The following is a 68,076-nucleotide window of genomic DNA, read 5'->3' on the forward strand; positions in this document are numbered from 1 at the left end:
AAGGTGCCATGCCGATGCTCGCATGGAAACTATTGTTGTAAGTGAATTCGATCAATGGCAGCATCTCATCCCAACTGCCCTTGTGATCCAACACACAGGCCCGTAGCAAATCTTCCAGCGACTGGATTGTCCTCTCTGTCTGCCCATCGGTTTGCGGATGATAGGCAGAGCTCAATCTCAACTTAGTTCTGAGGGCCTGCTGCAAGGCTCCCCAAAAGTGAGAGGTAAACCTCGGATCTCTGTCTGACACGATGCTGGTCGGTACACCATGTAGACGCACAACCTCAGCCACATAAATCTCCGCCAATTTCTCCACCTTGTACTTCAGGTTGATCGGGATAAAATGAGCAGTCTTTGTCAAACGATCAACAACAACCCAAATTGCATCGAACTTCCTCCGAGTTAAAGGTAAAGCCGTCACGAAGTCCATAGAAATACTGTCCCACTTCCACTCTGGGACATCTAGTGGTTGCAGCTTCCTTGCGGGCTTCTGATGCTCTACCTTCGCTTTCTGACATGTCAAGGAAGTAGAAACATACTCAGCAACCTGCTTCTTCATCCCAGACCACCAGAAGTGAAGTTTCAAGTCCTGATACATCTTGTTAATTCCGGGATGGATACTCAGTCTACTCTTGTGTCCTTCATCCAGGATCAATCTTCTCATCTCTACATCGTCAGGCACACATATCCGTCCCTTGCATCGCAGAATATTGTCGTTCCCAATAGAGAACTCTGGTGCCTTTCCCTGAGTCACACGGTCTCGCCACTCAGCTATCCCTTCATCAGTCTCTTTTCTAGACTTGATCTCTTCCAAAAGTCCACTTGACACCGTCACCATTCCGAAACTCAGTCTTCCTGGTGCGAGCTTAACGTCCAAGCTCAGATCTCGGAAAGCCTCCAACAGTTCTAACTCCTTGACAATCATTGAGGACACATGTATAGCCTTCCGGCTGAGAGCGTCGGCTACGACATTGCTTTTCCCCGGATGGTACTGTAGAGTGAACTCATAGTCCTGAAGGAATTCCATCCACCTCCGCTGCCTCATGTTCAGATCCTTCTGATCAAATAAGTACTTTAAACTCTTATGATCGCTGTAGATCGTGAACGTACTGCCATAGAGATAGTGTCTCCAAATCTTGAGAGCATAAACTATGGCAGCCAACTCCAAGTCATGTGTGGGGTAGTTCTTCTCATGAGTCTTCAATTGCCTTGAAGCATAGGCAATTGCTTTCTTATCTTGCATCATTACACACCCCAAACCATTGTGTGACGCATCACAGTACACGTCATAAGGTTCTCCTTCCTTAGGTAAAGCTAGTATGGGTGCGGTGGTCAGCCGCTTCTTCAACTCCTGGAAACTAGCCTCACACTTCTCCGTCCACGCAAACGGTTGATTTTTCTTCGTCAACTGGGTCAACGGCGAAGTCAACTTTGCATAATCTTTGACGAATCGTCTATAGTAGCCAGCAAGCCCAACAAAGCTTCTGATGTCGCTTGCCGTCTTAGGTTGCTCCCATGACAGAATCGTCTCAATCTTGCTAGGGTCCACTGCCACACCCTGACTTGATATGACATGCCCCAAAAATTTCACCTCCTCCATCCAGAACTCACACTTTGAGCCGTTAGCATATAGCTGGTTCTCTCGCAACACGCCTAACACCTGGCGTAGATGCTCCTCATGTTCCTCTCTACTCTTCGAGTATATTAGGATGTCATCGATGAATACCACCACGAACTTGTCCAGGAATGGCCTGAACACACGGTTCATGTAGTCCATGAATACAACGGGTGCATTGGTAACTCCGAATGGCATCACAAGGTACTCATAATGCCCGCATCGAGTTTTGAATGCGGTCTTCTGGATGTCAACCTCCTTGACACGGATCTGGTGATATCCTGACTTCATATCTATCTTCGAGAAAACAACAGCACCCCGAAGTTGATCCATCAAATCATCTATCCGAGGGATCGGATAACGATTCTTCACGATCACTTTGTTGAGTTGTCGGTAGTCCACACATAGTCTGGACCTTCCATCCTTTTGCTTCACCAACAGCACTGGTGCACACAAACGCACACAGGCGTACACCTTGGGGCGCAAAAGGGATTCCAAAGCCCACTCTTCCTTCGATTGACATTCCATCAATCGATCTCAGAGTTCAAACATCTTAATATAATCAAACACTTAGTCTCAAGTATCACGGCAATGATACTAACTACAAACAATCTCACAGCCAAGCAAACATCTTAGCAAACAAGTCTACCCAATCTCACCGTGAAGCTTTGAAAACATCTTTATCAAAAACAAAAACACCAACGAGTTCAGAAACTCGTAAACCCAAAACCCTTAGTGCTCTGGTTTCTCAACCGGAGCTCTGATACCACAATGTAACGCCCCGATTTCTCGAGTGTTACACAGTAACTAATTAACCAATTTTCGTAAAGAGTTTTCGTCGATTCACTTATTAATCTTCAATTAATGACAAACCTTTCATTTTACGAAAACTCTTGAAACATAACCTTTCCAAAAACACGCGGAAGTAACCAACATCGTAAAACTTTTTAAATAACCAACTGTAAAGAGTACGAATCAAAGGCCTGAATGAAAATAAAGATTACATCAAAACTTGTTCATTCGAATTTAAGCAATAAAATTGTTCGATACCAACACTTCGGAAACTCTCAACCCCAACAGAAAACAAAAGACTCTCAACCAAAACCCTATTCCTTAGCCTCTTCCTCTTCCTCTGAAGTGTAGTCGTCCTCCGGTATTGGCACGTCACGTAGCATCAACTCCCAAGAATGAGTCATCGCCATTATCTTCACGACCATCTACCCCCCCCAAATAAACACATAGCAAACAAGCAGGGTCAGGTCCAACAAAAAGAATGATAATGACAAAATCAACAACAACATAATATAAGTACATTATATGTCTTTTATGGGAAAGAGTCAGTTACTAACGGAATCTCACTTCACACAACCCACCAAAACTTCCATGGCCATCTTCGTGCTTCCGCAGAGGCACGGTTATCACGGTGACCGCAGTCAACCAAATCACGTGGAGCCGCAATGATCCACAAAAGTTCACGGTGACCGCAGTCAACCAAATCACGTGAAGCCACACCGGCCCACAAGGTTCACGGGAGACCGCAGTCAACCCAAATAACTCCCTCGCGTGCAAGGTACCATCGTTCTCATGGACCATAGTCTACTTGACCTATGTCCAAATTATTCACATTTACTTGCAAGCGAGTTATAAATTCATTCTCTTGGTGTTTAAGGCTCTAATGTCAATCCTAGAGTCTTATGAGTTAATATCGTATCAGATTACAACGTCAAGAAATAACAGTCACACTAGGAGGAATTACAGCTGGGTGAGCGACCTCCTAAACAAGTCACAACTAAACTTCATGCAAAGCATAGAAATAATCAGGGCCTCCCAAATTCACAAATTATTTACAAATTCCAGAGGCTCAGTTTACAGATATCATCATATAAAAATCTCACAAAGGTCCCTAATCACATGTTACTAACATTTCCAACAATTTCTCAAATTTAGTGTTTTTGGACAACAGGTGCAGCGTGTACTAAAACTGGTCTACAGACCGCAATACTTAGCCACAAAATTCACATGATACATGAATGGAAAGATAATTCGAAACTCTACACTTTTATAGTTTATCACTTTTCCATTTGAGATCCAGAATTAGGTGATATTAGGCCTTAAATCTTGCTGTCCGGTACAGGAAGAACAGCAGGTGCAACAGTCACTAAGATCGACCTCCAGACCTCATTACTAGACCAAAAATTATGTTCTTTATATGCATAGAAAGCCAATTCGAAAATCTACAATTTTCCAGTTTATCCATTTTTCATTTGAGACCCCGAATTAGGTGTAATTAAGCTCCAAAACTCGCTGTCCAGTACAGGAAACTGGCAGAGATACTTTTGCCTTCAAATTAATTTTTCAACCATTCAAGTCCCAGAGTTTTAAACCATATTCCAGCAACAAGAACCACATATCATATATCATATATCATGCTTAAATTTCCAGAACCAAGATAACCATCAATTCTAGCACAAAAGGCAGATCTAAGCATATAAATCTTCAATCATTTTAATCAAGCAAAGTCATAGAAGAAACGGTAGTTGTAGTGATGATTAATGGAGAATCATGGCATCAACATTTCATCTCAAATCAGAAGCAAAACATCAAGATCTCAAGGCAAAAAAAACAGCAAGCATCATGAACACAAAACTCTTGCAAAAGCAATCATGTTCGTGGCTTTTCTCATAGTAAAACATGGCAAATACCCTTAGGCAATCTACCCAATCCTAGGACCAGCCCTTACCTTTGTCCTTAGGCTTGAAGAAAAGATGAAATTGAAGAGCAAGGTTCTGGTTTCTCTCCTCTTCTCCCACGCGTGACCTTCCTCTCTCCCTCTCGCTCGCGAACTCCCTCTCCCTCTTGTGCGAACACGTCGACGGTGGTGGGGCTTGGGACGGTGACGGCTAGGGTGCAAGGGGAAAGTTTCTCTCACTCTTTCTCCTCTGTTTTACGTGTTTCAGAAGTGCACCAGGTTTCTTTCTTCAGAATAGTGTGAAAAGAAATCCTTTCCCCCCCCCCCAAAACCCTACATAGCCCGCGTCCCCTCTCTCCCTCTCTTGGGCTAGGGTTTGTTTTCCATCAAGCCCGACCCAAGTCAAAACCCTTGACCCCATCACTTAAGAACTTACTCAGGTCTGAAACTAATCAAAAACCTCAGCCCTTTTTAGTAATATCTCGATCAAACTCGGAATTGAAAGGAAACAAATCAATTAAATCGGCTGGTACTGTACAGCCAGGACCATCGTCACTAAACCGATGATATCTCGAGCTACAGAGGTCGGAATGACCTGATTCCACTTCGAGAATTTTCTAGACTTAAAGGGCTACAACTCTCATGAAGGAAGTTTTCCCAAATGAAGTCGTTAAGACCCTCTAAAAATTCACCCAAGTTGACAGTTCTAATCTGCCAGCTATCAAACATTAACTAAAACTTCAATTTTATTCGAACTTCCATAAAATTGTTCCAAGTTGAACTTAGGGCCTTACAGTCTCTGCACCCAGCAGATTCACGAATGACTTCTCAGTAATTATGATCCTCTTACCAGCAATGTGGGAGACCACCTGAGTGTCATCGCAGTCAGCGTGTTTCCAGAATTCCTTGACCAATTTGTCGTACACCGGTCCTCGAAGCCTGTTGAAGTAATTTTCCCAGCCTTGAACACGGACTTCAGGACGAAGATCATACCCATTTGCAGCAAGATTGTCGAGGTCGAATCTCCATTCTGCCAGTACTTGAAGTTCTTCAGGAGCGTACACACAATGAACAGCACAGCCCCGTTCTGCAATCGGAATTATCTGCCCTTGACCTTGACCTTGATCAGGAGCTTCAGGACCCAATTGGCCTGTAGCTTGACCCACTACCATGTGAGGGAACCTGGTTGCTTCGGCAGCTTCGTTTCTGGTTTGTCTCACCATTGTTGGAGCGGTTGAAGGTTTTGGGGTAGAAGATGAAGTTGAAAGATGAATAGAGAGCGAGAGAGAGATCGTGGGTAAGCGGTTTTTGAAAATACAGAAGAGAGAGAGTAAAAACCGAAAGTGTAGGAGATCGTGTGTGTATAGTGGGTTTTGAAAAATAACCGTTGTTGATTCAAAAAGCAAATTAAAATCAACGGTTAAAAATTAAAGACATCATAGTAACAGTAAATACACATATCACACGCAGGAGAGAAGCACATCTACACACATTATGACAGACTGTCACACGGGCACAAGGAACTATGCATCAGAGATATTGACACACGTTTACCGTCTCAGCTTCAGAGTCAGCACCAATGGGTACATACACTCTGATGGAGTTACCTTCTGGACTAGACATCTTCTGATCAAGAAGTATCATAGTCAGAGGTTCTGATTCATCTTCACTCTGGACAAAAGTCCATATTCAGATTTTTCAGAATGAAATTAAATCTATCCTCTGCTAAGGGCTTTGTAAAGATATCAGCCCATTGATGGTCAGTATCAACAAACTTCAGAAGAAGTACGCCCTTCTGTACATAATCTCTAATAAAATGATACTTGACCTCAATGTGCTTGGCCCTTGAATGTAAGATAGGATTCTTACTCAATGAAATTGCAGCAGTGTTATCACAATAGATTGAGATATTGCTCTCAAGGATCTGATAGTCCTCCAGCTGATGTTTCATCCAGAGCATCTGGGTGCTGCATATTGCTGCTGAGATATATTCTGCCTCTGCAGTTGATAGTGCAATGGTTGATTGCCTCTTGCTTGCCCATGAGACTAAGTTGCTTCCCAGAAATTGACAATTTCCAGAAGTGCTTTTTCTCTCTATTCTATCTCCAGCATAATCAGCATCATAATAACCTGAAAGCTTATACTCTGATGTTTTCTTATACATTAAGCCAAGGTTAGTGGTACCTTTCAGATACCTTAGGATCCTCTTAACAACAGTTAAGTGGGTTTCCCTTGGATCTGATTGGAAACGAGCACATAAGTGAACACTAAACAAAATATCTGGCCTGGATGCAGTTAAGTATAGAAGTGAACCTATCATACCACGATAGAGCTTCTGACATACTTTACCACTTTCATCTTCTTTCTCCAGAATGCATGTAGGATGCATTGGAGTCTTGGCCACTGTAGATTCCAGCATTTTGAACTTCTTCAGAAGTTCTTTAGTGTACTTGCTCTGATGGATATATGTTCCTTCTGGTGTTTGATCAACTTGTATTCCCATAAATTACTTGAGTTCTCCCATCATACTCATCTCAAATTCAGCCTGCATCATCTCAGAAAATTCTTTGCATAGAGATTGATTAGCAGAACCAAATATAATATCATCAACATAGATTTGCACAATTAAGATATCATCTTTATAAGTTTTGCAAAAGAGGGTTGTATCTACTTTACCCCTTACAAACTCATTCTCCAGAAGGAATGAGCTGAGTCTCTCATACCATGCTCTGGGAGCTTGCTTCAGACCATAGAGTGATTTCTTCAATTTGAACACATGGTCTGGTTTCTTCTCATCTTCAAAACCTAGGGGTTGATGAACGTAGACTTCCTCTGAAATATAACCGTTTAGGAAGGCACTCTTCACATCCATCTGATGAAGAACTATGTTGAGATTCACTGAGAAAGAGATCAACAGTCTGATTGCTTCTAGTCTTGCTACTGGAGCAAATGTTTCTGTGTAGTCTATTCCTTCCTGCTGGCTGTAGCCTTGAGAAACTAGCCTTGCCTTGTTTCTGACTACATCTCCTTTCTCATTCAACTTGTTTCTGAACACCCATTTTGTTCCAATTACATGGACACTCTCAGGCTTCTTCACTAAGCTCCAAACATCGTTCTTGGAGAATTGATTCAATTCTTCTTCCATGGCCAGAATCCAGTCCTTGTCCTGAAGAGCTTCATCAATTGACTTGGGTTCAATTAAGGACACCAATCCTTTCAGACTAAGCAAGGTCTCTTCAGAGGGCCTGAAGGCTGATCTGGTTCTGACTGGTTCGTCTTTGTTGCCCAGAATCAATTCCTTAGGATGAGCTGCAGTGATTCTGCTCTTCTTCAGAGTTTGTGAATCAGAGGGACCAGCTTCTTCTTCTGGTTCATCTTCCTCTGGCTCAACTTCCTCTGGAGCTTTGTCTTTGTCAGAAACATTTATACTTAAATCTGCAAATTTCTCAACTAGCTTTGACTGGTCAGAGTCAAGCTTATCGTCAAATCTAACATGAATGGACTCTTCTATAGTCTTAGCATCAGTATTATAAAATCTAAAACCTTTAGATCTCTCAGAATAACCAAGTAATAGACATTTAGAAGACTTAGCATCAAATTTATGCAATCTATCCTTAGTATTAAGAACATAACAAACACAACCAAAAGGATGAAAATAAGAAATGTTGGGTTTTATGTTCTTCCACAATTCATAGGGAGTCTTATTCAGAATTGGTCTCACAGAGATTCTGTTCTGAATGTAACATGTTGTATTTACTGCCTCTGCCCAAAAGTGCTTAGCCATGCCAGTTTCTTGGAGCATGGTTCTAGCCATCTCCTGAAGAGTTCTGTTCTTCCTCTCAACAACACCATTTTGTTGAGGAGTTCTGGGACAAGAGAAATCATGTGCAATTCCATAGGAGTCAAACAGACTCTCAAACTTGTCATTCTCAAACTCTCCACCATGGTCACTTCTGACACGCACAATCCTATAAGCCTTCTCGTTTTGCACTTGGGCAATGAAGGTAGAGAACACAGCATGAGACTCATCCTTGCGGGTTAGAAACTTTACCCATGTCCAGCGGCTATAGTCGTCAACAATGACCATCCCATATCTCTTGCCACCTATAGACTCAGTTTTCACTGGTCCAAACAGGTCGATATGCAGAAGTTCCAACGGCCTTGAGGTTGAGACAACATTCTTTGCCTTGAAAGGAACTTTAGTGAATTTGCCTTTCTGACATGCTTCACAAAGAGCGTCTGAAGAGAACTTCAGATTGGGTAAGCCCCTGACAAGGTTTAGCTTACTCAGCTGAGAAATCTTTCTCATACTGGCATGCCCTAACCTTCTATGCCATACCCACTGCTCTTCATTAACAGAAAGAAGGCACTTCACATTCTGAGCCTCCAACTCAGATAATCTGATCTTATAAATGTTGTTCTTCCTCTTGCTGTTAAAAAGAACAGAGCCATCGATCTGACTTACAGCCCTGCAAGACTTTTGATTGAAAATAACATCATAACCCTTGTCAGCTAATTGACTTATAGACAATAAGTTATGAGTTAAGCCGTCTACCAATAACACATTATCAATGCATGGACTACTATCTACACAAATAGTACCAGTACCAACAATTTTACCCTTTTCATTTCCTCCAAAACCAACTTCGCCTCCAGGCTTAAGTTTTAGCTCTTGGAACATACGCCTTTCTCCCGTCATGTGACGCGAGCATCCACTGTCCAGATACCATGACTGGTGTTTCAGTGGAGCTATCAAGGATATCTGCAACATAGATAATCTTGTCCTTAGGTACCCACTTTTTGGGTCCTTTCTTGTTAGTTACCCCAGAGGTTCTGATCACCTTGGGTTTCTCAACATGATAATGTAAAGGAATTTTTGCATGATATTTATACATGGAGAAAGATCCCTTTTTAAGAGGGGTTTTAGCAACTTTAGCAGGTAAAGGATCAGGCAATATGGTACCAGAGGGAACAAAGCATTCATACAAGGATTTAGCTTTAGACACAGAGGGCTCATTTCTAATTGGTTTAGAATAGCCAATGTCATGCATTCCATTTCTGCTTACGCCATAGATCATTGAAGCCATTAAGCTTCTATCTACGCTCTTAGCCAGGAATCTTTGAAAAGATTTTTCATACTTAGATTCATTTCTACAATCAGAGGCATCACAAGCAACTATTTCTTCTAACTTAGCAATCTGGTTCTTAAGCACAGAGTTAGAATTTACCGAAGCATTAATATCATTTTTCAAATCAGAAATAATTTTCTCATGTTCAGAAGGAGTCTTTGAAGCAGCAGATAAGTCCTTTTTCAACTTTTTATGCTTAGACAATAAGGAGTTATACTTATCCATAATATCAGACAAAGCATGTTTCAGTTCAGAGGTAGAGAAAGAAGCGAATACCTCATTTTCATCGTCTGAATTAGGATCTCCTTCTGATTCTGAGTCAGAGTCAACAGCTTCCTTTGACTCTGCTCCTTTGTCCTTGACGATAGCCATGAGTCCTTGGACTTCACCATCAGAGTCAACATCCTCTGACTCTGATTCATCGAATGTCACCATCAGACTCTTCTTCGCCTTGAAGTGCTTCTTTGGCTTCTTGTCCTTCTTCAACCTTGGACAATCACTTTTGTAGTGCCCTGATTCTTTGCACTCAAAACATGTGACTTCCTTGATTGATGACTTCTTCAGGCCTGAAGATTCAGACTTTCCTTTGGCCTTTCCAGAGCTTCTGTACTTGCTTTGCTTGTGCTTCCAGATGCGGTTGAGTCTCTTGGAGATCAGAGTCAGCTCATCTTCATCAGAGTCTTCTGATGCTTCTTCAGATTCTTCTGCTTCAGCTTGGAGAGCCTTTGACTTCTCAGCCTTAGCCTTTTCAGATTTGGATTTCAAGGCTATAGACTTTTTCCTCAGATCTTGCATCTCAAAACGCTTCAGCTCATGGCATTTCAGAATGCTAATGAGTTCTTCTAAACTCATACGCTCGACATCTCTTGTGAGCTCTATTGATGTCACTAAAGGCATCCAGCTTTCAGGAAGACACCTGATGACCCTTATGACATGATCTTTTGTTGTGTAGCTCTTGTTGAGAGGTCGTATTCCAGCTACAAGCAGTTGAAATCTGGAAAACATTTCTTCAATGGACTCATTTGGCTCCATGATGAAGGATTCATACTTTTGGATCAAAGACAATGCCTTTGATTCTTTGACTTTCTTGTTTCCTTCATGAGACATCTTCAGAGATTCAAAAATGCCTTTTGCAAACTCACGATCTGTAATCTTCTGGTACTCTTCATAAGAAATAGCACTTAGAAGAATTGTTCTTGCTTTGTGATGTTGTGAGTACAGCTTCTTTTGATATGCAGTCATCTCTGACCTTGGGATCTTCTTGCCTTCTTCATCAACTGGACGCTCATAGCCATCCACAATAATATCCCAGAGATCTGCATCAAAACCCAGAAAGAAACTTTCGAGTCTATCTTTCCAATACTCGAACCTTTGGCCGTCGAACATAGGAGGCTTTGGGTTGTATCCATCTTTCTGTGTTTCACTGTGGTAGCCATTGTTTTTCACACCGGCCCGGATCACTGAACACTGTTAGGTTTGGTAATCAGAACTTGCGCTCTGATACCAATTGAAGGTATGAAAAACGGTAGAAAGGGGGGGTTTGAATAACGTTTTCAAGATAAAACTTCCACCTTAAAGATTTTGTCAAATCTTTCGAAACAAACTATGTGCTAAAAGATAAGAGATAGAAAAGCACACAAGGATTTTATCCTGGTTCACTTGATAAATCACTCAAGCTAATCCAGTCCACCCGTTAAGGTGATTTCTTCCTTCTTAGAATGAAGGCAATCCACTAATCAGGTATGTGTTACAACTGCACTTGAAACCTACAAGTGACTAACAATACACTGACTTAGCTCTCACTAAGATTCACTCTCTTAGTCTTCTCTAGGATCCGATCAACCTTGATCTCCTAAAGGCAAACTATACAACTGTATATGAAGTTCTTGTTTACAAAGAAAGTGCTTCTAAAAAGCTTATAGTAAACACAATGAAATTCGGGATGAAAGAAAGCTTAGAAGGATTTGAATATTTCTTGCGCGTGTGTAAATTCTTCTAGCCGCTTCTTTCAGTCTTCAGTCACTATTTATACTCCAAGGATTAGGGTTGAACGTTGCATGGAAATGCTACCGTTGGAGGGCAGTTCTGGAAATTCCAGCTTCTGCTGTGGCTGAGGATGTTAGGTAGGTCGTCAGGATAGTACACTTTGCTTTTGTACTTTGGATAGTGACTTGACCTTAACCTCGTAGACTTCTGATCAGAGGAGCACTTCGTATAGGAACTTGTGAAGCTGATTGATCAGAGTCAGAGGGAAGCATGGATCCTCTGACCGTTGTACCTTCTGATCTTCACTTCAGTGGATCAGTACATGGTCTTCAGAGCCAGTTGCTTCTGGACATCAGAGTCTTCACTCTTCAGAGTCTGGATTGTTAGAGTCTTCTACACCATCAGAGCTTCTGAGCCTTCAGAGTCTTTTGGTTGTCAGATCTTCTGGATCTTCAGAACTTCTGGTGACTGAGTCCATATCAGAGCTTGTAAGACTTCAAATCTTCTGAAGCTTTTCCACTGTTCAGAGTGAACATGGAGATTGTGAAAGCGTTGCTTGGGTCACTCTTTAAGCACAGTGCTTCTGATTTGTGTGAGACTGAATCAAGGTCAGAGCCTGTAAATAGCACACTCAGAAAAACACGTTAGAGTACCATAATTGTTCATACTCAAAAGGTTAACTTGTAATCATCAAAACATAGAGTTGTACTACTAGATCAAAACTTGATCTTACACACGTCGCCAACGGGTGGCTACGGTCAGCGCCGGACTTTCCAGGGTGATCCCCAGACATCAAGGTCGTGTTGGGATCGCCACCTTCAAGGAATTTATCCCACCAGGCTGTCGTCTCTATTTAGTTGAAGGTTAGGAGTATTACTGAGAATATCCTTGTATATTTGACTTGTGAAAAGTTTTTACATTCGAGGGATGCCTCGTTAAAAAACTCCCGTGGTGGAGAAAAAGAGCGCATCTTTATTTTTACCCTAGTTCCTCAGCTTCCTCACCACGCCCTTGTTCTATCGCCGGCTCGCTTGATCAGGGCACCACACCGAACACCCCATCTTCCAGCTCCTCGTCCTTCCCGACGACCTTATGGAAAAAAGGAGGTCTTTTGGTCTCATTCTCTCGTCCGACGTGCTGGTTCGCCCCTTTCGACCCCATATCAGCGGCTTATGCCGGGCTCTTATACTTCATATTATTCCTTTTCTTATCCCGGCAGCCACGTGACTGTCCGCCTTCTTCCTCCATCTTCCAGTTACTCTGATCTGGGCCAGCCTCCCTGCTCGCCCTTTGATGCTTCTTTCCCGCCAACTGTACTGGCTTGTTAAGTGTATTCAACCTTCGGAGCGCTGCCTCGTCTTGCTCCCAGCTAAAGAGGTCCACGTTGTCCTCTATTAATCTATCCAAGCGCCCTTCCTGCTCGGCGGTAAGCCTGGGCTCAATCGCCAGCACACCCCTGCTGGATGCGTCCATATCCCAATTCTCCCAACGCCTCTCGTCAACGGTGGGAGTATATTGTCCATTATGTCCCGCCTCTCGGTTTTCCTTGTCCCGACTTCGATTTTTCCTTGATCCTCTTATGTTCTCGCCGACCAACTGCCCCTCGGCGTTTTGACCCTGTGCAACTAGCTGTTCTCGTTCCCCCTTGTCGACTTCAATCTCATGACACCTGTGCCCGTCATTAACTCCTTTCTTACCGTACAAATTAAGGCAGTTTCTGTAGCATTCTCTCGCCCTTTGCTGGTCTACTTCGATTTTACCAACTTTACCGCAAATCAGGGGGTATTTTACTGCCAGGTGGGCCGTTGAAATCACCACGCAGAGACGATTCAATGTGTTCCGCCCTATGATAACATTGTACGCCGCCGCAACCTGCAAGACCAAATACCTTACGCGTAGAAGCTCAGCGCTTTCGTCGACCCCAAAAACTGTAGACAAATCTACGTAGCCGCGCACCTGGACCTGCTTTCCAGAGAATCCTACTAGGACCCCCGTGTACGGTCTTAAATCCTTGTCTGTCAACCCCAACTTATCAAACGCATCTCTGTAAATGATATCTGCGGAACTACCTTGGTCCAAAAGCACTCTTTGCACGTTAAAGCCATTGATTCTCACCATTACTACCACTGGATCGTCCTTGTGCGTCCTAATCCCCTCAAAATCTGCCGCCGAAATCACTATATCTGGGTGTTGACAACCAAACGGGGCTGGATATTCTTGCACCGATGCTACCGCCCCCTTGCGCCTCAGTCTCGCCGTGGACCTACCGCCACCCTTGTCAAAACCTCCTGCGATTGTGTTGATCGTTTCGACTGACGTCTTGGCATTGCTCTTAAAAGTTTCTTCAGCCCCTTTCTTCGTCGCCACCTTTGCTCGCCTCTTATCTGACGCTGGTGCTCGCCGACGAATGCCCCGTTGGTCCTTATCTGATTCGCGGTCTGTTGTTTGCGCTCGCCTCGCCCTAATCAGCCTTCTAACCTTGCCTTTCAGCGCGAAACAAGTACTGGTGTCATGGCCTTCCAAGTGGTGATATTCGTACCATTTTGTCCGGACCTCCACCTCTCGCTGCGAACCATTTCCATCTCTTGCGCTCTTGACCACTTTCGTCACCTCCGCATCCTGGAACAGCTTTGCCAATTCTTCGTTCGAGCATCTCTTTGGCTTTCCACGCCGGCGAGGGCTGTTTGTCCGGCGAGGGCGGAAACGCTCGACGTCCTTTTCTCGTACTCCATTTTCCTCCTTTTTCCATTTCCATTTTCCCATTAGCGACTCATCCCTCCGGCTGCTTATTTTTTCCGCCCTTACACGTTTCTTCTTGAATGCGTCGTCCTCCTCCTTTAGGATGTAGGCACTCGCCTGGGCGCGAGCTTCTGTCATCGAGCACACCGGCTTCTGACTCAGCTTGCTGTTTAGCTTTCCCGGCAGTAATCCGTTTCTGAAGGCGCGCGCGCATGTCTGAGGTTCTGACTCCTCGATCTTCCTAGACGCATCATTGTACCGCTTTACATATTGCTTCAAAGTTTCTCGTTCCGTCTGTCGAATGTCATACAGATCTGCAATTGTCACCAGCTCAATCTTGCTTGCAGAGAACTGAGTAAGGAATTGCGATGATAAGTTGCGGAACTTTTCTATAGATCCTCTTGGCAGAGCTTTAAACCAAGCCGTTACCGCACTCTTAAACGTGGATGGAAACATCCTGCACTTGACGGCATCGGAAGTCGCGCTTGTTGCCATCTTCACATTGAAATAAAGCAGATGATCCTTTGGATCCGTTTGTCCGTTGTATGTCGCTAACTCAAGACTCCTCATATCATCTGGCACAGCCACCTCCCTCACTGCCGCTGAGAATGGCTCGACCTTCTCAGCGGCCTCGGCTTCCCTCACTTCTTCGCCCCACTGCTTGAGGCGATAATACTCTAACTCTTCTTGCCAACAATCGTTTTGCATCCTGAGGTCATCACCCCGTGCACGGTGCTCCTCTTCACGACGCAACCTCCTTCTTGCGCGGCGCGGTGGTGAGCCACGTCCCTGCTCTAGCTCTTCGCTTCGCAGTCGACGACGCGATTCCATCAAGTTCCGTCGGATGAATAGAGCTTCACCGAAAATCCAAAAATCGAAATAAAATTGCACAGAAAATCAGATTTCTCTTGATCAAATAACAATCCACGTGATCCGGGAATCGAAATCTACCGATCCCCACAGACGGCGCCAAATGTTCTATCCAAGAACATAGAGATGAGGTACGGTACCCATGGTAAGAGGATCGTGAAGTGAGAATCTAAAGAGAGTGAGAGCGTAACCGCTTAGAGAGAGAAAGTAACTGAATTTCAAGTTGTTATTTCTCAAATGAGTCAAGAGTCCCTTACAATTGGTAACCGCTCTCTATTTATACATTCGGGGTTTGGGCTTGGCGCCCTTAACTTCTCCTAATGGGCCAGTTGGGCCTCCCAGGAAAAGTCCCAACTCCCTGGCTCGCGCATCGCCCCGGGTTGGCCTGCCTGGGCGAGGGACCCTAAAGTTAAATTTTAAATTTATAATTTCAGATTGTTAATAAACTATTAAATTGTAGATTAATAACTTACTTTTTAAAATAAGTGAGAATAATCATGAACCATATATATAAAATATTAAGACTTCACTTACTTAGTTTTTTGAAAGAAGTTATGAAGTTATACTTGAAGTATTATAATGTACTACCAAATATGTGTATGTGTGTGTATAATATGTATGTGCGGGTATGAGGCAGGTTGGGTACTATAATGCCCATACCTGCACTCATACCCATTAATTTTTGCGGGTATTTACCCATGCCCAACCTCGTACCCATCTTGCGGGTTTTACCTTACCCATTGTGGGTATTTTTTGCAGGTACCCAATAGGTCCAACACCCATTGCCATTCCTATACGAAGGGCACAAATTTATAATATAAAAATATTTATTTCGAATGTAATATAAAAATACACATATAAATCATAAACATATTCAAGTTTCAATCAAATCCTAGTCAGAACATTCTTATAAACTGCATTTATTGTTGTTAATGATATAGTTAAGAATTAATTAAAAGGAACTTGCAATTTAAAAATTTAATAATAACTAATTTTTAATAAAAAAATTAAGTATTAAAAAATTAATAATAACCAAATTTTATTTACAAAAATAACTATTTCATTATTTAGTCTAAATTAATTAGTTTTTAGTCAAATCAAGTAATTTATTATTTGATAAATATAATTTTAAAACATTTATGATTATTAAATGTTGATATTTGATTTAATTTATTTATAAAAGAATTAGTAATTAATTACTATTTATAATATGGAAAATATATGTTGTACTATTTTAGATTATTCACGAAATAGGCAACACATTTTTGTTGAATTTATTGTGATCATACTAATTTATAAGATAATTTGCATATTAAATTAATAAAATTACGAACTTTAAAAAAGTAAAACCTTAATGGGCAATGAATAATTTTAAAATAAAATAAATATGATGATAATGATATATTTAAAAGATATAATGATTAATAATTAGTTTTGTAGTGTTAAAAAATGTAATAATTTCAAATGATAAGTGGTAGATAATGTGAAAATCAGCTTGGATTGATATTTTAGGAAATCATTTTCAAAATTCAAAATTATTTGTGTGACAAAATAATTTATCAAAATTTAAGATAATTATGATACTATTTTTTGTTTCAAAATTTCAAGATACACAAAAATAATATATTTAAATTTTTGAATTTCATCGATATTTTTTCAAAATTCAAAAATACAAAAAAATAATTTAATTTATCAAATATTCATAACTATAAAAAATTGTAAATTTCTATATTTAAAATCAAACAATAAATGTAGATTTAATAAAAAAGCTGAAATACATTTAATGGTAGAAAAATCACAGTTGACTTTTATTAATTATTTTAATATCATTTATAACCATTAAATGTCATATTAATAGCATAGTTATATTCAAAAATATGAAATTATTAAATATTTAAATTATTGAAAAATTAGAAAATAGAAAGACATCACCAACCTACTAATAATAGTATAAGAGAGAAAGCTACTCAAAAAAGACAAAACATTTGGAGGTGACACTTGTCGAAGTTGCCACTTTTTGGTTTCGAAAAAAGTATATAGTATAGGAAGTTTATGATTTATAACTCTTCAAACCTAATTAAATATCTTCAATTCTCTCTTTTTATCATGTTTTTTTCGCATATTATTAAATGACAAGTTACTGCATTTGAGTCTCATTTATTCAATTGAAGCACTTAATAGTTAAGAAAATAAAAACTAAATTTACACATTTAAAACCATAGGAAAAAAATGTATTTAAACATTTTTTTATTATTAAATATTCAAATATGTTGAAAATTAAATTGCATCAATTAAAAGATATCGTGGGAGAGTTACATGTCAATAGATGCATTTCTTATTAGCCTTTTCTCATGTCTCCTAGAAGTTCAAATCCCCAACAAACTGAGTAACAATTTTCAATATTTGCTACCCTCCACACCAGCTAACTAGTAGTGCCTGGAATTTCTGGTAATGGTATGCTTTCTTGAAGTGGTATGCTAATTCAATTATCTCTCTCAATCATTATAGTCTAACCCTTATCATTTATTAACATCTTCAAAATAAATAACAGAATGCGTTGAAGAATGAAAAGACAATTTGACCTTGAAATTCTTTCCATTTTTCCAATGCAGCATTCTTTATATGGTCAATATAACATATTTAGAAATTCTTCTATAATTAACTCTAAAGTAAAAAATTAATTCAAGGGAAAAACTCTTTAAGTACTTTCTAGATGTCAGGATTGATTTTGAGGAAAGAGAGACGAATCCAAACAAGAACAAAGCAGTAGTGTGTTTGTTTTATTTAAAAGGAGCAGATTCTAAGTGAGTTTTGTCTAAAAATTGTACCAATGAGATGGTCAGAACGACCAATTTGTTTGTGCTTCTTCTTCTTCTCTCATTGTCATGCCTTGTGACACCTTCAAGTCCTCAGCACCCACCCGATCATGTTGCCTCGGCTCGCTTGCTCGATTCTCATCTTCAAGATTTTGCCTTTAAGGCGCTTTCGACTCCAAGAACAGGGGTGCCTTATGATGCTGAAATACCCACAAACCTAACAGGGATGAAAGTTTCAACGATGAGGCTCAGGAGTGGTAGTTTGAGAACTAGAGGGGTTTCCAGCTTCAAAGAATTTGAGATCCCACAAGGGGTAGTTGAAATGCCTTATGTGCAAAGGCTTGTGTTGGTGTACCACAACTTAGGTAATTGGTCTGAAATTTTTTACCCTTTACCTGGTTATTCATATTTAGCTCCTGTTATAGGCTTATTAGCCTATAGTGGTGTCAATTTATCTGCTTCAGGGTTACCTGAATTGGATTTAAGAGCATCTGAGAAGCCAATTTTGGTTAAGTTCTATGATGTGAAATCAGCACCATTTGGATCATTGGCCAAGTGTGTGTATTTTGATTTGCATGGTTCAATGCAATTTGAAACCCTATTACATGGAAATGTGTGTTCAGCAGTTCAACAAGGGCACTTCTCCATAGTTGTCGAGTCAAATGCACCGTCACCATCACCAGGGGCACTATCACCGTCCTCGGGTGATGGTGGTGGTGGGAAAATTGGGAGGAAGAAATTCAAGTGGAAGATTGTGGTGCCATGTTTGGTTGGTGGGATTGTGTTGTTGGGTTTGTTGATTTATAAAGTGAGAAGAGCCAGACAAGATGCAAAAATAAGGAAAATGGAATTAACTGCTGAGAGAAATGAAAGTTTGATAATGGCTTCCATTGGTGATAGCAAAGCACCAATTGCACTATGGACTCGTACAAGTCCAGTGATAGAAAATGATTATGTTCCTTAGATTTAATAGCATGTTTGGATCGGTTTATATTTACTCACAATCAATTATGAAACTCTAAAATTACTCATATGATATATACATTTCTATAAAATAATTTTTGCTATAGAATCAACAGTAGATTTTCAACATTACCGGGGTTTTTTTTCTGGTTGGTATTCTGAATTTTTGTCCATATATAGTTCAAATAAGAAATCCCATGTTGAATTTTTGGTTGCTTTAATTTGATTTATCATGTTTGTGGCATCTGATTTGCAACATCAACAAATTATAATGGAATCCAAATAAATAAATACTACTGCTTAACTCCTAATAATTTGTGTGATTATTAATTAAATGTCAAAAGTATTGAATCAATTTTTATTTTTAAGAATACATGAAGTTTTGGATTTATCCAAATATCAAGCAGTTACTACCTGATATGCAAAACACCATGAGCATTTATTTGTGTTGGTGAAAAAGAAGATCGCACGATCTATGGGGCCATTTGAAATATTTATATTGGACTCAATTATAAAGTTGGATCAGGGATAATTTGGATGATTTTATATGTCAGGGATTCAATTGTCCAAAAAAAAAAACCTAATTCGTTGAATAAGTGGTTTGATACTTTGTTTTGGATTTTTTTCTCAAAAACATTTAATAAAATGAAAATGTTAGTTGATTGGATAAAGAATAAAAATTATTTCCTCTTGAAAGGAAACTTGCTTTTCCATCCTAAATATTTTGCTCAATCTTAAATCGCAGCTTAATTTGTGTCTTTCTGTTATAGTCAGCTTGAAGACTTGATATTCTATAAACATCATCCGGCTCCACGCCCTAACAACTATTCATATATTAAGGACTAACTCCATTTCCAATTTTCAACATGCCAGAGCTAAGAATTTGAATGAATAGGATGATTATCCTAGGTTTTGATCATATATCTTGTTCAAAATCCATTTCACAAGCAAAGTTTGCTTTTCTATCGGATATTCTCTTATTCGACTATTCGTTTTTTTTTTAAATTAAACATCATGCATTAATTAAGAAACGGACAATGAAGCCATTACATCAGAGTTTACTATAGCTAAATGAACCTCCTCCACCAACACTGAATTAGCATAGGTGTTAGCGTTTTTAGCCAAAAAAATCCGCCATAGAATTACCCGACCATCTAACAAATGAAAAAGAAAATACATCAAAAGCAGAAACAAATAAACAATAATCCCTCAAAACATAATTTAAATAAGATAAACCTGATTCCCCCTTCTTCCAAGCCTGAAGTAGTTGGAGGCAATCAGTCTTGATCTGAACCCATCGGAATCCCAAGTCCACCGCAAGTCCCAACGTCCACCGCATGGTTAATGCCACAACCAACAAAGGTGTTAAAGTTGATAGAGGAAAACAAGTTGCAGAAGCCATCACCTCTCTGTGGTCATTGCGAGTCACCATACCCATCCCCGTGTCGCTGCAAGTGCGGAAAGAGGCATCAAAATTAAGCTTAATAATCCCACGAGCCAGCCTCTTCCACACCGCAATCTACCCCCGAGTTTCAGCACTACCAGTCACGCTCGGGACAACGGCACAACCCAACTCCTCGAACCTCAATAGCACCCTATTAATGTCATAAACTCATTGCTGGAACACCCACTGGTTCCGTGCTTCCCATATCAGATATATCAATGTCTGCACCTTCCCAATAACCTCTGCATCTCCCTCTTGAAGAACCGTCACCCAAAAATCCATAAAATAGGGGAAATTTTCAGCTCTCAAAGAAAGGGAAGAGCCATATCAAGTCACTATAGTCGTCGGGCAATGAAGAAATATGTGGTCCACTAATTCACGCCCAATGTCACACAGCGAACATGATGGATCAACGACTACATGGCATCGAAAGAGCTGGTCCTTCACCGGAAGGTACTGCATGATAGCCCTCCAAGTTGTCTCCTTGCACCTTGGCATCACGTTGCTCGCCCATAATTTCCTCTACAAGACTGGTTGTAGCGAGCTAACAGAGGAGGAAGAAGCCTCTTCCTGGTTCATCAAATCCCTGATGAAACCGGACCCTCCCTTCGACGAGTAATGGCCTTGCAAATCCCCTATAGAATCCAATGGAATAGTCAAAATCTTCTCACTTGTGCTCAGGCCGAACACCATCTACGCCAACCCCTTGTTCCATTGCAACCCTTGCTGTCCTTGCTCTGTGAGGTCCGCCACCCTATGAAGATTACGTTCCACAGCCAAATCCTGCCTATATATAATAGGAGGACCATTTGGAATCCATTTATCATGCCACACATTAACACTCAAGCCATTACCAATACGCCGCATGCCCATCCGCTCAAATATCCAACTCATTTTTAAAATACTAGACCAAGCGCAACTTGGCAGGTATCCTTTTTTTGCCCCACAAATGCTTCCCCTAGGAAAATAAATCGCTTTGTAAATCCTTGCTAGAAGCGATCCAGGTTGTGTGTGAATCCTCCACCAATTCTTCCCTACCAAGGCTAAATTAAAAGATTTTAAATCTCTAAAGCCCAAACCCCCATCCACCTTGATCTTACAAAGCTTTTTCCACTTGGTCCAGTGCATTCTCCTTCAAGTTGCATCACCCCCCCCCCCCCCCCACCCCCAAAAAGAACCTAGAGATCATACCATCAATGTCCGCACAAAGGTCATCCGGCAACACAAAGCAAGACATCATGTACGAAGGAATGACTTGAGCCCGTGAAAAAGATTTCTCCTTCCACCCCTTAAGCTTTTTCCAAACTCTATCCTTAACAAAATTCAATATCAGTGTCTTGGACCGTCCCACCACAATCAGTAAACCCAAATATTTATCATAGCTTTCAACTGCCTTTACTCTCCAAAGCTGTTTCAGCTCATAAAGTCTATTATCAGCACATATCGGCTTACAAAAAGCATAGATTTATCAAGGTTGATGACTTGTCCAGAAGCTCTCTCGTACAGGGATAAAATCTCTTTAATACACATCGCCTCATCTATCTCTGCTCTAGCATATAATACATTATCATCTATAAAAAGTAAATGTGAGATCACCGATGTACCCTGTTAAAATGACTATGTGCTAGATTGCTCTCGATTGGTCCAAACTCGATTATACTCACTCTTAGCGGTTATGCTCCATCCAATAAAAGTGTAAATCCTTGAAGATTTGACAAAAACTGTTATTACTTCAAGTTACAAAAAAAAGGTGCTTACCTATACATATTTGCCAAGAATTTTTCTAAATGTACTTTAATTTGTTTTTTTTTTTCTAATTTTTATTATAGAGATGAGTTTCTATTTGCTTTTTATTTTTGTCCTCAACTTTATGAATTGATCGCGATAGAAAAATAACTAAGAACCAATTGAGTAGCAACCACAACTTTCTAACTTATCATAATAAAAAGGGCCAAAGACCCATCTCAGATAAATGTTTTTTGAATTACACTTTTAAAATGAAAAATATACGGCCCAATATAACTTAACTTGAAAAGCTGATAAAAACAAAACAATCTTTGACCAAAACAAAAAAAAAATTAAAATTATAATAAAGCTAAAAACAATGTCTAGGCCCAATATGAGGCCCATATCCAATTAGACCAAACCGACCCGACCGACAACCCACAAACTAGAAATCCGTCCTCGAGTTGGATTAATCCGACTGGTGCACACCCCTACCAAGAAGACAAAGTTATGTAGCGCTTTGCTTGGAGTTACATTTGCCCGCTAAATAACCAACATCAATTTTTAAATTCTCAAACAATGTCAATACTCCACTTTCATCTCTATATATTTTTTTCATCACTTTGTATCATATATAACACTTATCATTTATCTTTCTTCTCATATTTTCTCTCTCATACATTTTCACCAAAACATAATTGGTTCTTAAGTACGAAAACTGAGAGGTCTATAAAAAAATGCATTCTAGCGCGAACAATAAATGATTAAGATTTTGATGTAAATATTTAAGTATAAAGTTTTATAATTAAATTACTAAAACCAATAACAACTACACAAAATAGTTTGCAGGTAATTGCAAATATGTATCATTAGTAGAGCTAAATGATCATCAGTTTGTAGTTTGTATGTAAAGTCTTAAAGATCTAAGTGTTTTTAGAAGTATATCTTATTAAAAGCTTTTAAATTTGAAAAAATTGTTTACAAATTTAGTAAAACTGTATAATAGTGCAGAGTAATTAAAAACACACCCACAGAGAGAAATTGTACCCATGATTCTCATAATTGTGACCTACCTTATGGCTTTATTTGCTTCAGGAAGTTCTCGTACCTGGCCCAACGTGCACATTGCCATTCATTTTCTGCAAGCACACCTCACAATCTCAGGAATCCTATGCATCCCTCTGTCTTAACCTCTTCTCCTCTTCCCTCTGTCCTATGGCTTGATTTAATATATATGTAGATTGTTACAAGGTCTATCCTATTATATAATAGAAAGGAAAGAAAATGTATTTCTAACCTTACCTTCTTGACATCTACTACTTCTTATTCTCGAATCACTGTAGCTAAAAGACCACCAATGGCGAAGTGACACGTTTCGTTTTGACAGATTTTCTATTTTTTTTTCTCACCAGGTCCACATACGACGTCGTTTGGACAGCTTGGTGTCGTGTTTCTCTTCTCTCTTGAACCCTTGATTTCTTTCGCCGTCGTCCACTCCCTTTCTACCTGCTCCGCCGAACCATCTTTCTCATTCTGATGTCATGATTTGTGTTTCCAAGCTGTACCTTTCTCCAAATGATTCTCAATCCTCACCTGTGGTTTCGTGTTATCCCTTCTTTCTCCACCAACTTCTCTTTAATTTCTCCATGGAGTCTCTTATTCTGATTGAATGGATTATACTTACTTTCGGCGCCGATTGATTATGATGTTGCCACCGTTTATGGTAGAACCAATCATGTATCGACAAATCAAATGGTCCACTGTTCCGTCGTCATTCCAGTTCATGATTTCTTCAAGTATCATGGTGGAATGCACGAGAGAAGGTTGTTTAATCGTTCAACTGGTCAGTATCAATCTCATTTGAATAAACTTTGTACTATCTAATTTCTTATCAGTTTTGATTTATTTCTTTATTCATATTTGTTTGCAGTTTGTTTGTCTGGGTATAGTTTCATCTTTTGGCTATAAATACCCCATGTTGTGAACTCCCAATCTCACCATTCCCATATCTGAATTCTGCTGCTTGAACCCCCCCCCCCCCCCTTTCTTGCTTTTATTTATCCTTCATTCTGACTAATGAATTCCATTAAAAGTTTGTGTCCTGGTAGGGAAGCATGGAAGATCCGAGCAAGAGTCATCAGGAAGTGGGAGATGGCTTCTGCTTCTGAACCTTCTAAGTCATATGCTGTACAATCATGTGGTTTGAGTTATAATTGATTGTTGGACTAAATTGCAATAGTTCCAGTTACACTCTAGGATTGTAGATGCTAGATCACCAATTAGGTTAGGCAGTAAGTTTTCAATTTATAATTCCTGGTTTCCTTGTGATTTGATTATTTATCCTTGGCTATTTTATTTTTGCTTGACCTGGTGTGCTATAATATGGATTACTTTAGCTGGGTGCACTTGGACATTTGATTGCAGTTAGTGCTGTTACAAAACTTGCTTTGTCAATTGGTTTCCCTGCTTACATTGAACTTTGTCCCACCAGGAAATAAAGTTTTAAGTTAGTTCCTATTTATGGATCTGTTCTCCTTATAAAGAAGTTTGAAATTGGATTCAATATTTGGATCTGTTTACCTCATCTTAGTTTGAACATTTTCATGATGGGAAAGTCTAATAAATAATGGACTTCATGTATGCTTTCATAGTCTTTGTTCCTTTCAGCTTTATGGTTTAATCGAAAGTCAAAACAACAAAAACATAGTGAATATTTTGCTGATTGTTGTTCCCATATTTGTAGGTTAATCATTAAGTCAGTGTATTCTGAGGGAGCTGTATTATACATTTATGACATATGATTCTAAGTGACGATAAGTGAAGTTTTTTTATGGTGAATTGGACGTTGAATATTTGGTGAAACAAGCTCTTTGTAGTTCATTACTGAATAGTGGAAGTTGCAATTTACATTTGTATTACTTTCAACTAACAAATGATGAGGGGAAGATCTGATGGATCACAAAAGAAGCGCGTAGTTGCTTCCATTTGTGTTGTGACAATTTTCCTTGGATTTTTGTATGTGTATGGTGGATCCATCTTTGGTTCACATAATAGTGGTTCATCTGCTCATGAATATGGCAGTAAATCATTGAGAAGACTTGGTTCATCATACTTAGGTGCAGATGATGACACTGATGGCAAGGAAGATGAATCTTCATCAAGTTTCAGGCTGGAAGATAGGACAATATTGTTCCAAAGAGTTCCCCTGTAAGTTGCTTTGTAAGCTTAGGGTAATTTACTCTATTTCTTCACACAACATCCTTATTATTTCTGTTTTCTTTAATGTTTTGCTTTTTGGTTTGATCAGTCTTTATATATATGCAGTGTTTTATTCAAGTTCATGTTGCCAAACTCATGAGTTCATGTAGAGTTTAGTAAATTTCTTATCAATAGTACATGTTTGTTGTGTGAGATGCTCAAAAGTAAAAAGGTTCCTAACAATGCTGGAAGGATTTCAGCTTTCTAGATGAGTTTGACTTTGAACTACCATTTTCTTTGATTCTCAATATCTAACATTGATTCTTCAATATTGTTTTCTCATTAACTTGACTCTATGATACAAGCCATGACCATTAGAGTGTAATAGGCCTTTAGAACAGATCAATGCCGACAACTAAAATGAATATGTTAAAAGTTCCAATCTGAATATGTTAGTAGTTCAAAGTTAAGGATATCGATAAAATACTTTTCTTATGCCTAAGATATAACTAAAAATAAGAGGCTTAATTAGGTAATCATAACGAGAATTTGTTTTCCTTCATGAATTTGTTGTAAGAAGAGATAGATTTATCGTCATGGTTGAGATTAAAGTTCTGCTTCCTTCATAAAATTCATTAGCAATGTTCTCCAAGTAAAAATCAGCTCATTCTCAAGCATCTGATCACCTTTTGTTCTTGTGATATCTTAATTTTTTTATTTATGTTTTATCATCTCCAGGGATAAGTTTGACAAGGGTTTGGTGTTGCTGTGATGTCTCTTCTACTGGGGTCCTTTGTTGTTTTTCTGCTTTTGCTGTCGGTTTTTTGTTGCTGCTTGCTGTTGTCGATCACTTGCTTGCTGGTGCTGCGAGTTTCATGAAGGGTATATGTTTTTGTTGGTGCGGTGTGCTGTTGCTGCTATTTTGTTCCTGCTGCTGCTGTTTATTTTTTGTTGCTTTTGTTGCTCTTAGTCCTTTAGTGCTTTTAGTTTGTTAGAGTTGTTTCTCTTTTGCTGTTTTTTATTGTTTGTGTTTTTGGACCCTTTGCTGTCTTCCTTTTCTGTTTTTCTGTTTTTCTTATGCCAGACTTTAATCTCACTTGGGGGAGATTTGTTCCCAAGAATTTCTTTTTATCAATCATGATATTTTCTTCTCAAGAAAAAATCATCTCCAACTGTGTCCCAAGTTAATGCAACATTCAATCTCTCATGCTTTATGCTCACCCCAAGTTATTACTGCCTTCTGTTTTTGCAAATTTTATTCTTCTTTATGTTCTCATTACTTAGTGTTTAAAATATATCAACTGCAAGTTAAAATCATGGCTTTTGTTTTCTCAAATCTGATCATACTGATGATGCATTCCATGTGTTTACCCAAATGCTTAAACTGAATTTTGAGTTCCCACCATATGACTTTACGGTGGAATTGCTTTTGGGGAGTTTGTGAATGAAAATATTAAGGCCACTTCTTGATATGAAAAGAAGTTGCAAACTGTATAACCTGGTCATAGTAAACTTTGACAATGAAATTGGTACCTTTAATGTAGCATTTATCCATTTCATTTACAACTATATACCTTGATTTTCAATTTATAATGTTATGTTACCTTACTTTTATTTTTGAAGTTAGAGATATCTACTAAGTCCAGTCCAAATTTCAGCCTACCTCAAATTCACCCTTAATCTCATTTTTATACCCTTTCTCACACTATCTCTCGCCCAAATGTTTTCCCCACTACCTCTGCCAGCTAGGTAGTTAAGTAGTCTCTTTGTAGCTGCACTTCACTTTTCCTTCCATTCTAAATTAAGTTCACTGCTATACTATATTAAGTTAATGCTCTATTGCTTCTTCCGAAACACATGAATTTGTTGTCATTTTTGTTTCAGTTACACAAGATTGCAAGTGGACCAAAATCTTCAGCAGTCATTGGTGATCAGGGGTCAAGAGAAAGTGAGTGAAGCATTTGTATGCGTTGTTGCACATGTGTATAGTATATACACTTGAAATTGACTTCTTATTTACCTTCTGGAAACAATTATAAAAAGGTAATTATGTGAGGTAACTTTCTGATGCAGACAAGTTGTTTCTTTTTGTTTCTTCAGGATATTCATCGGTTGGTTGTTAAGTGTTCATGACTTCCCCTTCATGCGTTCCCCTTCTCAGGTATCTCATTTGAAATCTAAAATTTAGTTTGTCACATTAATTATTAAGAGCATGTACATGTTTTTCAATTTCTTGATAGTGAATTTTAAACTATGCCTGAAACAGATTAAACCACACAAGGCATATTTTGCCACATAAGAGCTGTTTTTAAAAATTCACCAAAAAATAAGTGTTTGTGATCTTTTATTTTACTTAAAAATTTGTTATCTTTGATTTTTCTCTAATTGGTTTGGACCTGCAGTACCTAAGACCGGATGAGAATTTGGAACTCAATGTGGAACAAGAGATTCCTGTTTGATGTGATGAATAAAGGATAAATTATCAATCTAAAAATGAAAACTTTGGAGTTCTAAATGAATTGAAAGATCAAATTTTGGGATCTAAATGTGTAAGTTTAATTTTTTCTTTTCTCTGTATTAGGGCTCTGCAAGGAATTTGTCTCAATCATGAACATCAAGACTCAGTCAAGGGCTGGTAAAGACGCCTTAAAGTATATGCATGTTCTAACATGAACTCTATTTTCATGTATTAAATGTTGAATAAACAGTATGCTTGATCTTCTTATATGGACTTTCAAAAAAAAAAGATCTTATATGGAATTGAAATGTGGAGCTTGAAAGATGTTGAATGTAATGGGTAGAAAGTGCCCTTCATGGACTTTAGTTTATCTTTTTCCCTTTTCAACGTTCCCTTCCTGTCTTTTCTATCTATGTTCGGCAGATTGAGAAAGAATAGGCATTCTAAGCAGTGGGTGTGTAAGGAGGGAGAGACTACCAGAGTTTAAATTGCAGAGTTTAATGTGTTAGCATTCATGGTTGCTTTGCAAAACCTTTAAAGAATATTGGTTATTGGACTTGGATTTCTTAATGATATTTTGTCTTTATGTGACTAGAATCATCTACAAGTATACTACAAAATGTTGCTTCTACAACTTGGAAATTAACTTCACAGTGAAAGACAAATTTTTAACTGATAAGAATAGATCACCAAAAGTTCATTATTCATTAAGATAGAATTCTAAATCTTAGAATACTGTGTGAAGAGTGTTGACCTCATTAGTGGTTTATGTTTCTACATGAATGAAGGCTTATTCTTCATTTACTTCAATTTCTACCAAAGCCGGTTTTTTCTCATGGCCAATTGTATGTTGCTATTTCTAGAGTTAAGAGTAGATCTGGTTTGAAGATATTAATATGCAATGAAGACACTGCCGAGCAAGATGTTACAAAGAACATTGTCTTCAAGGAAGTTTTCCAAAGAATTTACAACAATTAGTGTATATGATTTAATTAATTCTGGACTCTATTGTAGTACACTCTCTCAATTTAAAAGCATTTTTACCAACATCTCCTGCTAATGTGTTTGGGGTGTTTGCTTGGGCGAAACTAGACATAAACATAACATAATAATAACATATAAGTGTTTGATTAATTATCTGTGCATTGCATTAGTCAATTGTTATAATTAGCAGTAGAGTTCGTAAAAATTTATCCGTGCATCGCACGGACAAACGGGCTAAATACTAGTTAAATTTAATACATGCCAAGATAGACAACAAAGTTAGGAATAATAGTGCCGAGTAAGGATTTTAACACTCCTGCTCAATGTACCACATCGATATTACTTTTTTATTTATTTAAAATATCCCTGTTTTTATTATTCTTCTCCATACTAAGGATTTTTTTAATAAAAAATTTGGGTGCATTCAGCTCCACTCATCACCACGGGTCAAGATATATTTTGTGGGCCATAGGCCGTTTAACGAGATACTTACAAATGACCTACTAATACAATCCTCACATTGGCATGGGAATTAAATATACAACTTTATGAAAAAGAATTTATCTATCATTACCAACTAAGGTGTGAGAGAATCACCTTATTTAAAATAATTTTACCATTATTATAACTTTTATGACATATATTAAAAAAAAATTGTTCCACCAAACCTAAATGGTCACAATGCGCAATAACCTCTCAGCTAATCCAAATATTTTACAACTAAGTGGACACCATCTTAGTTGATCGAGATGACTATGACAATGAGCATTTTGACCAAAGCGTAGCTGAGCGAATGAAGTCGGCTTGGTTAATACATCCTCACGAGGTTATCTGAAGATAACCACCGTCTCGGTAGTCTTCCTTATTTCAAAATGTAAGAACGATCACCATGTCTATAAATACAAGTTCAGTTGTTCATTTACATACGCATTACTCATTTTGTTAAGTCATTGTTTTTCTATGACTTTGAAACTCTCTCTTCACACTCTCATACTGACTTGAGCGTAGAGTGTCTTTGCAAGTACCTCCTCTGTCGTGCCAGCACATCAGCACCGTATCAAAAGATCCTTCATGACCGAGCGCCACCATAATGATTCAGAGCATCTTGCAGCTCAGATGTGGAAGAACAAATCTTCGTTGATATCCATTTTATAGTAAATGTCATTGCCTTGTTTTCTCTATACATGAATAATGAGCTTAGTAGCTAATCGACAATGTAAATAAATTATATATATATATATATATATATAATCATATTTTATGATCTTTGTTATATTATAATTAAACAAAATTAGGACAAGATGGTAAAATTTAATTAAATGCTTGTGTAAAATTTTTACACTATTAGGATGATTCCCTAGTAATGAAGCCTGTACAGTTTCAATTAAAAGAGAATTGATTTGGTAGGTAAGTGAGTTGGTTTGAGTAAGACAAGGATGGGGGTGACAGGTTGTTTTAGAAACAAATGGCTTGCCCTTAATAGGTATGGCATTTCAAACAAATGCAAGCAAGTTGGTTTTGGTAATCAATAATAGTGGACATTAAGCTGTCATGATTAATAGTTGTCAAAATATGATTAACTTAATTTTATTCCCCCTTTATTTGAGTACTTTTTTTTAGGACAGAGGAGGGGATGCAGCTGGAGTCATTTGTGTTGGAGGTTGTTGTTAGGATAGTTTTCTTGCTTGCCGATGGATGATTGAGATTAAAAGTTATTGGATGATTAAATGAGTTTTTAAATTTTAATAATTCATAGTCAAATATGATCCATTTTTCCTCTACTCATCTCTCACTATAACAATCCCCTCATTTTCATTATAGTTTTAAAAAAGCATGAAGCATAAGGGTGATTATTAGTGTCAAATAATATACCTGATTATGTTGTGGAACCCACATTGGTTATTGTGGTGGCCTCTTTGGTTGTTCTTTGTAATTGATTGAAACAAATTCATCTCCACACATCTTATTGAAGCGTACAAGATTGGTTTAGCATTTTAATTGATTAGCTTATTTAGTTAATAAGTCTCATTGTCTAACTGAAGTAGTGGCTTCTTTGCCTTCGGCTCTTGAATTGAATTGAAGATTTGAAGAGCTTTAAGTGACTACTCTCTGTCTGCCCCTCCCTTTCTTTATATATACATACATAAGATATATATTTATTCAAAAAACACTACTCATTGTTACATCTTTTTGTTAATGTAAAACATCCGATCGCATAGATTAAAAGTAGGTGTTTGAATCTCTTAAATTGAAAATTTGGTCTTTCAAAATCACATTTTTTAGAAGATATCTGACCTTCGCCACACCATATAAATAAGAATTGCGAGAGTAATTTAGTAGCGCATGGGTCAAAATTATGAATTGTAAGAGCATTTAGTAAAAAAGGAAAAAAAAAAGAGAGTAAAACATGCATCCAACTATATAATACTGCATGTGAAACAGAAGTCAACAAAACAACAATCAAATTGAGAGAGGTAGATAGGGAGACATCCTTTAAGGCTTGCTTTTACTACTAAGCTACATAAGGTGGCCCTCCATCTATATTTGTAGTTTTGTCCCTTCCCTTTCTCCCACTACCCTCTCTTTTTTTCTACTTCTCAAACACAGGTGAGGTGATTCAGTGTTTTCGTAACAGCATCTTTGAGGACAGGACCCATCTCAAGCAACCCTTTCTTCTTCTTTGAATTCTTTCAAGTCTTTCTGGAGAACCTTTGTTTTGTTGAATTGATGTCTGGTTTGTACAATCAAATTTCCTCACCTGCAACAGCAAGGGCCAGTTCACCAAATATAAACATCAGAAGCAATTTTAATGTTGATAGGTACATGGATAGAGGGGGTTGATTATTTTTCTGCTATTTATTATGAAAATTTTGATTTTTCAGTATCCTATATATATGGTTCCAGAACTTCAATTAACTCATGCTCTTTTTTATGTTTCCTATAGTCAGTACTTAGCAGAGCTGTTAGAAGAATACCAGAAACTAAGACCTTTCATGCAAGTCCTACCCTTATGTACCAGACTCTTAAATCAAGGTATGTTATTCTAAATCTATATATTCAAGGTTTCCGTTGCTGAAAATTTCTTTATTGTTCTATTTGTTTAAACTGGTCTCAGTTTTTATTTCACATGAATTGGGTACTTGGGACTAGTATCTCATTTTTTTTCCTCTTAAGGATTATTATCTCCTTTAAAATGCTCAAAATTACTAAGTTGTGATTTTCTCACTGGGTTGGAGTTTAGTAAGATTTCATTTCTGTTTACTAGTAAATGCATTACCATGTCATCACTGATAATTGCTAAAGGAATTAGAAGTCTATATTTTAAATAAAATACAAGTGATTTTATTAGTCTTCTATATATGTGAGAAGAACAAATTTTTACATGATTATATAGAGTTCTTATCTGTTGATGAATTCATGAAAGAGAAACTCTGCTTTCGCTTCAATCAAATTACCAAACTGTTTCTTTCACTGAAGATATTCTTATATTAAGTATCACCTTGTTATCAGAGATCTTAAGGGTTTCTGGGAAGAATGGATTGATTCAGAACCAAGGATTTAGTGATTATGACAGAGTGCAGTTTGGAAGCCACAATCCTAGTCTTTTGCCTTCTTTAGAGACAACAACAAATTTTACTGGTTGGAATAGCCTGTCACATAAAGTAAGTCTTTTTCTTCTTTTTTCATCTTTTGTGTATGCTCTATACTTCTACTTAATGGACAATTCTCCACCACCCTCCAGTATCTAGCTCCTACCTTCTTGTTACAAGGTTAATCTATAAACCATTCATGAATGGTTGAAAAAAACTATTTCTTAGCCCATTAAAAAATCCGGCACCGATACTAAGGGCATGTTTGGAAATCCTGCAATAATTGATTCTAAGCCAAAATCAATTTTGGAGAGAAGCTCATGTGAGTAGCTTCCGTATGCCAGAATTGATTCTGGGAAAATCAAAGCTGGTCCAAACATCCTCTTCCTTTCTTTTTTTCATCAATTAACTCTTCCACTGTAAATCCTTGAGTCATTTCATTTTCTAAGAGGTTAAGTCCAATCTTACATCAGAGGTTAGCTGGTGTACAGGGACTAAATGTGGATTGGCAAACAACACCTTCTGTGCCAAATTCTCCCATTGTGAAGAGGATCTTGCGCTTGGACATTCCTAGTGATAGCTATCCAAATGTAAGACATGTAAACCATTTCAACACATTTTGATGTAACTTCACAAAGATTCATATCATGTTTCAAGTCACTAAGGCTAGCTTACATTTCAGTTCAATTTCGTTGGGAGGCTTCTTGGCCCTCGGGGTAATTCACTGAAGCGAGTCGAGGCTACCACAGGTTGCCGTGTATTTATTAGAGGGCAAGGTTCAATAAAAGACCCAGATAAGGTATCATCTCTTACTTTATTTCTTTCAATTTGACAGAACCAAATTTAATGTCATACAACAACAATAACAGCATTTTTTCCACTAGAATATTATTTTGTGTCACATCTGTCACAATTTATCCTCCTTTTGATTTGTTGATATGCTGCATGTTTGGAAATCCTTATACAATTGATTCTGAAGACAGAATCAATCAATTCTGAGGAGAAGCTTCTGTGATGAGTAGCTTTTGAATTTCAGAATTGATTCTAGGGAAAGAGAAACGGATCTGATCCAAACAAACATACTAATTATCTTTCTTTTTTATCTTTCACAACAAATCTTGTTTGTTATTATAACTGTTAACTTATTCTCCCTTTTGTAATATAAAGGAAGAGGTTTTAAGGGGAAAGCCAGGCTATGAGCACCTGAATGAACCACTGCACGTTTTGATTGAGGCTGAACTACCTGTCAATGTTGTTGATATAAGGCTGAGGCAAGCACAAGAAATCATAGAAAATCTACTCAAACCCGTGGTATCTCTCTTTAACTCAGCTCAAAATATCACCTATAAGATTTTTTGTTTCTCTTTAGTCTTTACCCTTGAAGCATGGTCAAGGTGCTGTCAATTATATTGTTTTATCCTGTTATGGAAAGCTCCTACTTAGCACGTTTGGATCAACTTGTTTTTTCCTCAGAATCAACTCTGCCACCTAGAAGCTACTCAGATTAGCTTCTTCCCATAATTGATTTTGGCTTTAAAACCAATTGTAGAATAATTTTCAACCATGCACTATACTTGGTATACTGACAATTGCAGTTAAAAAGAAATCTTTATCAGCAGATCTTACCTCCTTCCATTCCACTCTTCTTTTGTTTCTTAAACAATCAATCCACTGTTTAGTATTTACTTTCTTCAGCATGCTAATAAATGAACGGTGAAAGCGAGCAACAGATAGAAAGTGAGTTTTCTCTTGAGCCAAATGATCCACATGGATCAAAATCCTATGTCTCCAAATGGTGTCTCATTCTCTGTCTCACCAATGAAATTGTGTCATGCCATTTATACTCACACATGTAAGGTTATAAATATCATATACATGTATTTTTTAAGTGACAAGGCTTAAATTCATTAGTTAGGACAGGGGGTGAAACACCATTTCGGGACAGGGGATCTCGATCCGTTCGACTAGTACTTGCAAGTTGCATGTCACTTAGCAAAGCCAAAATGGCATTTAAGGACTTAAGGTGAGTTGTTGTGTTGTGAAGTATTTCTGATTCTCCTCTATTTTCTTGTGCAGGATGAGACACAGGACTTCTACAAGAGGCAACAACTGAGAGAACTTGCCATGCTGAATTCCAATTTCAGAGAAGAGAGCCCTCAACTGAGTGGTAGTCTCTCTCCATTCACCTCTAATGAAATCAAAAGGGCGAAAACTGACCAATAGTGTCTCTACATTGAGAATGCCTTTGATGTAAATTCTGTGTAGCTGCAATGAGAAAACCTTGCTGACTTGGTGAACAAAATGGAGAGAAGGGGGCAGGGGTAATGCATAATTTTTGTCACAGTCAACTGCATTATAGCTTGTTTGGATCAACTTTTTCTAATTCAGAATCAATTCTGAAACCTAGAAGCTATTTAAAGAAGTTTCTCCCCAGAATTGATTCTGAATTCAGAACCAATTGTGTAAGAATTTCCGAACATGCATTTAGTAGACTTGTAAAACTAGCAGAACTGTTACTACTATTATCTTTTGACCGGTTGATCAGTTTATCTGTATTGTAATGTGTATAAAAAACCACAGTGCTTGCTTGGACTTGTAGTAAACTGAAAGCTGTTTGATAATGATTCATAATTTGTACTTTACTAAGCACAATAACACTATATGCTTTATTATGAGGCCATTATATCTTAAGGATAATGTCTAATGGTAGGGCCTTTGAGGTTAATGTTGATGTTGATGTTGATGAGCCAAGTTAATCTTCTTTTGGCTTGACTTGTTAATGATTGTGTGTGTGAAGTAGGGGCTATTCTTGATTTCTTTTGCTCACTGTGGGGCCATCATGTTGCTTCACCAGTTTCTCCACTCTTCTTCCTAACCCCATTTACACCATAAAGATGAGTTTAAAGCATGCTTTGTAACTAATGGTCTAATATAAATAGTAAAGGTGACCTGTTATTCTTTTAGTTGTTGACAATTACCACATAATACTATTCAGACACTATATATCTATAGTTGGTATGTCCCTTCCCTTGGAACACCAAGAGCACATTTTCATTGCTACAGAGAAGTTATCAAATTGATGCTCCCTGCTGCTTGACCAAGTAAAATAAAAGGTTAATCACAAATATACTTTTTTTGAAATTTGCCTCCTTGATATGTCTTGGTTTACATATACCAAATCTATTAGGCTTTAAACCAAACATATGTACCCTTTCTTTTTCAATTCAAAACAATTTCTAAACAGAAGAGTACTTCAAAACAACTTCAATACTAAGGTGATCCATAAAAGAGTCATGTCTGATTATCTTCAATACTCAGAGTTTAAGATCCAAGTCTAGCTCCTCATCACCATTCACTTCATCCTCTTGTGCCTGTTCTGCATTTCTTCCCTCCACATTCTCCATTTGATTGCTGCTTGAGGGGCCCACTGCAAGCTCTGATGGTGACTTGGGCTCTTCTGGCATGAGAAATGGGCCCATAGGGTTCATCACTCCAAGCCTCCTCTGCAAGTCAGCATAAGTCATCATAGGAGTTATTGGATTCACCCATCCTGAAAAGCCTGAAGCTTGTGAAGGAAGAAAAGATTGTCCTCCCAGATTCATGTCTAGATTAGCAAGAGCTCTTGGAATCAAAGAGCTTGACCACATGGCGCATTGCGCCATTGGCTTATGAAAAAGTGATTGATTCGAGTCATCGAATCTGGTCACAACCGGTGCTTGATTAGTCTTTGGCCCTGAGAATTTGGACAAGAGACGCTGCATGTCGCTGTTGGAAATTGAATACATTTCTCTGTGTCGTTTCAACAAGCTTTCCAAATTTGCATTGGTGGTAGGACAATAAGACCAGCCTTTATATTCTTCATGGACCCTTTTTCCCTCGGAAGCATTGTCTCTGATAATAACACCAGGTTGTGTTGATGCATTTGGAGCAGTTTGATTGCCAGAAACATTGTTGCTGATAAAGTTTGGTGCTGGAGTTCCAACATTGAGAAGTTGCAGATCTTTGAGTGTGGTGGCTGCATCTGTTAGAGGTATAACTAATTGGTGAGGAATCATGATTTGTGTTTCTGAAACATTTGGAAGGAAGTTAAGAGTTGGAGACTCACCAGTGGAGGAGAGTTGCAGAACTTTTGGAGCATCCGGATTTGGAGTACCACCAACTGTTTGATCTATTGCCAATCCCAAAGCAGGAGCATTGAGGTTTTTGCCTGCATTAATACTAATCTGAGTGTCCACAACATTGGTAGGGTTTGATGATGAAGTGCCACCATTGATAATTTGCCTAAAATTTGGATCTTGAAGTCTTTTGGCAGCTATGTTTTGATCTGCAGGTCCCATTTCTACATTGCAGCGCTTAAGACTATCACTGTAGCAACCACCATTTTTGTTCAACTGCAAAACCAAGTTGCCAGTTAAAAATATGAAATTGAGGTTTAGTAAAATGGTAATGACATAATACAAGCAACTACATATGGAGAGTGAAAATTGAAAGCTAGACATGTGCATTTGGATACCCAAATTATGGTACAAGTAAAAGTTACAGGATGCAATTTTTTGTCCAAATCTTGATTTTGGGATTTTCTAAACAGAAAACTAAGTATGCACCCTATAAGTTCATGCATGAAATGAGTTTTGTTTTTCCATGTGCTTTTCAAGATTTGGGATGCAAACTAAGTTTTGTTTTTCCATGTTAATTACTATGTTTTCACATATTTGTCTAGCTCATCTATAAGAATTGTAATAAGTCATCAAATTTTTTGAGTAGTCTAAAACAATGCAATTATCTTAACATTCATAGAGATAACTCACATAAATGTAAGGGAGGAAAAAAAAAAACTTACTTGAAGGTTTGGGTTGGGCCCATTCAGTGCTTCTTCAGTGTTTTGGCCTGTGTCAAGAATGAAGAGAAAAAAATTGTTTAATCAATAAGAAAGTATTAGACCATGGAAAACATGGTAACTGTAAAATGAGTACACCTAAGGTGGGCTTCGGCCGTTATTGTATGTGGCTTTGTTTTTAATCAATCTAAATCCATTGACCAAAAAAAAAAAAAAACATCATACAACTGTCAGTTGTTTCCTCTGATTAATTTGTTTATCTTTGTCTTTATTACTAAATAACTATCAAGATAGAAAAATAGACAATCTAAAGAGTCATATACTATATAATTGTGCAAATAAACATTGACATAATAAAATGTAACTAAATAGATTTTTTTTGAGTGTACCCTTCATTAATCTACTTCTATATTATTGACCACTTGGAAAGGCTTATATTTTTAGCACTTTTTTTAATACATTTTTTTATTATTGCATAAAATTCACTAATTTAGGGTTTAAGTCCCTTACAAGCAAATGGGCGACGGAACCTTGCATGCCCTGTGGACCTTGGTGAACGACCCACTTGTGTGTTTCCACTTGGGGTTGCAAGGGTGCTCTTTTTGGACAAATATTCCAAGTGAAATTGTTGAGGGTCATGGTCTCCCTGTAAAATTCAATAAGTGAACATCAGCAAAGCTCAATAATCAAACAACAATTAATAATGTGGATCTTCAAAAGTCATCAACTTACATTAGGAATATTATTTGGAGCTGCCAACAACTGCTCTGTTTCATTCCTGCACATTTGAATTAACCAGATACTAATCATTAATTGGAAGTGCCATTTAAGGTTTAAATGTTTTCAAACAATAAAATGGCTCATTTCTTAGCCAATTAAATTGAAATGCTTGCATGGCTCTCACCTCTGCGGTATATCAAGGACATTTTCGAGCATGTGCTTTTCAGACATATCACTAGGAGATGATGACACTGCACAATCCAATATGTAGTTTATATAAATTAGTCACATATGAGAGAATCTATTTTCAAGATATCATAATCATTATAAAAAATAATATATTTTCCTTCTCCTTTGAATTTTAATGATATGTTTCATCTAATTATCTGACCTAACTAAGATTTAACAAAAAATAATATATATGTACAAATTTCTTTATATAGAAAATAGAGTTTGTAGGGGATAAAGACATGTGCGACCAACCATTATTTTAGAAACATAAATAAATATTGTGAGATGTTATAAGAAAGAATATTATTTTGATATTGGATGTGCGACCAACCATTATTTTAGAAACATAAATAAATATTGTGAGATGTTATAAGAAAGAATATTATTTTGATATTGGATTCAGAAGATGAAAAGAGAGGGAAAAGGAGTGCTTTTAATGGGGAACACTAGGAAGATGAGTTTGTGGGGAAAATAAACAATTCAAGTAAATTGAACAACTAAGAGTTTTGATCTCACCCATGAAAAGAAGGATTAGGAAGAAAAAAAGATGTCAGATGAAGGCATACATACCCATAATAAGTTAGCAAGATGAACCTGGATAAAGAGTTGAAAGAGAACCCATTAACACAATGCATAAGAAAAATCACTTCAAGTCTCAAGCAAATGAAAGAGTGAGAAATTTACCAAATCTTCAAGTACAAATTATAGGAGATCGAACCACCTCTTATAAACTCACGAAATGCTTCAACTCCGATGAAACTTATTTTGTTCAATGAATCAGAAATCTATCACAATTTAAACTAAAAATTCTCTATGGTAGTGAAGTTAATACCAGTGGTGGTTACTTGGCATTTAAAGTGCGATTACAGGTTCCAGATATGATTGTCAGAGATATGTTGAAAATAACATGAAACGTAATCTGGACAACTATTTACTGAATAAAAAAAAAATTTAAAAGTTTGAAAGTAGATTAAATTGAAATTAATACTTGATGGGATATTAGTAATGAATATGTTGGAGCCATACTGTCACTGCGAATACGACAAGCTTTCCAAGTAACCTACACAAACTTCAACATAATCCTCGAAATTTAATACCACATTCTTAGCACATTTAAATGAGATTACAAGATTCCAGATATGATTGTCATGGATAGGTTGAAAATAACATGAAACGCAATGTGACAACTATTTAACTAATAAAAAAATCAAAAAAAAATTAAGTGAAAATTAATACATGATGGCATAGTTAGTAATGAATTTGTTGGAGTCATACTGTTACTAACAATATAATAAGTGCTCCAAGTAATCTACACAAACTTCAATGTAAACCTCAACAATTAATACCACATCTAGTACAACATTTTAGAATACTTTTATTCAGTTTATATTTTTAGTCCCATATATATATTTGGTGGTGGGCCTGGTGAGATTACACTGCAAACAAGACATCCAGTCACCAGCCCATGTGGTGGTGGGCCTAGTGAGATCAAGGTTGTCCATGTGGACTCTTTATCTTAGTCTTGGTCTCTCTAATTCTCTTTTTTTTTTTACTAGATTTGGTTTATTATCTTCCTCTTCCTCTTCCACTAATCCCTAACCACCTTTTGCGGTCATATTCCACCACCTTTAAGTGTCTTCTTCTCCCTCCATCTCCTCTTTTTTCCTCCTCTTTCCGCATGAACATTCATGAAATCATCTACCCTTATAATTTGAAAAATTTGGGTGAGCCATCTCACACACATTTCCTCAAACATGTACTTTACATATTCAACCAAACCAATTTCACTAGTAGTGTTGTTGACTAGATTCGATGTCTGAGTATTTGGAACCATGCCCTAGATGTGCATTTCAATAACCATTTCAACAACCTTTTGCAATTTCCCAACCTTAGCAAAACACTTTACCATAAAACTTCAACACTAGGTCCAATTGCAAGAAACTCATGCCCTTGATCCCAACACTCGCCCTATATAATTCATTTTATGTAGTTTATATAAATTAGTCACATATGAGAGAATCTATTTTCAAGATATCATAATCATTACAAAAAATAATATATTTTCCTTCTCCTTTGAATTTTAATGATATGTTTCATCTAATTAACTAGCCTAACTAAGATTTAACAAAAAATAATATATATGTACAATTTTTCTTTATATATAAAATAGAGTTTTGTAGTGAATAAAAGACATGTGCGACAAACCATTATTTTAGTAACATAAATAAATATTGTGAGATGTTAAAAGAAAGATTATTATTTTGATAATGGATTCAGAAGATGAAAAGAGAGGGAAAAAATGATTCTTAAGGGAGAAACTTAGATCAAGTTCCTTAAATTTATTTCATCAAGTTTGTCAATCATGTGATGACACATGTGCAACTATTTCTAAAAATAAATGTCATTTATTAAAAATTTATTTTCAAAATTTGAAAAATTACACATAAACTTGATGGAATGGAAGTAAGGAACTTGACCTAAGTTTTATCCGATTTTTAATTGGGGAACACAAGGAAGAGGAATTTGTGGGAAAAATAAGTAATTAAAGTAAATTGAAAAACTATGAGTTTTGATGTCACTCACAAAAAGAAGGATCAAGGAGAAAAAAAGATGTCGGATGTAGGCATACATACCCCTAACAAGTTGGCAAGATGAATCTGGATAACGTTTGAAAGAGAACCCATTAACAACAATGGATAAGAAAAATCACTTCAACTCTTAAGCAAATGAAAGAGTGAGAAATTTACCAAATCTCCAAGTACAAATTATTGGAGATCAAACCACCTCTTAGAAACTCATGAAATGCTTCAACTTCTATGAAACTTTTACTGTTCAATGAATCAGAAATCTATCGCAATTTAAACTAAAAATTCTCTATGGTAGTGAAGTTAATATGAGTGGTGATTTCTTAACATTTAAAATGAGATTACAAGTTCCATATATGATTGTTGGAGATATGTTGAAAATAACATGAAACGTAATCTGGACAACTATTTAATGAATGAAAAACTTTAAAAAGTTTGAGATGGAAATTAATACTTGATGGCATAATTACTAATGAATTTGTTGGAGCCATACTGTCACTGAGAATACGACTAGCTTTCCAAGTAACCTACACAAACTTCAACATAGTCCTCGATATTTAATACAACATCCTGTATTGCATTTTAAAAAATATAATTATTTTTATATTTTTGTTCTATCCAAGAACATAGAGATGAGGTACGGTACCCATAGTGAGAGGATCGTGATATGAGAATCTAGAGAGAGTAAGAGCGTAACCGCTTAGAGAGAGAAAGTAACTGAATTTCAAGTTTGTATTTCTCAAATGAGCTAAAAGTCTCTTACAATTGGTAACCGCTCTCTATTTATAGATTCGGGGTTTGGGCTTGGCGCCCTTAACTTCTCCTAGTGGGCCAGTTGGGCCTCCCAGGAAAAGGCTCAACTCCCTGGCTCGCGCGTCGCCCCAGGATGGCGCGCCTGGGCGAGGGACCCTAGGGACTCGCCCAGTCCAATTTTCAACCTAATATTTTTTTTCTTGGACAATGGATCATGATTCCATAAAAGAGGCACAAAAGGCCAAGGTAGCAAGTACAAGGCAAAGCCCAAGAGGGTTAGAGAGTCAACCTCTACTACTGCATGAATACAATAAAACCTAGTGAGGGACACTAACCCTAATATCACCCTGGACAGGGGATAGAAAGCTACGAATTAAATGAGACAATATATAAACCAAACATTGGAAAAGCAGCCTAATACAATTTGTCAAAGACCATGAATGCGATTGTAGGCACTTCTAGCAGCATTATGCGCTTGTTGGTTGCTCTGTCTTGGGACCCAGAAGAAATCGCATGTTCTGAAGGAGTTTCTGAAGGTCTGGATATCTCTCAACATGGAATAAACGCTCCAAGCATACCTATGTTCACGAATCAGCGATACTAGTTTAAGGTTATCAGAGCAAATGTAGACTTTTCTTAGTTCCAGGTTCATAGCCAGCAGTAGAGCTTCCCGGATAGCTAGACCTTCCGCCACTAGTGGTTCAGGTGCTAATATTGACCTTGAGTGGGATGGGACAATTCTGCCATGCTCATCCTTGATCACTACTGTAATCGTTCCTTTCTTAGAGGATTGGAAGAAGGTAGCATAGACATTAAGTTTCAAGGTTCCAAGAGGGGGATTAATCCAGGGGACTCTATAGGAGCGAATAATGCTGGGAAGAAGGGTTCTTCTCTGAGGTTCATGATCCTCAATAATGGCCATGCTAGCCTTAATCCTTATTGAAGTGGCAAGGGGTTGGGGATTGCGCTGTTGAAAGTGACAGTCATTCCTCTCCTTCCACACACCCCATACAAAGTAGGCAATAGTCCTTAATCCCTGTTGGATGGTCTCACTATCCCCTTGAAGCCTTGCTGCCATGTGTAGGAGCCAATCCTTAGGTTGCATAGTGTTGGCCTGGTCATGATTAATTTGCACTTGGGAGTGTTTCTAGACCTCTCGAGTCCAATGGCAACCAAATAGTGCTCATATTTTTATATCAAATAAGGACAAATAACGTTATAGGGCTTACAAATCGTATTCTTTGTCCACACACTGGGCCATGTGGTGGGCCTAATGAGATCAAGGTTGTAATTGTGGACTCTTTATTTTAATTTTGGACTTTTAATCTTTGGGTGTTGTCGTTGCATTTGTATGGTAGTGCGGTTAATATGAGTGGTTTCTTAAATGAGATTACAAGATTCCAGATATGATTGTGAGGGATAGGTTGAAAATAACATGAAACACAATCTGAAAACTATTTAACGAATAAACAATTCAAAGGCTTAATTTCACTTTTCATCCCTGATGTTTGACCTTTGTGCAATTTAAATCCCTTTTATTTAAAACGGGCAATTTTGTTCCTCCAAAGATTAATTTGTGCGAATTGAGTCCGGCCGTCAAATTGTTAACAGAGGAGTTAGCCCATAGGGAGCTCATGAGTGACGTGGATCTGACAAAATTTGCCACTAGATTGCCACATCATTAAATAAAATAAAAAATAAACAAAATATAACCTAAATCTCAAATAACAGGATATAAAAACTTAAATAAAACTAATTAAATATAACCCTAAAATAAAAAGTTATCAAAATCTAACTTTGATAACTTCCGCTAAAAAAACACCTTAATACTAACTGAATCTTTATTCACAAAAAAAATTGATATTCACCCAAAAAAATAAACAAATCCTGAATCTTCATCTTCTTCTTCTCTTTCTTTTCTTCATCTTCTTCCCTCTCTCACCTAAACCTCCCTCTCACCTAAACAACAACATGTCCCTCTCTCCCTAAGCTCTCTATGAGTCTCGCTTCCTCCTGTTTATCTTCTGATCTTTGATTTCGTTTTATTTGGGCTTTGTCTCTGTGTCTCTCTTTCACTCTCTCTGGACCTCGATCGTCGCCGTCAAAGAAGATGCGGTGGTCGGGGCGGAAGAGCTCGGCGTCTGGTGGTTGTGGGTGGCTCGTCTTCTTCTTCACCTTCAACAAAACCCCATCGTTCTCATCGATTTAGATCTCCATTGCGCATTCATCGTCGATACCCAAGTAGACGTCGCGTCATCACCGCCAGCGCAGGCAGTGTGCTAGTTCCGCTTTCGGTGAGCTAACCCAGATCTACCGTTAAACCATTTATCATCCCCGATCTACACCTTTAAACTCAGATCCACTACACTTTGAAACTCAGATCTCAGATTTGGCACTGTGACGCTGTTTTGAGGGAAGAGGGTTTTGAGATTGTGAGGAGGAGAGAGGAGAGGACAAGTGTGGTTGGAAGAAGATGAATCTGATGGAAGAAGGAAATGGTGGAGAACATGAACTTTAAATGTTGCTTGAATCTGCTGATTTGTTTACTGACTATGTTTTTTCTAAGGTGTTAATGATTTTTTCAAACCCAGGCGTTTAAGGTTCTGGATTTGTGTTTGAAGAAGAGGAGGTATGAAGGTTGAAGAAGGTGATATGACAAAAGTAATAATAAAAGAAAAACAAAATTTAATGCTTAAGTGGAAAAAATGTTAATAAAATATTAATGAGCATGCCAACTCAGTGATTTCCGTTAACAATTAACGGCAGACTAACGACTGGACTCAATTTGCACAAATTAATTTTTGGAAGACCAAAATCGCTCGTTTTAAATAAAGGAGATTTAAATTGCACAAAGGTCAAACATCAGGGACGAAAAGTGCAATTAAGCCCAATTCAAAATAAAATTAAAGTAGATTAAGTTAAAATTAACACATGATGACATAGTTAGTGATGAATCTGTTGGAGCCATATTGTCACTAAGAATATAATAAGTAATCTACACAAACTTCAATTTGAACCTCGAAAATTAATACCATATCCAGTACTGCATTTTAGAATATTTTTATTCTGTTTTATATTTTTAGTCCCATATATATTTTTATATAAAATAAGGACAAATGATTGCACACATGACATCCAACCACCAGCCCAAATTGTGGTGGGCCTAATGAGATCAAGGTTGTCCATGTGGACTTTTTATCTTACTTTTTGGACTCTTTAATTCTTGTTTTTATTAGTTTTGGTTATTCTCTTCCTCTTCCACTAATCCTTAACCACCTTCGCGTAGTGACGACCATATTCCACCACCTTTCAATGTCTTCTTCTCCCTCCACCTCCTCTTTTCTCCTCTTCTTTCCACGTGAACATTCATGAAATCAACTCCTTTTATAATTTGCAAAATCTGGGTGAGCCCTCTCACACACATTTCCTAAAATAGGTACTTTACATATTCAACCAAACCAATTTCACTAGCAGTGTTGCTTACTAGATTCGATGTTCGAGTAATTGGAACCATGCCCTACGTGTGCATTTCAATAACTATGTCAACAACCTTCTCCAATTTCCCAACCTCAAAAAAACTATATAATTCATATTCAAAAGTCATTATTTAATTTTTCCCGTATAAATAGTATTTTAATAATAGTAAGGTTGTCTAAATCACTCAAGATTTACCTTAGGCGGGTATCTAAGAAGAGTTGGAAAAGACCATGTCTAGGGATGGAAATAGGTTAGAAAGCCTGGCCCATCAAAGGCCTGACTTGGCTTGGTCCACTTATTAAAAAGGTCAGAGGCTTATGCTTTTTGAAAAGTCTGATTAACTAAAAAGGCTGAGCCAAGGGTATCAATAAAGTCTGATTGATCTGATAAGCCAACATGTTTACAAAATATTATTTTTATTAATAATACAAATAAATATAGTAGTGGCTTATAAAAGAAAAATAAATAAATATAGTATACTATTTTATTAATTTTTCTAAAACTTAAGATATAAATTTTTTTATAAAAAAAATAATGACATGCAGAAAGACCTGTTTGCTCGTGACCTATTAGCCCGCTAGCTTATCAGCCTATTTAAAAGGACATTTTATGTTTAATAGGCTTGTAAACACTAAACATACTAGTAGGTCAGGTCAGCCATCTGAAAGGCCCGACCATGCCTTCAATTTTAGCCAAGTTTTTTTTTATTGAAAACAAAAGATGAACTTTACTGAATGAAAAAGACTTGAGAACAACTCTCTCAAGTGAGCAAAACAATAATTAATGATCCTATCATGACCCAACCAACCTTTCCTAAGGCAGCACAAAACAGTAATGGAAAAACTTCAGAAAAACCTACCAAGGCAAGATAAAAGACCCTCGCCCAATAACCCAATAAAAACTCCAAAAAGAATGCCACAATGACGGCCTTAATATAGACAAACATTGGCCAAGTTAATCTTCATTGGCTTGACTTGTCTATCTATCTATCTATCTATTATAATCTAGTAATGCTAAAGCGCGCACTGTGACATTACCAACTCATTCTTCTATTCTCACACAAACTTGCCATGTCAGCTTTTGAAGTGAGGTGTCCTTGCATCTTTTGGGCATCTCTAACCTGAAAACCATTTTACATTACTGTTCTAGGGTGGTGGCATCCGAATTAATTTTGTCTGTTACAGTAAAGGAGTTATGAAAACTCTTCCTCCGTAACTAAAAAAAGTCATTCAACCTCTTCGACGATCATACGTTATTCTCTGTATAATCCAATGCTCAATTTGCTTCTCTATTGTACAATCACTGGTATACTATTTGCTGATGCAATCGACAATCTCATGCCAAAAAAAACCACTGAAGCCTTCACGAGTGGTTATCTCATGCCAAAAGCCCAAAACCCAGTGAGACATTCACGATGGAGCTGAAGGTAAACCTTCCTTCTTCCTTTTCAATTCTATCTATTCAACTCTTATTCTTTATGCTTCTAACACAAATCATCAAGAAATCTGCAATTTTAACCAAATCATTTCTATCATTAATGTAACTCCTCCCATGTTCAGCATAATGCTTGCTCTCACTTCCATAAATTTCATTTTCTTCCCAGGTTTAGGAACTCCAAAAATCACTCTTGATCCTTTTAAAAGACCATAGTTCTAGCTATTTTGTGTGGATCCTGTTTACTTCCTTTCTTGCTGCTCTTACCAATGTCAAACACGTTCTCATTTTCAGTCAAATTAAGTAATGTTAAGTGAGGAAATGAGACAATTGCTGAAGTAACTTGAGAGAAAGCTAGCTTCAACCAGAATATGACATAGAAAGGTTTCCGACTGTGACAGGGACAATAGTCTCAGTTTAAAGGGGCTTATTCATAGGTTAGATATTTTATTTTCCTGTTCAGTGTATATCACTTTATTTTCACAAATACATCATATGGAAAACATATGCTAATTTCAGCAGAAATGAAAGGTAATTTTTCTTTTTTTACTGTAAGTACCAATGTATATTATTTTGGTTTTCCTTCCATCCCGAGAAAGCAAGTTTATCCTCATAGAATCGTAACATCATTTTTATATACTAATGTCAAAAAGTTCACTGCATTATATTCATAATCACGAGGCATGTGTTTTCTAATAGTTATAAGTTAGCAAGTTTTTATAACATCTTTTGAAAGCATATATATTGGAATTTGGGCTCGAAGATTAATAGATTCATCTATGCTACTGAATGACAAATTGTCCATGTTAAAGAATAAGGAAAGAAAAGACTTGGGCACTATGCATATTTTCAACTTATAAAAAAAATTAACCATCGCGCATCGCACGGGTCTTAGTCTAGTTAATGATTGTGTGTGTGAAGTAGGGGTTATTCTAGATTTCTTTTGTTCACTGTGGGGCCATCATGTTGCTTCACCAGTTTCTCCACTCTTCTTCCTAACCCCATTTACACCATATAGATGAGTTTAAAGCATGCTTTGTAACTAATGGTCTAATATAAATAGTAAAGGTGACCTGTTATTCTTTCAGTTGTTGACAATTACCACATAATACTATTCAGACACTATATATCTATAGTTGGTATGTCCCTTGGAACACAAAGAGTACCCTTAAATTATTTAGTCAAGCTCATCTTAAATTATTGGTCTATAAACCAAACAAATGTACCCTTTCTTTTTCAATTCAAAACAATTTCTAAACAGAAGAGTACTTCAAAACAACTTCAATACTAAGGTGATCCATAAAAGAGTCATGTCTGATTATCTTCAATACTCAGAGTTTAAGATCCAAGTCTAGCTCCTCATCACCATTCACTTCATCCTCTTGTGCCTGTTCTGCATTTCTTCCCTCCACATTCTCCATTTGATTGCTGCTTGAGGGGCCCACTGCAAGCTCTGATGGTGACTTGGGCTCTTCTGGCATGAGAAATGGGCCCATAGGGTTCATCACTCCAAGCCTCCTCTGCAAGTCAGCATAAGTCATCATAGGAGTTATTGGATTCACCCATCCTGAAAAGCCTGAAGCTTGTGAAGGAAGAAAAGATTGTCCTCCCAGATTCATGTCTAGATTAGCAAGAGCTCTTGGAATCAAAGAGCTTGACCACATGGCGCATTGCGCCATTGGCTTATGAAAAAGTGATTGATTCGAGTCATCGAATCTGGTCACAACCGGTGCTTGATTAGTCTTTGGCCCTGAGAATTTGGACAAGAGACGCTGCATGTCGCTGTTGGAAATTGAATACATTTCTCTGTGTCGTTTCAACAAGCTTTCCAAATTTGCATTGGTGGTAGGACAATAAGACCAGCCTTTATATTCTTCATGGACCCTTTTTCCCTCGGAAGCATTGTCTCTGATAATAACACCAGGTTGTGTTGATGCATTTGGAGCAGTTTGAGTGCCAGAAACATTGTTGCTGATAAAGTTTGGTGCTGGAGTTCCAACATTGAGAAGTTGCAGATCTTTGAGTGTGGTGGCTGCATCTGTTAGAGGTATAACTAATTGGTGAGGAATCATGATTTGTGTTTCTGAAACATTTGGAAGGAAGTTAAGAGTTGGAGACTCACCAGTGGAGGAGAGTTGCAGAACTTTTGGAGCATCCGGATTTGGAGTACCACCAACTGTTTGATCTATTGCCAATCCCAAAGTAGGAGCATTGAGGTTTTTGCCTGCATTAATACTAATCTGAGTGTCCACAACATTGGTAGGGTTTGATGATGAAGTGCCACCATTGATAATTTGCCTAAAATTTGGATCTTGAAGTCTTTTGGCAGCTATGTTTTGATCTGCAGGTCCCATTTCTACATTGCAGCGCTTAAGACTATCACTGTAGCAACCACCATTTTTGTTCAACTGCAAAACCAAGTTGCCAGTTAAAAATATGAAATTGAGGTTTAGTAAAATGGTAATGACATAATACAAGCAACTACATATGGAGAGTGAAAATTGAAAGCTAGACATGTGCATTTGGATACCCAAATTATGGTACAAGTAAAAGTTACAGGATGCAATTTTTTGTCCAAATCTTGATTTTGGGATTTTCTAAACAGAAAACTAAGTATGCACCCTATAAGTTCATGCATGAAATGAGTTTTGTTTTTCCATGTGCTTTTCAAGATTTGGGATGCAAACTAAGTTTTGTTTTTCCATGTTAATTACTATGTTTTCACATATTTGTCTAGCTCATCTATAAGAATTGTAATAAGTCATCAAATTTTTTGAGTAGTCTAAAACAATGCAATTATCTTAACATTCATAGAGATAACTCACATAAATGTAAGGGAGGAAAAAAAAAAACTTACTTGAAGGTTTGGGTTGGGCCCATTCAGTGCTTCTTCAGTGTTTTGGCCTGTGTCAAGAATGAAGAGAAAAAAATTGTTTAATCAATAAGAAAGTATTAGACCATGGAAAACATGGTAACTGTAAAATGAGTACACCTAAGGTGGGCTTCGGCCGTTATTGTATGTGGCTTTGTTTTTAATCAATCCAAATCCATTGACCAAAAAAAAAAAAAAACATCATACAACTGTCAGTTGTTTCCTCTGATTAATTTGTTTATCTTTGTCTTTATTACTAAATAACTATCAAGATAGAAAAATAGACAATCTAAAGAGTCATATACTATATAATTGTGCAAATAAACATTGACATAATAAAATGTAACTAAATAGATTTTTTTTGAGTGTACCCTTCATTAATCTACTTCTATATTATTGACCACTTGGAAAGGCTTATATTTTTAGCACTTTTTTTAATACATTTTTTTATTATTGCATAAAATTCACTAATTTAGGGTTTAAGTCCCTTACAAGCAAATGGGCGACGGAACCTTGCATGCCCTGTGGACCTTGGTGAACGACCCACTTGTGTGTTTCCACTTGGGGTTGCAAGGGTGCTCTTTTTGGACAAATATTCCAAGTGAAATTGTTGAGGGTCATGGTCTCCCTGTAAAATTCAATAAGTGAACATCAGCAAAGCTCAATAATCAAACAACAATTAATAATGTGGATCTTCAAAAGTCATCAACTTACATTAGGAATATTATTTGGAGCTGCCAACAACTGCTCTGTTTCATTCCTGCACATTTGAATTAACCAGATACTAATCATTAATTGGAAGTGCCATTTAAGGTTTAAATGTTTTCAAACAATAAAATGGCTCATTTCTTAGCCAATTAAATTGAAATGCTTGCATGGCTCTCACCTCTGCGGTATATCAAGGACATTTTCGAGCATGTGCTTTTCAGACATATCACTAGGAGATGATGACACTGCACAATCCAATATGTAGTTTATATAAATTAGTCACATATGAGAGAATCTATTTTCAAGATATCATAATCATTATAAAAAATAATATATTTTCCTTCTCCTTTGAATTTTAATGATATGTTTCATCTAATTATCTGACCTAACTAAGATTTAACAAAAAATAATATATATGTACAAATTTCTTTATATAGAAAATAGAGTTTGTAGGGGATAAAGACATGTGCGACCAACCATTATTTTAGAAACATAAATAAATATTGTGAGATGTTATAAGAAAGAATATTATTTTGATATTGGATTCAGAAGATGAAAAGAGAGGGAAAAGGAGTGCTTTTAATGGGGAACACTAGGAAGATGAGTTTGTGGGGAAAATAAACAATTCAAGTAAATTGAACAACTATGAGTTTTGATCTCACCCATGAACAGAAGGATTACGAAGAAAAAAAGATGTCAGATGAAGGCATACATACCCATAATAAGTTAGCAAGATGAACCTGGATAAAGAGTTGAACGAGAACCCATTAACAACAATGCATAAGAAAAATCACTTCAAGTCTCAAGCAAATGAAAGAGTGAGAAATTTACCAAATCTCCAAATACAAATTATAGGAGATCGAACCACCTCTTATAAACTCACGAAATGCTTCAACTCCGATGAAACTTATTTTGTTCAATGAATCAGAAATCTATCACAATTTAAACTAAAAATTCTCTATGGTAGTGAAGTTAATACCAGTGGCGGTTACTTGGCATTTAAAGTGCGATTACAGGTTCCAGATATGATTATCAGAGATATGTTGAAAATAACATGAAACGTAATCTGGACAACTATTTATTGAATAAAAAAAATTTAAAAGTTTAAAAGTAGATTAAATTGAAATTAATACTTGATGGGATATTAGTAATGAATATGTTGGAGCCATACTGTCACTGCGAATACGACAAGCTTTCCAAGTAACCTACACAAACTTCAACATAATCCTGGAAATTTAATACCACATTCTTAGCACATTTAAATGAGATTACAAGATTCCAGATATGATTGTCATGGATAGGTTGAAAATAACATGAAACGCAATGTGACAACTATTTAACGAATAAAAAAATAAAAAAATTAAGTGAAAATTAATACATGATGACATAGTTAGTAATGAATTTGTTGGAGTCATACTGTTACTTACAATACAATAAGTGCTCCAAGTAATCTACACAAACTTCAATGTAAACCTCAAAAATTAATACCACATCTAGTACAACATTTTAGAATACTTTTATTCAGTTTATATTTTTAGTCCCATATATATTTGGTGGTGGGCCTAGTGAGATTACACTGCATACAAGATATCCAGTCACCAACCCATGTGGTGGTTGTAACACCCCGATTTCGGTGGCGTCACTTTAGTAACCAAAAATCAAATAAAGCGAAAAAGCAGGTATTTTTTTCGTTTTCTTTTTAAATAAAAAGACTTGTCGAAATAAAGACTCAACCCAATCGCGATTAACAGCGACTAACATAAGATATAAGTACAGCCCTCGCTGCAACTAAAAACATTGTCACGAGTGCCCTCTACTGACGGAAAGTAACATCAAGTAACTAAAAGTATTGCCCAACGGCAAACAAGTGTGACCCATAGCCAGAGTCATAAGTTTTATAAATACAGTCCTCCAAGAAAGTAAGTCAGTCCAAAACGACCTCCAAAGGACCTTATACATCCGACAAACTCCCTGTGATCCTCATGGAAGAGAACCACACAAAAAGCTAATAGTCGGGGACCTACTCTGCCCAAGATAAGAAATGAAAATCAGAGCTATGACAACGAAACCCGATATACTACACCCCTAACATCGACCCTCATCCGATCCTGCATGAAGTCCGGGTCCACGCCGAAAGCTCAGTAGTAGTCATTTCGCTCCGAGTCCTCCCCGAACGACGAAGCATCACGAAACAATCCGTCAACAGCATCTGACAAAAAGGGCATACATAGCCCCCCAAACACAGGTAGCACGCGCAAGGGTCAACTTACGGAATATAGTATAGAGAATACAAGACGACAGGTAAAGTATAAGGGGTATATATATATATATATATATATATATATATATTGTATACATACATATAAGTTATGCATTGTCTACCCTAAGGTTTATACATAGCATGTTATCAAATCTCTAATACAATTCAATCATCAAAACACATAACGATGTTTATGAACATCAAATCATCAAGATCTCAACAAATATAGTTAGACTGCATGTTATGTCAATGCAACGTCAATTCAAAAGGTTCCGGAAGAAGTAGGCTGGGCACGATCGAGTCGGTCCTAACACTGGCATTGTGTCGACCATAACCCTTGGGTGTCACTTACAACCTTGACATAGCCGGATCAGTCCTAACCCTGTGGGTCGACTTTTCCCTCCGCTATTCCTGACAATCAACAGGTCGATTCTAACCATACGGTCGATCATATCCCCCATCGAATGCCCGAGTTACCCGAAGGCATATGTTGTACCCGAAGGTATATATTGTACCCGAAGGCATATACTGTACCTGAAGACATATATTGTACCCGAAGGCATATACTGTACCCGAAGGCATATACTGTACCCGAAGGCATATACTATACCCGAAGGCATATACTGTTTCTGCGAAAAAAGGCAGATAACTATAAAAAGAGTGCAATCACTCATGATAACTTCTCGAGTCATCCGACTCATCTTATTCGATGGTCAAAACTGCTCAGCGAGCGAAGAGTAACAATGTACTTGGAAACTTATAGTTCCCTGACTTATCCTTTAGATAGTCAAATAAATAAACTGCTCATCGAGCGAAAAAGTATAAACATACTCAGAAACTTTTGAGCTTCCCCAAAACTTCGATTTAGCGACACTTCTCATTTTCCAAAACTAATATCCAAATCCTAGAAGTTCATTTGAGATCCTTAACATTTAATTAAAAGAGTTTGAATGTTGTTTAAAGCATTATGGAATTTCTCATGAAAATATTTTCTTTCCAAAACTATAAGTTCAAAAGATCCCGATGTCCCCAAAAATCCCATGAGAAGGTCTTGAGGCCACAAAAGAAGACAAGAGTCTGAACCTCAGTTCGTCTTGTCGAGATGAACCCTTAAGAATTCTCCACCACCGGGGCATAACTAACCGTTATTCCTCACATTTTGGTAGTCCACGAATAAACGATATAAATTGCACCATATGGTCAGCATATTCCAATAATAATTGCATGTTCCAAAATAATGTGCACAAGTATTCACATAGCCTAAGATTAACCATTTAATCACTTAGCAGGTATGACATGTGAATCAAGTAATTGCAGTAAAACATAACTCTGTCCTATCCACTAGGAAGCAGTAAGACGGAAACCAGTAAACGGCTGAAGCTAGGGATGGCAGAGAAGCCCGAACCCATGGGCACCCGACCCGACCCGACCCGATTTCTTGGGTGAAAACCCGAGTTAAATGGGTTCGGGTTCGGGTTCGGGTTTTACCCGATCACTTTCGGGTTCGGGTTTGGGTTTGGCCAAACCCGCACCCGAACCCTACCCGAACCCGGATCTGTATAAGTGAAACCTAAGTATTCTGCTTATGCAGTACAATATATGCAGCATCTTGCATATTAATTTAACAGTAACATGGCAATTACAATGTTACATTACATAATATAGCTCTCTTCACAGTCTTTTTCAGGTCGGGTTTCCGAGTTCAACTGTTTGTTTGAGGTTGTGTGCGGGTGTGGGTACGGGTCGGGTGAACCCGAAACCCAATGGGTTCGGGTGTGGGTTTAAGTTCACCACCCATTTCGGGTTCGGGTGCGGGTGCGGGTGTGGGTTTTTGATTTCGGGTTTGGCAAAACCCGCACCCTACCCGACCCATTGCCATCCCTAGCTGAAGCCTCTCAAAAAAAGGAGACACACGCCTCATATTAGTTTCACACGGTCGAAGCCTCAAAACATTTTCTCCAGTCAAAGCGATAAAGAAACATAAATAAGCAAGTCGAAGTTATCGACGCCTAAAGCATTAGCTAGCAGTGTAAGTTGCCCTTACCTCTAGTTCCTCCAGAATCACAGTGTAAGTCACACTCACAAGCTTGCTCAGTCAAGTCAAAGGTTTCCACAAACGAACCTTAGAGCAAACAAAGCAAAAATCAATCAAAATGAGTCGGTACAATCAAAACATTACCAACTAACGTTAGACAAAGCTCAAGAAGCTTCAGAGTATAACATCTAGACACGAATGGAAGGGCTTTTCCCGAATGGATGAGTTTTGACTCGATTCAAGTTTTTTACAAAAACACTTTATTCGCTGAAACGTGCATAACTCGAGCTACAGAACTCGGAATGACACGAAACCAAAGCCAAAATTTCGACAACGGAGAGAGCTACGCTATAGCTCAGGCCATACAGACCAAAAAATTATTTTTTAAGTTTCGGCCACTATCAAAATAGGGTTTCCCGAACTTTTTCTTCGATCTAATTTAATTCCTAGGTATTCTTAGGCGATATCTAGGCCAGGGAAACTCTCAGAAAAATTATCGGGTCGAAAACTAACACGGGGGTATTTTGGTCAGTGTTTTTAGCTTGAAAACTCAAAGTCGGAATTTTGAGAAATAAATTTGATGAGCGTGTTCCTAACGAAATTTATAACAACTAATCCGACTGACACTAAGCTCAGCCGAGAGTTTTAAGTCTAAAGGACGAAGCTTTGGCCAAAAATGGGTTTTTCGAGCAGAATTGAAACTCGGCGGCAATTCGGCGAGATTCAGCAGAAAACAACCGGATATTCATGCTCTTGAGCATGTAGGCAATAAGTTTAGACACTGAAATCAAGTTATTTGGACAGTTTTACAAAAAGCTCAAAACTTTGAGCACAGAAAGACATAGAGAAAAGCGACAGAATTTACGATTAAAGGTAAGGAATAGCATCTATACCTCGAGGTCTACGCGTAGCAATGAACGGTGCAACGATCAGGGAAGAATCGGCGAAAAGCTCTCCTCCCTTTCTCTCCTCCTTGGCCGCGGGTTTGGTGGGTGAATGGTGAGGAATTTTTGGTTTTTCTCTTATTTATAGGAGATGGAAAACGCGGGAAAATGAAAATTTCGCGATTCTAATTTTTCCTGCGCGTTCCTCTGTTAATTCTAAGATAGATTCTGGGGACATGATTCCAGAACTCGAAACAGGTTTCTTGGAATTAAAGCAAACGATCCAAAGTCGGTGTGAATCGATTTAACCCGAAAAGTTACTTTTTGTAGTTGATGTCGGATGAGAAAACTTTCTTCTGAAGAAAGATTAGAAACATCGAAAGAAATGGGTGTATGCGTGTGGAATCTTCGTTTGAAGTTCCGAATAGAAAAAGTCTCCATCGACAGTTTATTTTAAGGTTCTTGAGCTATCAAGGATTTAGTTTCGGAAAACCTCCGAGAATTGGAATCGGTTGTTCGTACATTCCAGGGTTTCGTGTCGAAACACTTGTCATGGAAAGGAATAAGAGAAATTCTTATATTCCCCTTGAAGATTTTTGGAATTTATTCCTATAGTGTTCCAAGGGTTAAATTAATCTTTTCCTAAGGTTCTCGTCCTAGGCGTAAACGAATAATACTTGCGTCATAAGTTTCGTCGATACGAATCTTGTCCTTAACCTTCTCGTGAAATATCTTCTCCATACATTTATTCCATTCAATAAACGTTTATCCAGTTTTCTTACTCCACGTTACATCGAACTTATTCGTGAATAAGAAATTTCACTAATTTATTCTAAGCTAAAAAACTTGGGTCTCACAGTGGTGGGCCTTGTGAGATCAAGGTTGTCCATGTGGACTTTATCATAGTTTTGGTGTCTCTAATTCTCTTTTTTTACTAGATTTGGTTTATTCTCTTCCTCTTCCTCTTCCACTAATCCCTAACCACCTTTCGCGGTCATATTCCACCACCTTTAAGTGTCTTCTTCTCCCTCCATCTCCTCTTTTTTCCTCCTCTTTCCGCATGAACATTCATGAAATCAACTACCCTTATAATTTGAAAAATCTGGGTGAGCCATCTCACACACATTTCCTCAAACATGTACTTTACATATTCAACCAAACCAATATCACTAGTAGTGTTGTTGACTAGATTCGATGTCTGAGTATTTGGAACCATGCCCTAGATGTGCATTACAATAACCATTTTAACAACCTTTTCCAATTTCCCAACCTTAGCAAAACACTTTACCATAAAACTTCAACACTAGGTCCAATTGCAAGAAACTCATGCCCTTGATCCCAACACTCGCCCTATATAATTCATATTCAAAAGTCATTATCTAATTTTTCCCATATAAAATAGTATTTTAATAATAGTAAGGTTGTCTAAATCACCCAAGATTTACCTTAGGTAGGGGGCGTCGTATCTAAGAAAGACTAGAAGAGACCACGTTCAGGGATGAAAATAGGCCACGAAGCCATGTCTGTCAAAGACATGACTTGGCCTGATCCGCTTATTAAAAAGTCAGACTTAAACTTTTTGAAAAGCCTGATTAACTAAAAAGGCCGAGCCTAGGGTTTCAATAAAGTCTGATTGGTCTGATAAGCCAACATGTTTAGATAATATTATTTTTATTAATAATACAAATAGATATAGTAGTGGCTTATAAAAGAAACAAATAAATATAGTATACTATTTTATTAATTTTTGTAAAACATAAAATATATTTTTTATCAAAAAACAATATATGCAGAAAGACCTATTTGCTTGCGGCTTATTAGCCCGCTGGCTTATCAACCTCTTTAAAATGATATTTTATGTTTAATAGGCTTGTAAACCCTAAACAAATTAGTATGTCAGATCAGACCGTCTAAAAGGCTAGACCATACCTTCAATTTTAGCCTATAACTGGACACAAGACAAGCTTAGACCGTAAAATCAGGATGCAGGTCAAGCTCATGCCACACAAAGCTTGGCATGACCTATTACCACCCCTAGCCACCCAAAGAATTTTAATATCTTTGTCAACAATATGTATTTTGGTATAAAAAAATATTTCATTCTTAGCTCGTCCACCCAAAGGTTTCGTAATTATTTTATTATTTTATTTTGACCCAATGAAAAAATCATGGATACATCACTAACCTTGGATTAAATCACCATAACTTATATGACGAATAATATTTTAACATGTGTCTTAGCAGATTCTAACTAATGACACATGTAAACAATTATCGGGCCACCTAAGATTAGAATAACTTTACCCAATATTTACATTGAGTCATTTAGACAATTAATAATAATAATAATAATAATAATAATAATAATAATAATAATAATAATAATAATAATAATAATAATAATAATCTCGTGAAATCACTCAAGAAACATGATTGAAGAAAAAAGAATACAGACAAAACCAATGCATAGTTATAATAATTTAATATTACGTTAATATATAACCAATATAAGACCAGGATTTTAACTAATAAGAGAACACAAAACCTTTAAAAAGCCTAAAAAATAAAAACAACCCAATTTATTATCACATTCGTAGTAACATTAAATTTTTAATTCTTATATTACCTTTCAATAGATACCAAATTATATTCGTAACAATTATTATTTAAAACTAAATTTAAATTTAGAATATTTTATATTTATATATTAAATTTATCTTTTTTCCGAGGAAAAAAAAGGAATTAAATTTATCTATTTCATATTTTCATTTTAAATCTATACAAATTATATTTGAAAACTATTTCATAAAAAAATCGGGTATACATGATTAGATATTAGATATTAGATAGTTATGTTAACTCAGTTGACAAGAGTCTGTATGAAGAACTTTCGGGTTCGATCCCTACACAATACACTTTGGGAGAGGGACGATGAGCCTTAACTGTGACTAATTTCCGAATCTGGCGGCATTCAAAGAGTGATTGGGTACTAAATGTGTATAAAAAAATAGTCATGTTAAAAACATTTACATTTTCAAAAATGAAAATAAAAACCAGCATGAGTTTACACAACTGACTTCAGCTTCCGAGTTTAACTCTCACCTCCCCAGAGGTCGAGGGTTCGAATCCCCCTAGGGTAACTAAAATCACAGTTGTTGGCAACCTCTTCGGAGAGATCCCTTGACGCTCCTTCCAAGAGTGGACCTCTGCTGGCCTCTCCACTCCAGGATGCCACTGGTGGCTTGCCCGGTAGTCTGGAGGTGCTTTCTCTCCGTTCTATCATTTTGTTGTAAACAAAAATTAAAAATGAAAAAAAGTAAGCACCAAAAAAATATTGTATTATGATTTTAATTTTAATTTTTAATCTCAGATCAGTACTTGTATGTGGTAATACGCAGTCGTATTGGACTGGACTCGTAATAACCAAAGTCCAAACCCAACAATTTAGGGTTCATTTCTCATTCCCAATTTCCCATTCGTTCATTGTTGTTGTTGCTGAATAGCGATCGAAGAAGAACGTAGAAGAAGAAAATGGGGAAAAATATTGTGCCAGTGAAATCGGTGGTGTACGCGCTCTCTCCATTCCAGCAGAAGATCATGTCCGGTCTCTGGAAGGATCTTCCCTCCAAGATTCACCACAAGGTCTCCGAGAATTGGATCAGCACCATCCTCTTGGTTGGTCCTGTTGTCGGCACCTACGCGTAATTTTCTCATCCTTTTTCCCTTTTTTCAATTATTCATTGATCTTCTTGTGATTTAGCCAAACCTTGATTAATTGAATCTTGTTTTAATGTTATTTTTATTTATATTATTTGGAATTGATCTGCTTAATTCTTGTGTTTGAATTGTAATCTGGGGTTCGGTTCGGATCGGTTCGATTTGCTGGGGAAAAGGGGAAATCCATTTGAATAAATTCTCAATTGGATGATATTGTGTGGAATGATTCCTCTGTTGTTGTATGGTGATGATGTTCTAGAGAGAGAGAGAGATATGATGAAACTGAAACTTGATTTTGATGGGTTGAACTTGATTGTGATGGGTTGTATTGTAATCACATAACTGTATCAGTTGGAGCTAACTAACTCTAACTGCTATGTGGGGAATGTGGGGATTAGGTTCTTCTATATATTAATTGTAGCTTAGTTTATATACCCTCTAGACCTATGATATACTTGATGCTGAGTTTGATTGTTATGATTCTAATCAGTTGATATGCTTTGCAATGGAGTGATGTCCTCTTTAGGTGTTGGTGGCATTTACATTTTTTTTTAAGATTTGTGTTTTATCATGTGGGTGGGAACATTGGCTCCTTTACTTTTTTTTTCTCCTATTATGAATTGCTTATGGATTTGGCAACTATGCATTGTCATCTCATATCTTTGAGCACATTATCCCTGTCTCCTTGTGTTTGTGTGATTGTCATTAAGAGCATGTAGGCTGGTCTTCTGGAGGGCCCTGCATCAATTTGATGTACTGATTCTTCATGTTTTCCTTCCTGTTTTGTTGGTGTCATTTGATTTTGCTGGCTTTGGTTGCTATGGAAACCATGGTTGAAGCCAATGCTTATGTACCTACTTTTAGCTCCAAGTGGGTGAGCCCGTAAAACTTGAGATAATAATTCGGAGCATAAAATCCTACCTAAAACATAAAATTATATTCAAACAAGCACATGTATATAACTTGAAATCACTCTGGTACAAATTGTCGTGAACCTAATATCTTAGAAGTTTAAGCTGTTGTGTGAAAACATGTTAGTGGTTTTATATTATACTTCTAAAATAAATCAGTCCCTGTATAACATCAAGCTTTATTACCAAGATTTTTTATTTGTTACTGAATGGATCAAACTGTTACTTCCCTTCTTTCAAAAGGTGTACCTTCTCTCAACTTTTTTCCTTACTTGAGTTAGAACATAATGAAACTTGTATTTTATTTTATGATTTAAACACATTATTTTTATGTTTTTATATTTCTATATAATACACCTTACTGTACCTGAACCCATACCTATATTAGTATCCATACTCATGTACGTGCAGTGCGTGCTTGGTCATTTTTACTATTCCAAGTAACTATTGTATCTATTAAAACATCAAGAGTTAAGTTTCATCCACACTCCCATTTAAGTGTAAATGGAGTGGAAAGAAGATAGAGATAGGAAAGCAAGAGATGTGATGGGTGATATGATTGAAAGTGAAGAGAGATAGATTGAAAGTGAAGGTGGAAATGGAGTGAGAGTGTGGATGAATGATAGCTCTTATAGATCAAATACAGATGAGTCAATCTAAGTTTAGCTGAATATTTCACTAGGTAATTATTTCCTTGAAACTAGTCTGTTAGCATAACAACTGTCATATTCATGATTCTCAGTGGGGGTTGCTTGACTTGTATGTCTAATTTGTCTCTCTATGGGTGCAGGTATGCTCAGAACTACAAGGAAAATGAGAAGTTGTCTCACAGGTACTGAGCGCATGTGAGAATAGGTTGGATAATCTCCAAGTTTGTTGCCTTAATCTTGTTTAGCCAGCAAATAATGTGATGTTGAAACTGGCTCTTGCCCTTTGGTTTTGAGATATCTATGAGCTTGAGTCTTTTCAACTTGGACTGATTTTGTTGATAGTTTGTCTTCATTTTACATACCTATATATTTCTTACAAGACAATTGATGTCTTGTTAATACTGAAGTGCCGAAATGAGTTTTCATGTTAAACTCTTGGATGCGTGCGTGGTCTTTATCATTTTAGTTATTTTGAATCATTCTCAAATTACCTCCGGTTTTTTATTAATTTTGTCACACAGCGATATCTTTGTTCTTTAACATAAAATGCTTACTTTGTTCTAAAGGGGTTGTCTAAATGACCTATGAGAAAGTTTGGGTTAAATAACACATCATCAAAAAACACTAAAGATAATTGAGTTGGAATTTTTATATAAAAAATTATTTATAAAAAATCTTTTTGTTAACTTCAGTTGTGGTTTAGTAACTCATATGGGTCATTTAGACAACTCTTGTTCTAAAACATAAGTTAGTTAAATTCTATCAAAATTTTAAACCAGGTTGATATCATCCTAAAGGAAAATGATTTATCCTCTCACTTATTCTTCTACTAATCCCCCTACACACTAATTGAAGTAAGAAGTTATTGTCTTTGGTATCTTGAAAATTTAAAAAACACTTAATTCTTTCTCCATTTAGTGTGTAGCAAGATTTATTTAGTGTGTAGCAAGATTTGTTGGAGGATGGAGTAGGAGATACAGCAATGCTCCATCCTAAAAATTGGACAAAATTAATCATTGGATTCTCATTCATTATTAATTGTTTGTAAGCTTGGAATAATTGATGTAGTCATTTTGATTCGAACTACTTTTTAGAATGGTGTTAGCAAAAAGAACATGATATATACGTATCATTATATCTCAATGTTACTTTTATACCGGCAATAACAATACAGATTTTTTTAGTGGGTAAAGTTAGTTTACAATGATCAAATGACTAGTTTTCGTCCCCATAGAATAGTTCAAATAGTAGGAGTTGGGGTACATATGAGTTGGGTAAGGGAGGTCCAGAGTTCGATTTCTGGCGGGTGCAATTTATTTTCCCAATGTACCAAAAAATGACTAGTTTTCAGACAATGCGCCTCAAGATCTTCTATAGTTTCTTTTTGCCTCATTTAATTCTAATTATTGCATTATTCTTAATCGGATTGATTCTCTATATCGGTACTTTGATGATCTTCTCCCTATTTTTAAGAACCCGTCATAGAATATAAAATTATTACATAAAACATTATTATACTTGTTATTTAGAAAAAGATTATGCTTTACAAAAATACTCATTACGTACCAGCTAGCGGTTCGTTCAAATAATACATACTTGATTCACCTTACAATGTTTCAAGCTTGAGTCATGTGGATGGAAAAAACCTTGTTGCGAGAGTTAACATTACCATTATGTAGATGTTTCTGACTCAAACAAGATTGCTTCCGAATACTTATAAGCAAAAATAAAAAAAATGCTCATTACCTAAAATAAATAAAAATCATTCACCGTGAGCAAGCCACTTAATCATAGTTAACTCACAAACCGCTTTATAAGTCAGATACTCAGATTGCAGTGTTGCATGCTTCATGCTAGCTACTTGTGGCATGGTGCATGATGCAGCATCCTTGTTGACAAAAACTCTACACGAACCCCAAATTTAGAAGAAATTGTTTTATTGAAATGATACTTTAATGGAGTGCAATCATACATCTCCATGGACACGGTCAATCTTATTCTATATTTCACAAACACACACTGTTGAAAATATCGACGGGTTTTACTTTGGTTGCTGAGGCCTAAAACAACAATCATTCTTTGCCCGGGCTTGGGATCGGCTACGCAAGCATAGGCGGAGTTAGTTCTCACACACATAAATAACAAATTGCTACATGATTACCAGTAGCACTAGCTGAGTAGCAGTGATTGATGGAGGAGGATTCGGGTTCCGGGCCTCTACTGAGGAACCAGAACTCTTTTAACTTGCTTACAACCACTTTCTTATCCAACTTGCCCCATAAGCTCCGTTCTTGCCTCGATTCTGAGTCTCCCTTTGACTCCAACCTTCATGTCTCTACTACCACCAACGGTTTAAGCCAAGGTACTGCACATTTTTTTCCCTTAGTATCTTTAATTCACACACTAACTTATTTTCCAGATTGAAAGTTTTCTCACTGATCTTATGATAAGACATGATTAGATTATTGTATGTACTTTTATATCATGCTCATAATTGAAGTTCTCATCAATATAAGACTTCTAATTTTTAATTTCATCACTTTCTTAGTTGCAAAATGAAGCGGAAATTTTGGTTTTCTTCCGTGAGAACAAGTGCTTGTGTGTGTTTGTTTATCCATTGCGTTGAATGTGATTGTGTTTTTTCTCAATCCAACAACTTTGATCAATTGGATAAACTGTTTTGGAAAGCCAAATATATCAGTTGAATGTGCTTTCAACCGGAAGGCAAACACACTCGTTGTCATTTCAAGTTAGTGCTAAGATCACGATCGACTACTTCGAGAACAAATTCTCATAATCAAGAATAAACAATCATTACAGTTGTCATTAAACTGAATTGGATATTGTGGTAAAAGTGAAGCATAGTAGGAATTTCAAGAGAGTGATGGGTAATTGAGATTGCTAGTGCTGAATTTGAAAAGGGACTTTGAAGTCCTAAGCATGCAAGAGGACTAAACCATCTCCAAGTAATCTGAAAGAGCTTTTTGGATTGTAAATAAGATCAGGTTACTTGGGGAACATTTCTTGTAACACTTTTTAGAGAAGTTTGAATCCACTACACCACTTGCTGAAGTGATGCATATATCATATATGCTCTACAAGTACAAAAACAAAGAAGGTCCTTGAAACAAAACAGAGTCTTTTATGGTGCTTTTGAAGCACAAAACCAATCAACTAAGAAAGGAAGATATGGGGGAAGTAGCTGTCAAAACAATTCAAATTAGAGTAAGAATCTTCCTTGCAAAAAATCCATGGAATCAATCTAGAATCTAGATCCTATCATTTCTTTACTTATTCACTAGATAAACAAATTTGAAAATGACACCAAATCCGTATTTTGATCCAATATTTACTAGCTCAACATACTGCTTTGCATTGTGTTCTGTCATGTAAAGATGTTATGTACTTAAATCCCACACTTCTTTTATTTTATTTGAAGAAACATGTTTTAATATTTACAGGAGAGAAAGAATACTATGAAAGACAATTTGCTACTCTAAAATCATTTGAGGAAGTTGACTCCATAATGACCTCGGACTCCATTGATGTAGAAGACATTGAAAAACAGGCTCAACATGAACGAGCAATGAAGATTTCTAATTATGCAAATGCAGTTTTACTGGTATTAAAGGTAATATTCCATTACATGTTTATTTTCATTTATGATTTATCAATGAAACTCCAAAGAGTTATTCTTACTAGAAGGCATATTCTGAATATCTTCTTAAGTAGCCAACAATTTCAAATTCCATTAGCTATGAACCTATATATAAGGTTTTAATAGGATTCTCATTCACTCAAACTAGCGAATTTCATGTGAAGCATTTCATCATAAGCTTCCTTAATGTTTGTTGTGGTACTGGTATGTGTAGATTTATGTGATGATAAGGACTGGATCGATGGCTGTCGCGGCATCGACATTGGATTCTCTGCTTGACTTCATGGCTGGTGGCATTCTTTGGTTCACTCACCTTGCAATGAAGAACATAAACATGTATAAATACCCTATTGGAAAGTTGAGGATGCAGCCAGTGGGCATAATCGTCTTTGCAGCTGTCATGGCAACACTTGGTGTGTCTAACTTACTTATCCTCTTCCTTGCTTTCAAAATTGTTCAGTTTTTGTTACTTTAATGTCATCATGAAAAATAATTTCCCTTCTCCTATGAAGTGAATGCAACAAAAGTAGTTTACATTTAATTAATGTCTTCATCAATATTTTGTTTTCTCTTTTTACTTAAATAAATAACATCTAATCCATTTTACCACAGGTTTTCAGGTATTAACCACTGCTGTAGAACAACTAATTGAAAATAATCCTTCAGAGAAGATGTCTTATGATCAACTAGTATGGTTGTACACTATTATGGTGTTTGCAACAGTGGTGAAGCTTGCACTCTGGTTTTATTGCAGAAGCTCAGGAAACAAGATTGTTCGCGCCTATGCAGATGTAAGGATTTCTTCTCTTCACACAAATGGCTTGATTAGTTTAGTGCATGTCTAGAAACTCGTTCAAAAACTATAGTGAAGCTAAAATAATGATGGGCAAAAGCAACTTCCTTTAGCTTTTGCTTCTGCCCGTTATGATTTTGGATTCACTGTGGTTTTCGAACGAGTTTCCAAACATCCAGATGCAGTTCCACACCATCTCTTACATATGCCACCCAGCAGGATCACCACTTTGATGTTGTAACAAATGTGGTTGGATTAGTTGCGGCTGTTCTTGGCGATAGATTTTACTGGTGGATTGACCCTGTTGGTGCTATTTTACTTGCAATTTATACTATCAAAAATTGGTCTGCCACTGTTATGGAAAATGCAGGTAATTCATTTATCAAATTTCTTAATAGTTAAATTATGAAAGAAGCATGCCTTTCAAACTATAAAATGATCATTGTTATCAAGAAGACTCAATAGCCACCTACCTAGTCTTTTGTTGGGACTTGAGATGATAATTCAGTGTTTTCAAGAAGCACAAGCCATGTCTATGAAATCCTAAATTCACACGGTCAAGAAATTTGAGTCATTCAATCAGACAACTCCGATTTTGAGTTTATCCGAGCTGTCTGGTCTTGCCTACTAGTCATCGGATTTTGATCAAACGCAGTTAAAATTACTTGAATGCGTGAATTTAGGATTTTTCTAACTACAGTGAACCCAAAATCACCTTTTTATTTTCTCCTCAGAAGATCCATTAGACAGATCTCCAAACACATCAAAGGTGTTATATCGTAAGGAGTACTGAAAATGCCCTGATTTTAGTCTAAATAATGGGAAAATAGTTTGATGGAATTGGTTAGCTTTGAGCTTCATAATTTGTAATGACCAAAAGAATAAAATCTCTGTAGTGTATGTAAAGAGTGTTATGCATAATCTTTTTGTTGACAACATTGTATTGTATGGTGCAGTTTCACTAGTGGGACAATCTGCACCTCCTGAAGTTCTGCAGAAGCTGACTTATCTTGTCATAATGCACTCTCAAATTAAGCGCATTGATACTGTCCGCGCTTACACATTTGGTGTTCTGTATTTTGTGGAGGTTGACATTGAACTGGCAAAGAATTTACCTTTAAGAGAAGCACATAACATTGGAGAGAGCATACAGATAATGCTGGAGAAGCTTCCAGAAGTTGAGAGGGCATTTGTTCATCTGGACTTCGAATGTGATCACAAACCAGAGCACTCTGTTCTTACCAAACTGCCAGATAGTCAACCTTAAGTACAATTGAAGTCCATTTATATATTTATGTGACACATTAAATTTGTCTATAACTCAGCCTTCATTTTATGGTTTTTGTGGACCAAAAAGAAAAAGAAAAAAAACACTTCTAATATGGTTTGTTCATAAAGAACAAAAGTTCATGCAGTGTTAAAAGTTGTGTTCATATATGGAAATCTCAATATATCTCACATAAGCATACAATGCTGGATAGATAAGGCAACCGTGTTGTTGATAGACGGATCCAGAAATTTAATGTAGTGAGGGCAAAATATACATATAAATTCATAACAAAAAAATTAATATGTACTATTAGAAGTGAGTCATTTTTTATTAAAGGGGACACAAGTGAAAGCATTTTTTACCAAATGGGTCATCAGAAACCACATACTTTTACTACTCAAGTGAGGGCATTTAGCAATGTGGGGCACAAGTGAAGACATTTAGCAATGTGAGACACAAGTGAGGGCATTTAGCAATGTGAAACATAAGTGAAGACATTTTTTTTATCAAAGGAGCCATAAAAAACCACATACTTTTACCCCTCAATTTTTTTTCTAATGTTTTTTCTAAAATTAAGTGAGGGCATTTGCCCTCATACCATTGTACTTAGATCCGTCCACCATAAGCACCAAAGAGGATAATTAGAGTTTTGGAAGGCATTCAGAATAATTTCTTCTGGGGAGGACAGAGTTGGAGAGCAATCAAAAAAACGGTATGGTATAAAGTTTTTGAGGAATATGAGATTATTAAAGTAGACATGAGCAAGGTTGCCAGACTCGTGAGTCTAAGCAGACTCGTTTTGGGTATGTAGACTGGACTCGTAGACTACCAAATATGAAAAATTATTAAATATAACTATCACATGAAGAACAAATATAAACATATAATTATAAGAGCATACAAGATGCATTTAATCAAATAAACTCAAAACCCAACTTTATAATAAAGAAATGAAGTAAAATTTAACAAAGTATCACACCATAAGTAGTAAGTACCAAATCAAAGTACATTCTCAAAGTACCACAACATAAGCATTAAAGCAAAGTACATAAATAACCAAAAAGCAAAGTTCATAATTCATGATGTTTAAAGCACAACAGGTCGAGAGAGTCGAGAGGCAGGAATGGAGGCACAGGCGCACAGCAGTAATGGAGGCACGGGTTCACGACATTAGGTTTTAACAAAATTAGGGATTTTAATTTATTTTTTTTAAAATGTTACTCGCTGACTCGGTCATTGACTCGCGAGTCTAAGCCAGAAACGAGTCTGCTGTCGAGTCAACCCGTTTTCCACACCTAAACTCGCGAGTCTACCGAGTATATTCGCGAGTCTGACAACCATGGACATGAGAGAAAAAAATTGTAAGAAGGTTCAAGATGGTGGAAAACAATTTGGAGTTTGGATATGTTGCAGCCCGCCAAATGGTGACAAGGTCCAATAGCATCCCAGGCAGCTAAACGTATCACGACTAATTTAACATCATGTTGGTTGACCAATATAACTAAAGCAAGGATCATCCTGTCTAGAGCCCCTTAGTGGACACAACCAACTTGATTAATAACACATCACAAGTTTATCCAGAGATAACCACTGTATCGGAAGTCTTTCATTAAGACTTCACAAAGGTCAGTAGTCATAGGAACAACGATCATCATGTCTATAAATATAAGTTCGGTTGTCCATTTACATAATCATTACTCATTTTGCTAACTCATTGTTTTTATACCACTTTTAGATTTTCTCTCTATGCTCTCATACTAACGTGAGTGTCAAAGGGTTCTTATAGGTATCTCCACCACACCACCATGCCAAAAGATCATTCCAGAACCGTGCACCACCACCGGAGATACAAAGATTCTGCCAATCCAAATTCAGAAAGAACATTTAGCGTCGTGTGCTGAAGAAAAATGAACTCTCAATGTAATGGTTCAAACACATAGACGATAATTGTCTGATGAAGAATCACTACAAAGTGATTCTTGAACATTTATCTAGTGATTCTTGCTGTCAAAACAACCATGGTTAAATTTGAAAAGTGTTTTCTTTTTTAAGGAAATGAGGTTTGACAGGAACTA

At 36.9% G+C, this 68,076-nt stretch overlaps 6 protein-coding genes and 1 long non-coding RNA gene across 8 annotated transcripts; 4 read left to right on the forward strand and 3 right to left on the reverse strand.

Annotated features, from left to right (window-relative positions):
* Positions 1-2,590: 2,590 nt before the first annotated feature.
* Positions 2,591-4,608, reverse strand: LOC130731645 (uncharacterized). The gene is made up of 2 exons (XR_009016770.1): positions 4,356-4,608; positions 2,591-2,832 (listed from the first exon to the last, which is right to left on the reverse strand). It is a non-coding gene; the product is annotated as an uncharacterized LOC130731645 (long non-coding RNA).
* Positions 4,609-17,863: 13,255 nt separating this feature from the next.
* LOC130728071 (uncharacterized) lies at positions 17,864-18,808 on the forward strand. The gene has a single exon (XM_057579412.1). It carries the CDS (start codon positions 17,864-17,866, stop codon positions 18,806-18,808), a length of 945 nt encoding a protein of 314 aa, XP_057435395.1.
* Positions 18,809-31,090: 12,282 nt separating this feature from the next.
* On the forward strand, positions 31,091-34,848 carry LOC130733845 (KH domain-containing protein At3g08620-like). 2 transcript variants are annotated; one of them, XM_057586122.1, is made up of 7 exons: positions 31,091-31,435; positions 31,561-31,649; positions 32,127-32,278; positions 32,680-32,796; positions 32,889-33,005; positions 33,374-33,517; positions 34,283-34,848. In XM_057586122.1, exons 1-7 carry the CDS (start codon positions 31,344-31,346, stop codon positions 34,427-34,429), a joined length of 858 nt encoding a protein of 285 aa, XP_057442105.1. In that variant the 5' UTR covers positions 31,091-31,343; the 3' UTR covers positions 34,430-34,848. The 2 variants fall into 2 exon arrangements, with proteins under 2 accessions (XP_057442105.1, XP_057442106.1); XM_057586123.1 differs by having other exon boundaries at positions 31,094-31,435; positions 32,698-32,796.
* A 672-nt stretch (positions 34,849-35,520) lies between these two features.
* On the reverse strand, positions 35,521-36,905 carry LOC130728095 (uncharacterized). Its single transcript, XM_057579439.1, has 2 exons — positions 36,312-36,905; positions 35,521-36,227 (listed from the first exon to the last, which is right to left on the reverse strand). Exons 1-2 carry the CDS (start codon positions 36,709-36,711, stop codon positions 35,521-35,523), a joined length of 1,107 nt encoding a protein of 368 aa, XP_057435422.1. The 5' UTR covers positions 36,712-36,905.
* A 10,445-nt stretch (positions 36,906-47,350) lies between these two features.
* LOC130731646 (uncharacterized) lies at positions 47,351-48,959 on the reverse strand. Its single transcript, XM_057583915.1, has 2 exons — positions 48,366-48,959; positions 47,351-48,281 (listed from the first exon to the last, which is right to left on the reverse strand). The coding sequence occupies exons 1-2, from the start codon at positions 48,763-48,765 to the stop codon at positions 47,575-47,577; spliced, it is 1,107 nt and encodes a 368-aa protein (XP_057439898.1). The 5' UTR covers positions 48,766-48,959; the 3' UTR covers positions 47,351-47,574.
* Positions 48,960-58,438: 9,479 nt separating this feature from the next.
* Positions 58,439-60,712, forward strand: LOC130733846 (cytochrome b-c1 complex subunit 8-2, mitochondrial-like). Its single transcript, XM_057586124.1, has 2 exons — positions 58,439-58,703; positions 60,421-60,712. The coding sequence occupies exons 1-2, from the start codon at positions 58,534-58,536 to the stop codon at positions 60,467-60,469; spliced, it is 219 nt and encodes a 72-aa protein (XP_057442107.1). The 5' UTR covers positions 58,439-58,533; the 3' UTR covers positions 60,470-60,712.
* Positions 60,713-62,203: 1,491 nt separating this feature from the next.
* Positions 62,204-66,166, forward strand: LOC130733847 (metal tolerance protein 4-like). The gene is made up of 6 exons (XM_057586125.1): positions 62,204-62,642; positions 63,742-63,911; positions 64,153-64,351; positions 64,551-64,729; positions 64,951-65,101; positions 65,688-66,166. The coding sequence occupies exons 1-6, from the start codon at positions 62,471-62,473 to the stop codon at positions 65,996-65,998; spliced, it is 1,182 nt and encodes a 393-aa protein (XP_057442108.1). The 5' UTR covers positions 62,204-62,470; the 3' UTR covers positions 65,999-66,166.
* Positions 66,167-68,076: the final 1,910 nt, after the last annotated feature.

The sequence above is a fragment of the Lotus japonicus genome, chromosome 1 (assembly GCF_012489685.1).
Source record: "Lotus japonicus ecotype B-129 chromosome 1, LjGifu_v1.2".
NCBI classification, from domain to species: Eukaryota; Viridiplantae; Streptophyta; class Magnoliopsida; order Fabales; family Fabaceae; genus Lotus; species Lotus japonicus.

What these genes read in the sequence shown, in the direction of transcription:
- LOC130728071 (XM_057579412.1), top strand. Translation starts at nt 17,864, where the DNA reads ATGGTCAGAACGACCAATTTGTTTGTGCTTCTTCTTCTTCTCTCATTG.
- LOC130733845 (XM_057586122.1), top strand. Translation starts at nt 31,344, where the DNA reads ATGTCTGGTTTGTACAATCAAATTTCCTCACCTGCAACAGCAAGGGCC. An exon ending in AGCAATTTTAATGTTGATAG is followed by an intron (nt 31,436 to 31,560) that starts GTACATGGATAG and finishes TGTTTCCTATAG; the next exon opens with TCAGTACTTAGCAGAGCTGT. An exon ending in TACCAGACTCTTAAATCAAG is followed by an intron (nt 31,650 to 32,126) that starts GTATGTTATTCT and finishes CCTTGTTATCAG; the next exon opens with AGATCTTAAGGGTTTCTGGG.
- LOC130728095 (XM_057579439.1), bottom strand. Translation starts at nt 36,711, where the DNA reads ATGCACATGTCTAGCTTTCAATTTTCACTCTCCATATGTAGTTGCTTG. An exon ending in TCTGCAACTCTCCTCCACTG is followed by an intron (nt 36,228 to 36,311) that starts GTGAGTCTCCAA and finishes TACCTCTAACAG; the next exon opens with ATGCAGCCACCACACTCAAA.
- LOC130731646 (XM_057583915.1), bottom strand. Translation starts at nt 48,765, where the DNA reads ATGCACATGTCTAGCTTTCAATTTTCACTCTCCATATGTAGTTGCTTG. An exon ending in TCTGCAACTCTCCTCCACTG is followed by an intron (nt 48,282 to 48,365) that starts GTGAGTCTCCAA and finishes TACCTCTAACAG; the next exon opens with ATGCAGCCACCACACTCAAA.
- LOC130733846 (XM_057586124.1), top strand. Translation starts at nt 58,534, where the DNA reads ATGGGGAAAAATATTGTGCCAGTGAAATCGGTGGTGTACGCGCTCTCT. An exon ending in CCTGTTGTCGGCACCTACGC is followed by an intron (nt 58,704 to 60,420) that starts GTAATTTTCTCA and finishes CTATGGGTGCAG; the next exon opens with GTATGCTCAGAACTACAAGG.
- LOC130733847 (XM_057586125.1), top strand. Translation starts at nt 62,471, where the DNA reads ATGGAGGAGGATTCGGGTTCCGGGCCTCTACTGAGGAACCAGAACTCT. An exon ending in AGCTGTCATGGCAACACTTG is followed by an intron (nt 64,352 to 64,550) that starts GTGTGTCTAACT and finishes ATTTTACCACAG; the next exon opens with GTTTTCAGGTATTAACCACT. An exon ending in CACTGTTATGGAAAATGCAG is followed by an intron (nt 65,102 to 65,687) that starts GTAATTCATTTA and finishes TGTATGGTGCAG; the next exon opens with TTTCACTAGTGGGACAATCT.